This window comes from Pagrus major, chromosome 6 (assembly GCF_040436345.1).
Source record: "Pagrus major chromosome 6, Pma_NU_1.0".
NCBI classification, from domain to species: Eukaryota; Metazoa; Chordata; class Actinopteri; order Spariformes; family Sparidae; genus Pagrus; species Pagrus major.
In genome coordinates, this window is record NC_133220.1 from 27733859 (window position 1) to 27792406 (window position 58548).

The 58548-nt window shown below is 42.9% G+C and overlaps 1 protein-coding gene and 1 long non-coding RNA gene across 3 annotated transcripts; one reads left to right on the plus strand and one right to left on the minus strand.

The window, feature by feature from the left end:
• Window positions 1-14680: 14680 nt before the first annotated feature.
• Window positions 14681-40240, minus strand: tafa4b (TAFA chemokine like family member 4b). Its single transcript, XM_073468059.1, has 4 exons — window positions 40183-40240; window positions 38861-38976; window positions 30097-30252; window positions 14681-14835 (listed from the first exon to the last, which is right to left on the minus strand). Exons 2-4 carry the CDS (start codon window positions 38973-38975, stop codon window positions 14681-14683), a joined length of 426 nt encoding a protein of 141 aa, XP_073324160.1. The 5' UTR covers window position 38976; window positions 40183-40240.
• LOC140998485 (uncharacterized) lies at window positions 26819-27998 on the plus strand. 2 transcript variants are annotated; one of them, XR_012179435.1, is made up of 3 exons: window positions 26819-27007; window positions 27145-27186; window positions 27631-27998. It is a non-coding gene; the product is annotated as an uncharacterized lncRNA (long non-coding RNA). The 2 variants fall into 2 exon arrangements; XR_012179434.1 differs by lacking the exons at window positions 26819-27007; window positions 27145-27186 and adding an exon at window positions 27280-27350.
• Window positions 40241-58548: the final 18308 nt, after the last annotated feature.

Here is a 58548-nt window from a genome sequence, read left to right on the forward strand (position 1 = left end):
GGGATATTACACCCAAATTAGCGCTGTGAAGTGACAGTTTTTTTTCTCTCATTAGCTCTGTGTCAAGTGTGAAACAAAGCCTCTACAAACCCTTCTCTCAGTTTTATCCAGAAACACCTACCCACACACACACACAGGGATTGTGTGTCATTTGACCTTTGGCTGGAGGTGTGAGCCCTTTCATGCAGATTCCTACTACCAAGCTAACCTCTGTGTATACTGAGTCTGCAGCACGAGCAGCCCTAAACGGCCATGGCTCAGATATCCTTGTCATGTAACACCTAAAGACAGTCAAAGGTCAGGTAGTGAAGGAACAGAAGGGCCACAGATGGAGCTGCACCGACTGGCCCTGCCCTGCCCCAGCGCTGTCACATCACCACGCGCCTAGCCCCGACCATCCCACCATTCCACCCCCTGGGGGGCCAGGCCAACTTTTTCATGCACACACAAGGACACGCAGGACCATACATGCACTGATAGCTACACACTACCACATGTAAATGCGCACAGTGCCGCACACACTTGCTGAGTGGATTAATGAGGGTGAACGTGCACTTCAGTCAGATTCCAAGGAGTTTAAGTGGAGGTCTGGTGAGAGTCCACAGTGACCCCCAGGCAGGATGGCAAGCAAGGAGGGGAGAGCAGGTGGTCGGGGCTCTGGATAGCATGGTCTCTCTTGCTCTCTCTCTCTCTCTCTCTCTCTTATAATGTCACTCCTCTGGCTCTCTTCCAGTGTTAAATGCAAAGTCCATTACTACACCTGTCTTCAGGACATTTCTGTGTGACAAAGAGAAACATTTTGTTTATTACAATTTAAATGTTCTACAAGGAACTTAACTGGTTATGAAACAGTTTCAGTTAATAAAGATGCCTCTATATGACCTGCATCAGCAAACAAGACCATCAGTGTGAAGATGGGCTATTCTTATATAATAAAGAGAATTATCCCCAAAAATTTAACAGCCAGAATACTTTACTGTAAGCTAACGTTAGCGAGCAACGGAACACACCGAGGGTGTGTATGTCTGTGTTTAAACTCAGGTAAACTTTCAGTGAATGTACTCACCAGAGACTTCAGTTCTGTCTATTCTTCTCTCCACTCTTGTCTGTAACGTTACGCTGATGAAGTAAAGCACATTTCCCCTCCAGTCCCAGTCAGCAGTCAAGATCACAGAGGGTTGACACTCGACAGTGGAGATCAGCTCCACAGATCATTGCTGCAGTCAGGTTGATAAATAGGAGTGAGGACAAATCGACTTTCTAATTCAGAAAGTGAATAAGTAATCTCTGACCTCTCCTCCCATCAGAAAAATGGTTCTGAACTGGATCAGAGCAGAGGCAAATGCTCTGAACAGCTGAGCAGCTGAGCGACGGCTTTGTCGTCTGGTTGTACGTTAGGCAGTAAAACTTAAATTCAATTTAAACTTAAATTTACTTTGTTTAACTTTCATTATATTAGAGTTATTAATATCAAATAACTACACATAGATACATTAGCTCATCCCTATGCATCCTGTAAATAGCTGTATCTTTAGACAAGAGGCCCTGTTGTGTTTTTGTCCACAGGGACCACCAGGATCAACACAAAATGACAGTACTTTGTAGTACTTTGACAGTACTCATAAACTTTCTAACTTCTTTGTAATTTCTAAGGAACATAGCAAAAAAGTAACGACTGTGAAGCACATCTGTCATGGCATGAATATCATGCATCATTAAGAAAATGTTCCTCATTAAGGTTTGGGTTTTCTTTCGTTTGCATATTCCCAGAGTGATTAGTCAGCTGTCAAAATGGTGGTCAGCTCAGAAAATCTCCAAGGACATGGGTCTCTGTGCAGGAGGTCCAGGATGTAAATGGATGATACATTAGCGTTGGCTTACTAACTGACATGGAGCTCGTCCCACACTCTTATTTTGAAGTGTGCTCTGGACTACATATGTCAAGTGCATTTATCATTAGCAGAGGGCTTAGGCTGTAAACAGGCCACATCATTACCAAGTCTAATTACATTTGGGTCCTAGGTCTCTCTGCAGACAGACACAGGCACTCATACAAGGGCACACTTATAAACACATACACACAGTTGTCCAGGGCAAGAAACAGGGTGAGAAGAGGCAGAAAACAGCACAGCACTGAAACAATGTTTTAAAAAAGGGTAAACTTGGCTGCTGGGGAATTGAAAGCTGCTGCAAATATGAACCTTTCTTACATTTGGACTGCTGGTTCTAATCTTATAGTGAGAAAGCAGATACATTATTTTCTGACATCATTTGGAGGCCGATGTTGCAACTGGGAGCCAATATGCGTTTCGAGCTAGAGATCGGAGTGCAGCAGTATGAATTCAGTCGGTGTAACACCTCAGCATGATGCTCTCACATCCCACTTGCAGCGCTGACTCTCTTGGCAGCAACTATGATCTCCAGTTCAAGCGGGTGATGCCAACAGAACCGGGGGCAGGCTTTGACAGGACCGCCCTGTATTACACCTCAGACTTCATCAGAGTGAAAGGTCCAGATAATGATCTGATGCCCAGTGATTAGCAGCACCATGATTAGCACTGACAGCCTGATGACAAGATCGCTGTGACAGCTAAAGTGTTGGTGAGAGACAGAGAGTTAGGTAGACAGAGAGAGAGAGAGAGTGATAAGAAAGAGGGGGAGGAGTGGAAGAAGTCTGTAACAAGTAACAAGAATAGGTGCTTTAACAAAGTTGGACATGGAAGCATCTTAATTAATGAGAAAAAGTGAGAGGAAGAGTGATTGAGGGAGATGTTTGGGTGGTAAACACAAGCGTTCATTATAGCAGAGAGCATAATCAATATGTCCCATAGAGCAAGCTACCAAACAGCAGCTTGATAATGCCACCAAAATTATTTTCCCCCTCCGTTTCCCTTTTTTTTTCAGCCCCTCTCCTCCGTTCCCCATCTCATACACCCTCACCACGACAATATGTCATGCAATGGATATAATTGTAATAATGCAATTTGGTTTGGAGGCGGATTGAGAGAATAATTGGACTCAACCCCAACGAAGTGACAGGCTAATGATTTAGCATGGCCACTGGCTATTGTGAGAAGCGAGCGCTTTCAACGCTACTGAGCTAATTTCCTCTGATGATGGTCTTAGCGCGTTGTCTTTGTGTCGGCACAGAGGAGCGCATGGCCATGAGGCGGACAGCTAGATGATGTAACCCACCCACCCAATGCCAAACAAACACATGTCTCTTGTCTGGCAGAAGCCACCCACTGTTCTCAGTTACTTCATGCACAAAAATGGGCCTCATTTGAAGTAAAGATAAAGCAAATCCCGGAGCAAGAAAAAGTCCAAAAAAAGGGCCTCGTCTTTTTTCACTTTCCCCAGACAGATGAGCTCTGTAGGAAACCAAAGAGAGATGCCAAGAGGAGAGAAAGCATTAGCATAGCCATCATGGCTAATTGCAAAGTGTTACGGTAAGGCAAGACGAGGATTACTGCAGCAACTGCAGTCAGTTGGGTATAACGAAGAATGTGAATATGTATGACTTTGAAGTGGAAATGATTCTGGTGTCCTACTGTACAAAATGCAAGCGCAATGTTTGTGATGTATTCTGATATAAAAACAGGCAATATATCGTCAAAGCACCTGATGGTACAGCTGTACAGCTCCCTTCAAAGAGAACATTTGCATTTGAATAGAGCGAGTGCTCGTCACTTCCACAACAATAACAAGGCAGCAGCGCTTTTACCAGTGACCAGTATAGAGAAATGTCACATCTTGATACCTTTTCTGTTAGATAAGACGAGAATGAGACTTCAAGACATTTTCTCCCACTTCTGCAAAGTACGGCTCAAGTGAAACAACCACAGATAAGCTTGTTTCTCCGTCTGCGGACATGATGGGAATGTGAAGTGTGCAAAGTCAAAAGAGGCTGTGAAACAGTGCGTGCTTGTGTCTGTGTTTGTGTGCATGTGTGTGTGTGTCTGCGTGTCAGCACAGCGCGTGTGCGTGTTTGTTGGCAGACTGAGGCTTGAAACCAGGCTGGTGCATTTATTTATATCAGCACGTTTTTTTAGCCCTGCAGCTGGCAAGATGAAAGGGTTACCACAGTATAGATAATGCGTGTGTCTGTGTGTGTGCATGTATATATGATTGGTGCGTGTGAGAGCGGATTATTAATGACTTTCATCCAGGTAACGTGAGGAAATCTCACACACTTATATTTGCCGTTTTCTGACATTTTGTGCCAGAGGGAGACAGAATGAAATGTTTTGCTGTGACAGTGTTCCTCTCTCTACCCTTTTACTGACACACATTTCTCCTCTCTATCCCTCCATCCTCTTTCTGTTTATCTGTTTTGTTTCCTTCTTCTTTTCCTTGTGAAGTTTGTCCTGCATGTTTCTTATTTCATCTTTTCTTTCTTTTATGTCTCTCTCTTGCTCTCTCCAGCCATCTGCTCTTTTGTTCCTCTCTGGCTGTGTTGTTGCCGTACACTGGCATGATGGCTCACCCTCCATTTCACACAGAAAAGCATTACAACAGGAAAACATAGAGAGTGGCTGAAAAGGAATGGAGGCCAGCGGAAAAAAAACTATACCTGGCAAGGGTTGAAACGCCATGGCTGGCCGAGGTGAGGACTAAAGGAAAGAGAAAAGCATTAATAAAGGTTAGCACCGGGAAAGGCTTTCTCCCCCCCGCTCTCACTCCCTCTCAGCCAGAATCAATGCTCCAAAATCCCCCAAAGCCAGATCCTCTTACATCCTATCAATTATTCAACCTGCCTCTTTTGTACAACCACTCCTGTTTACAAGGACTGCCTGGCCAATTGTAAATGTTTGTGTGCCCGCTGAGCCCCCATCACCTCCCAGCCACACACGTTGATTACACAGTGATTTAGCTCTACTCTGCCATCCCCCGCCACCCCCTCGCCACTCACATCTGTGCTGACGGCGCATCTGTCAGGCTGGCACAGTGGCAGCCGTGGAGGCGGCTAGCCCTGAGCGCTGAGGGCAAGTAGGGTAGAGCGGCACGAGAGACGCCAGTCACCGCCTGTGGAGCTTGTCGTCTGGGCTGGGGTCTGGCTGAGGGCATGGCATCTGGCTGCCAGGCCCAGCAGATGTGCAGCCACGCTCAGGAGACTCTGAAAAAATGTGTCTGGTCTACAGCACCCGCAATATAGCTGGTGGACAGAAAATAGTGCCATTTCTAAAGAATGCCTTGAATGTGTAAAGAGACGAAGTTGTCCATAGAGCTCCTGAGTTGTATTGTTAGTCTTTTTGAAAAGTTGAAATGTTCCTCAGGCTTTCTGTTCATATTCTAAGCTAAATGGGTACCTACTACTATCCTTGAGAGTTAATTTTGAGCATCTATTATTTCCATCGCTCACGTATTGTTTTGTTTGCAACATATCCAAAATCCACAGTGGCACAGTGAGAAACCATCAAAGAGAGCTGAAGTCATGTTATCATTTCCCCTTGCCTCTGTAATGGCTGTGTACTGCTGTCTTTTTTATTGAGGGTTTCTTAAATATCCATTTTCTGATTAAATCATATCTTCTATGCAGGACTTGCTATTAGAATTAGAACCCTTTTGTAATTTAACAAAAACAATAATTAATTTTGAGAGCATATACAAACTACAGCTGCCATGAGAAATTTCCAGCGTGGTTGCAAGGATTTCTTTCCACCATATCTACAAACATCCTTGTGTCATTTTTCCAGCTTCTTCACGGTAATTTCTGCTGTCTTCAAAAACCGCCAGCGGTCCTGTCCATGGCTGAATTAAACCATGGATGGCAGCTTCATTATATTTTTGCGCAGAGACTCAGACACCAACCAGCACTCCTGTACTGATACGCTACTTAGCCTCAGGTTTTCTGTATGCCAGTTGTGGTTTTATAATGAAACCCTTCGTTATTTATGAAAATTCATCATGTGGGCACGATATAAACAGGATTCTCTACGGGGCAGAACATCTACTTACACAAGACCCCGGTGAATTTTTACTAAAGTGAAGCAAATTCTGAAACAAATTTGCAGTTAATCAAATTACTATAAAATGAGACCCGGTGAACCTGGAGCTTTTGACCCTCCAGCCTTGTCCATTCTCATATCTCATCACTTGACTGGCTTCACTCTTTTTATTAAAGGTCACTGAAAACTGAAATATTAAATACACATTTCATTGTTTTTCAAAAATTAACCAGCCCCGTCTAGACAAATTCAACATATTACAGTGTTGCAGTGTTGAGCAAGTCATTTTCCAGTGCCAGACTTCTTCTCATTTGCATTTTTACAAATGTTAGTGTTAATTTCAATGAGGTTTTCCACTTGTAGAAACAAACCCAGATGTTGCTGTCTTCTGTGAAAGTCAGGTTTTCCTTCGGATAGTGTTTCACTTCCATTAATATTTGGATGTTTGGTCTTAGGTTATAGTTATAGCGTCTCCAAGGGGGTAACAGAGATAAGCAATAGAGTGTTGCAGGGATGATGTTTGATTTTTGTAGTCTTACCCAGATGTTAGCACTGTCCTTGTTCCCTCAAAATAAAGCCTTTGCGATTTTTTGATTTGATTCTGGATTGCAAGAATAGAATAAGAATAAGGTCCGTGGCAAACACAAGATTATGATAGTTAGGCGTTTTGTTCGACAAGATGATCTTCACAAATGAACACCACTTTCATACGCCCCAGTAGCTCATTTGGTGGAGTGTGCCCCCCCATGTGAAGAGACTGTCCTCGCCGCAGCGGCCCAGGGTGGCCCTTTGCTGCATGTCACCCCCCCTTTCGCATTTCCTGTCACTGTTCAGCTGACTATGCAGTCTCATTTAGCCACTTGTTAGCAACCGCCTTTTTAAAGACACATAAACACTTAACTTCAACATGTGGATTACTTACTTATGTATTTTACGTCGTACAACAAAACTTGAAAATCTCTGCTTCGGGCATCTCACCAAAGACCCATTCAAAAAACCCAATGACATTGAGACCAGGAGCAGTGGAGCAAAAATGCTAACTAATTTCTGCGTTTTAAGACTCATTCCTGATGCACTCTTATAGGGTTAGGGCAACGTTGGGTTCAGGTTTAAGTAAAACAAGCTCTTGAAAGCTAGCAGTTGCAGGAAAAGCCTTAGGCAGCATTTTATGATTCGAAAATAACAATGCACTCAAGTTTCACTATCCAGTACACTAGCTGATGCCTGTTAAGCTTAGAATGTGAACAGAAAACCCCTGAAAGATGTTTCTGGTCTGCAGAAAGATGAATGAAAGAAAAACTGAGTTACAAGTGCGAGCGGCAACAGACGCTTGCTAGCAGAGGGGGGAGGGTTTTTATGCTACAAGTACCTCAACAGTGTAGAACTTGTGGGGTCCCTGCTTGTAAAGATTTTAAACTCGTAGTAGCGGGCCACGGACGCAGCGGAACTAATGGTTTCTGTGTGTTTGATCCTCCCTTGTTATGTCTCATCACTCTCTCCATACCTCACCTGCCAGGGAAATTTATGAGGACGCTGTTTCTCCACCCAACGTACCAGACAAGCGATATTTCTCAGGCAAACAAACCATTAATTTGGTAAATAAGGAAGGAGTAGCACATTTGGATAATTAATTATGAATAATGCATGCAAACTTAGCTGCTGTTGTCATTGGCATAAACACTGAAACACTTACTAGGCCATTTTACCAATTAGCATAAATGGGGCCTGTTTGACAGTGAAATTCATATGTGTCATCTAAATGTGTCTCTGTGCTCGTGTGTTCTCACGTGTCGGGGGGGGCTCACCACATTGTTGGCGGTAATACAGTGTGACAGTCAAGTAAATGCAATTTCTTCAGATTAGAAACAGGCTTTAAATAGCACTGTTCCCATACCATATTCGCTAGCTGAGAGCCACAGGCCACGCACCACACGTCTCTATATGGTCTCTATAGTTATATCTTCAGCAGTGACAGCGAGCAACGCTTTGTCCCTGTAAGCATGGCGACTCATCATATTGTCATGTGAGTGTGTGTGTAATCTTATAGCTTCAGTAGGCAAAATTAAATCTGTCACCTCTGTCACGCATGTGCATCACATACCGCCTAATGTAATGGAGATATTGTGTGTTGAGACGTATATTTCTGATGTCTGATAGCTGCATTACAACATCAGTGTTACGGTGAGTTCAGCTCTCGATTTTTTTGCATGTCGCAGCATAAAGGCAGACAAAATTAAATTTACATACAAATATGAATTGCTTACATTGACTGTTCAGTTATTCACACCCCCCTTGTGCAAACAGGAATACAGCACACACACACACACTCTTGCACACAAATACAAAAGTATAGAAATGCTCAATACAAATGGTTCAATGGTAGCTGTCAGTTAATATGCATGTATGTAGGTCCTGTACCCTCCCAAACAAACACGCACACACGTGCACGTAGACACCGCAGGGCTCCTCTTTATCAGCACCGCTCACATTGGCACCGACACGTGCATTGCCAAGACTGCCAGGCTACGGCCATGCTAATGTAGCCCGTTAGTCTAACAAAGGCTCAGGTCAATGGAGCCTCCAGTGGCTAATTGCTTCAGAGAGATAAGTGAGTTTGACGACGCAGCAAGGAACGGCTCAGCAAAAGGAAGCAGTGAGGGAGAAGATGTTAATGAATCCCCTGTTCACTCCACCATTAATATCGGCCCGTCGCAGGCCTGCCGCAAAATGAATATTAAAGACACTTTTGATTGTTTGCCCTTTTTTTTCGTCGGTTTCATTGAATTTTAATGGGCTGTGTTTTGGTGTTTTTGTCACATATTCTATGCTGGGTAAGAGAGTGGAGCTAATGCAATTAATCCCCACACCATCACCTGACGGCTAACCAGCTGTGGTAGCCAATAAATTCACGTGACCGTGTTTCACTAATCCATTGCGCTGCACCAGAATACTAAATGAAGGGGGCCAACTTCATTGTGTTCTTGAGTGATGATAAGACGCCTGAGTACAATTAGACGAAGTTTGGATGAGGTATTTTCGAGAGCATTTTTGCACATCTGATCCCATTTGTGTAATTACATGTCACAGTTGTCAGGCGAAAGATTTGATCTATTAAAGGAAACATTTTGGCTTGAGTTGATTCGTTTCCTGTGAAGTGACAGTGACAAGACCAGTGACTGCCATGTGGTGCCGATAACCTGATCAGATCTTCTTCATCAGCTAATCTCCCTCTGACGTATATTAAATCAATGTCAGTTCCAGACAGCAGGACTTGGAGCCCGTTTCCTCTACAATGGCAAAGCTCTCTTTTCCTAGAGCTGACTCAAGTTGTCACACATCTCTCTACCTCTGACAGACTCACTTCATCTGAAGATTACCGTTTTCACTGAACATGAATCCTGAACCCATATTTCCTGAATATGGCTGGAGGCTAATACAAATTGGACTTGACAAAAGATGATGCATAAGCCAAGACAACGGTGTTTCATCCCTTTATTTCTCCCTCTCCAGGTACCGACTGTGTAAATTGCCGACAAGCGTGATGATGGACTATTGGAGGCGTTTGGTTTGACGATGCAAGTGGCCTCTCGGGAGCCACCCGGGCCTGGCGCATAAACAAAGACATACTTAAAATACTCTTCACACACGCCCCCCTCTCAAATGCTATAGCCATACCTCCTTATCTCTGTTTTTTCTTAAAGGTAGTTCACTGTTCTTCTGTTTTCTGCTCTCACTCAAACTGCCTACCCGGTCTCATTAGCATGTTGTTCTGCAGTCATGTCCTGCATGCTGTTTGTTTGCTTCCTACCCTCCGGGTCCCACCAGTTGCTAACCCATGGAGATCAAAGCAGCCAGTCTCCATGGGACGTTTGGGAGGTTAGAGCCCTGTTGACACACTACAGACACATCCGCTTCCAGTTAGAGAGAAGATTATTTTTTACACTGAACAATGTTTCATACAGCGAATAGATATCCTTCATTATACTTGAAGGCAGCTGGTAGTGGTTTTGAGAGGTTTTTTTATGCCAAGAATTGAGAATGTAATAACCCATGGATAGGCATTTATGCCCACTAAATTTGCATGCTACGTAACATCTCATTAAAGGTGAAAATGGTAATTCAAAATCCCTCCAAGATACCTTGAGGCCTCTAGGCTAGTTCAGTCGTCTTCCCTCTCATAAATTGGCAAAGGCAGAGGAGTGTGTGTCTGCTCTGCTGCAGGGCTGGCCAGCCTGCACAGCAGTGGTAAATGTATGTGTGGTGCACTTTGCAGATTTTCTTCTTGAATAGTGGCAAACTGAGATGAGCTGTGAATCTGTCCCTGGCAGGTCTAACTGTGTTTGGAACTGAAGGTGGAGCTGCAGCATCAAACCCCAGCCACCAGGGAGCAGCGCAGTGCAAATTGTCCTCAAATATTGATTCTGCTGCAGAGAGTGATGTAGGACGGAGGGAGCAAGGCGCCAGGCTCATCTGCAGAACCCTAAACCTCTGGGGAGAGAGAGAGAGAGAGAGAGAGAGAGAGAGAGAGAGGAGGAGGAGGAGAAGGAGGAGTGGGAGGGAAGGAAGGAAGGAGGGGAGGAGAGAGGGCGAGGAAAGGAAACAGATCCCTCCTATGGTTTGATGGTGCACAGCTCTGGAGAGATTCAGCTTCATGTTGGCTGTAATTAAGATTTTCACTTTCTCTGCTGATACCAGTGTGTGCACATGAGTGTGAGTGGGCCGGTGGGAGGCTGCTCAAAGTTAAATGTGTGTTCATCTAGGTGTGTTTGCTTATGTGCGAATGCAGCTGCTGAATGTCATCGTATCCCCACTCTCAATGGACTATTGTTGCTGAGACGCTGCTCAAGGAAAGAGGGCATTGTGGTGTGACTGGCCTAACTGCAGCGCTGCACTGTAGGCCTAAAAATATTCCATGTCAGCGGTCCCGAGAGAAGCTCAGTGCTATCCAGGCCTCTCAGTAATGAGAGAGTGGAGCTGCCTGCCACTGGTAGCCCTGCTGTCCCCCAGCTCCCTCTGGCTCAGCGCTCAGCGCTGGAGAGGCAGCAGCTCAGCTCCCGCAGATTTATCATAGCTCACAAAGCAGCATGTCTGAAAGCGGAGGCTCTCGTTCACAGAGGAGCAGCCCCCCAGCGGGCTAACCCCTGGGCACACTGACCCAACACACTCACATATCAGAGGGGCAGACAGATACAGTTTGAGAAAGACTCACACTTGGATGTGGGAAAAAATGGAATTGGAAAGCATGAGAGCAAAAAGGCAGCACACTCGTACAAACAGCTGAGAAATAAAGATATAGTGTGGGACAATGTGTGAAAACTAGTTTAACTGTGCCTTCTTTTGTATGATAGGCGCAATGTGGAGAAGACAATGCGAGAGAGGGCCAGAGAGATTCAAAATAAAGGGGAGTGTGAGAGGGAGAATGGACAGAGATAATTGAGAGATGTAAGGTGGTTGTTTGGGGCACTACGCTGTTGTACTCTGTGCAGTAATGATCGAGCCCTGAAGGAGAAAAAAACATGTTTGCGAAGGGTTGAGCTCCCATTATCAGATGCAATTATTTCAGTATATCTCAGTGAAGAATTGAGGGGGATTGTGGAGGCAATCAATGCGCAATGTGTGCACAAAAGCATACTTTATCTCTTGCTTAGAGTAGTTAAAAAGACTCCTATTCATGAGGTTTTCTTGCATTTACAGTGTACTCATCGACTAGGAACCTGAAAGTTTAGATAGAATAAAGTGAAATAACAACATAAAGACAACTCAACCTCCTTGTTAGAACATTTTATGGGCCTCCTTTTAACAGTTAACATAAGAGATGTCACAGACTGAATATAATAGATCAAAGATATATAACTTTGAAGGCTGAGCTTGGAAATGTTTCTGGGCAAAAATGAGATGAATGAATCACGCTTTGCTAGTTGATATTGTACCAAGCTGTATGTAAGCGAGGCTCAACAGTCTGAGCCGTTTTTACCAATAACTACTCGGGAGTAATGGGGCATGATATATATATTTATCTACTTCAAGTGTCAGACATTTTACAAAATGCTCACCTTCAATTTCATGTGACATCCACAGCAAAAGATGGGAGATATCTAGAAAAACAAAACATTCCCAAACGGTTTCAGCTAGTGCAAATATCTTACATGAATTTTTAATATGTTGTTATGATCCTACACTGCAATTCCTAATTAGAACTGCAAAATGACTCCCGCAAAACAGTCGTCATGGTAGTGACTTGACCCACAAGAGCAATTTGATGCTAATTTGCTATTTGCTAGTTCTGAGCTTGCTACCCCTTTCATTTCTCCCAAATCATCTGTAACTGTCTCCAGTATAAGCTCTACATATTGACAGCAGGTCAGCAGCACTCTAATAACAGCTTTTAGTTCACATCTCACACTCATCCACAAATGCTTTGTTGAAATATATACTTTGAAATGCTTAATCGGTAAATGAAATTGACCGTTTTTTGATCAATCCACACTTTGTCCATTGTTGGAAAATAAGAGTCCATTTGTGTCCAGATGTACCCTGGGCGTCCATCATTGTAGGCCATTGGTCTCAACAACCAGCACACTGTATATGCTTTACGTGTGGCTCCATGTAGACAAGTGTACATAGTTTGTGATGAGTACATTTTATCCCATTGTTTTGTGATGGATAGCCTGACAGCGGTCCTTTTTGATAATTTCCCCATTGTACGGTAAATATGTGTGAGTCATCCATCCTTTCCACATGGAGAGCTTCAGGTTTCCTCGTGGCTCAGTGGCTCCCTCGCTATCGTGTGACCTAAAGAAGAAACAATATCACAGATAAGAGAAGACAATCAGCGTCATGGAGACATGTAATTACACGCTGCGACCTCTGTGTCCTGGGTCACACTCGCTGAGTGAATTGTTTCCATTTGAAGGAGCCAATCAGAGGTCAGAGACGAATATTCCAAACCAAATCAAATCATTTACTCTGTTTCTCGACTTTTTCATTGGATTCAAAATGTGTGTTTGCAGTCTAGCTGGCTGACTGACTGATTGCAGGGACCAGCAGTGTCTTCACATGTCTCAGAGCCGTAATGGTTTGTTTACACTTTGGCTGCGAGTTGAAAGCGTATATGTATAGAGCTTGTTTTCCATCAACAAACTCCATCCCATGTGCACTTATAATGAACAGATATGCTCATAAAAACCCCTGAATATGCTGTAAATGTTTATCCATAAAGCCAGACGTATGAAATGGGATATGTGAAAATATGTATCTTATGGTGCAGCGTCTTTGCTCTCCCTTGTTAAACAGTGTTCCGGTGCCTCTGTAAGGCGGTCTATGCATCTCTCTACAGCACACCTACGCTGTGTGGGAGTGAAACAGATGGACAGATACAGATCATCATGGTGAATGAGACGCTGAGGTGGAGAAAGGAGGTCATGGGTAGAAAAAGAGACGCAGGAGAAAGAAAGAGAGACATGGGGGGAGCGAGAGTGCAGGGCCGTTCGAGCAGTTGCCAGGGAATCGATGTCTCACTGCAGCTGTCTTCAGTGACATCTGCCACCAAGTCTCAAAGTAACTGCTCGCCGTTCCCAAGGCACCTCGCAAAGACACAATTAATGTCCACTGATGTAGTCAGCCAGCAGCTCCTCATTGCTCTCTCAGCTGATCGGCTAGTCAGACAAGGGCAGACGAGACACAACAAAGAGAAGAGGAGAGAAGAGGAAGCAGAGATGGAAACATGCAACAGAATGGGTATAATTGCACCTATCAGTCCCAGAGTTTGTGTTTGGCCCAGGGTCATTAATTCCACTGCCTGCAACTGAGCGCAGCAGTGCCTCAGTTCTTCAGTCTATCCCACTCACCAATTTAATTATGACTCTTAATTGTAAAGCCTCAGTGGAAGGCCCCAGCCATAATGCATTCTAATGAATGCGACAGATGTTGTGCTGTTATGCCATCTCTCAAGCAATTACTCTTATGGCGCCTGCACCGCTTCCCTCGCAACTGTTTCGTTTTTTACACCGCACCTGTAAATAAACTGCACCTGCTGCATCCTACAACATGCACTCTGGCGCATACATACACACACCCCGGTCGTCAGTCCCGCAAATTAACTTTCACACTTCAACAGCTTACAAAGGGCCATGAAGGACCCTCATTTAAATCAATTTATCTCATCTGAACAGCCTCAGTTTACACCCCATCACACAGTGGTTGTGTGGGTTGTGCCGTGTACAGAGGTCTTGTGTTTTCACCATCAGTTGTTTTTAAACTTGCCTGAGAAGATAGTCGTGGCAGATTAACAAACAAGGCTCACAGAGGTGTTGGTATGTTGATTAGCTCTGTATTTTCTTTGCAACTTTTGTTTGAAATTACTCCTTTGACTACTCTCATCTGTGGGTGTCTTGAAGATCCAGACAACCTTTGTTCATAAGATTATTTTTTAATTTGCTTGCAGTCAGTACTTCTAAGATCTTTCTTCTCACATGCAGTCATATATATTATAAAAAACACCAGACACTAATTGAGGTAAGATGTATCATAGAAAAGGAAATCTATTCAAGTGAAGATCATGGTCAATTGTAGCTACATCAAATGTTCATCAAGCTGGAAGCTGCTCGGTAATACATTTATTTATTATTTCTGGACATCATTTATCTCTCAGGAGACTCTTTAATGCGAACACTGATATGATTACATGCCTTCTTATTGCTTAGAAATTAGAAGACTATGATAATTCCAGTTGGCTAGATGTACATGTAGGCTATTCTTCTCACCTTGGTGGTCTTGACTTTGTTGCCAGTGCTGCAGGACCAGCCGGTCAGGTCAGGCAGGACCTTACACTCCTCTCCGTCCATACACGGCTGCATTTGGCACCACCACTTCTGGGCTACAATGGAGGCTGGAGCAGCAAACGGAGGTTTGGAGGAAAAGAAAGACAGCAGGTTACTAAAGGGGCACAAGGATGTGATGAAGAGCACTGAATTAATGACAAGTACAATACAAACAGACCACCATTACCCACACGATAACTCAGTCATACTCAGTGGCAGACTCAGGATGTTGGAGGGGCAGGAGCAAAAAGAAAAGGGGCACCAGCTGTACGCGGGGGGGCACCTTTGCACAGAAAGTCGGGATACATTTATAGTGAACTGAAAGGGCCCTCTAGAGGACACTTTACCACATTTTCTCCACTGGAAGGGCACCCTCGAGGGCCCTTCATCATGTTTTCTCCACTGGAAGGGCACCTTTGAGGGCACTTTATCATGTTTTCTCCACTGGAAGGGCACCCTCGAGGGCACTTTATCATGTTTTGGTTCCCTGGAAGGACACCAAATAACAGCAGCTCCTGCAGCTTATTTTTATTGTAAATGTGACGAGCGCTGACCATGGTGCTGATCCTAGAGCTGGGACGATCAGCACCATGAACAGCGCTTATGACTGTGGCTCTGTTCAAGCCTCCTGTGTCTCTCAGCAGTCATGTGTTTCTCCATCTGTAATGTGATTACTGTGAGATTCACAGGAGCTTAAATGTATAGCAGTTACCTTTGAAAAAAAAAAAATTAAAAATGTGATTAGATTAATGTAATCCCTCAACATGGGATCCTAAAGCCTGTACAGGATTGGGTAAATCTGGCATCCGCAGGATGAAAAAATAATAAAGTAGACATAACAGGGGAAATATAACACAAGATTTCAGCATCAAACAAAGTCTTTTACTGGATATAACCAATGACACGTGGCTACCATGTGAATTTGTATCTATTTTTGCTTTTGTGCAGATGTATGAGTCACCACTTTAATTTTAAATGAATCACCTAACTTCCCTATTGTTTCCGGTATGATCAGCAAAGCCAATGAGTATTGTTCCTGGATTATGATGAAGCAATGCCATCAATTAAAACAGTGTGCTCTCATTGTTGACACTTGTGTTTATGATCTATTGTATGATTTGTTTTGTGTGATGCAGGAATATAAGATCTCTGTTCATTCCTGTGCATTTCATGTTGTGAAAAACAAATATATGAAAAGGGCCTTCAGAGATTGACTGAAATCAAATTTCCCTAATTGTATCGAATTATTAAAAAATGAAGTAATGATTTGCTGTGTATGTGCTAGAAAATGGGTATTCACACACAGCTCGAGAACTCGACCTGATCTACAGTTAATCCCGTGTCAAAAGCCAAAGTTTTCTCAGGTTTTAGCAGCTGACACTCAAATCTTCCAGATCATCTGACCCACTGTCTAGACAGGAGACAGCCCGACAGCTGAGAATAACTCAATTCCCTCTCTCCTAACTCATCATCCATCCGTCCTTCTGTCTCAAGTGTGGAGGCAGGGAGGCATAAAAGAGTTCACGCATTTCTCCAACTTCATTAAAACTCGTGGATTGATGGTTTTCAGAGAGAAATTTTGATCTCTAGTGACTATTGTTTCCAACAAAGAGAGATGATGAGGAGCTATTGGGAAGAAAATGGGCTTTCAACTGCATAATGCAAAAGACCATGGACAAATAGTCTCGAGCATCATGTAGGAAGAAAACACTGAAAGAAAGGGAGGGAAAAGAAGGGGAAGGGGGAGGCTAAATAAAAGGTGTTCACAGAGAAAAACGTCTTTAGTGTGGAAATGAGCGGCGAGGGGGACTGGGAGAGGCAGAGAGAGAACTGGGGGTGGAAAGAGGCTGTTTGAGGATGGCTATCACTGAGTCTAGCAGAGAAAGGAGCCGATTAAACAAAGGGAACAGAGAGACCTTTGTTTAATCTGCTCCTTTCTGCGGTGCTGCTCGTAACGAACTGAAGCAGAGTGGAAAACAGACAGCACAAGTGCAGTTACAGACACAGACAGACGTGTAGGGAAACAAGGAAAGCCAAGTTGCCAAGTCACCACAAAAAAAAGTCACAGCTTTCACGGGGCGTAATGTTGAACACACTGTTATGATGCATGAGCTCAGTGGCAGTAAGCGGTTCTAAAAACCAATGGCTGTGTAATGCTCGTTAATGTGGCCATTATGGTGTCGACGACGGCGCTTTGCACTGCAAGACTGTTATTTAGAGCTAATGGGCATGGCCTCTGAGTGCTATTATGGAGTTAGCGTTCCCCGCAGCTTATCTCATGCTATACTGGGAGGGCGCGGCAGGAGTGACACATAAGCACCTGCCTGTCAAGTCACAGAATGAACGGGAGCCAGTACAAGGCCTGTGATGTCATGGGTGGTTCAGATGTTAGACAGCACTCACAGACAGGTCTCAACAGGTCAATGATAAAACAATTACAGAGGTACTTAGTGTGTGCGGTAGTTCATTCTGAGCTCATCACCTCTGGGACCATATGTTCTTCTGAGCCTTACTAAAAGTAAATGTGCAGAGGCTGGTGGTGGGAGCTGTTTGTATTCACCTTATAGCCGTGATGCCTTCAAGGTCTGTTTCTGTGCAGATGGCCAACCAAAGTCTCTTTTTACGAGACTTTATCTGAAGTGTAAATATTTGATTTCAAGTCTGAATGGACGTCTTTCAATTCTACTTTAAAGAAATAGTTATATAGTTAAACTTGTTCAAAGGGACTGTTCACCCTTACCTGTAGTGCTTTTTTATCTAGATTGTTTTGGTGTGTGTTGCCAGCTTTTGGAGATACTAGCCGCAGAGATGTCTGCTTTCTCTCCAATATAATGGAACTAGATGGCACTCGGCTTGTGGTGCTCAAAGTGACAAAAAGAATAAAAACATTTGAAAAACTAAACAATAAGTCTCTTTCAAAATAATTCACAGACGTTGTTGTGAGCAGTTTCATGGAGGGACTATTTTTTTGCTCCTAAACTATGGATGAGAGGCCAGCTAACTAAGCCTGCTAACATTACAGCACAGCCAAGGGGGATGCCATTAGTGTTTACATCCTGTGCAGTCACTAGAAGGAGCTATTTGATCAGTTTTTTAGTTGTCAGTCTCAAGTAGTTTCAAAGTGACTTCTCCAACACTGGTAGCAGGTGGCTGTCATTAACTCAGAGCCAGGCTAGTTGTTTCCAGTGTTTATGCTAAGATATATTATGCTAACCAGCCGCTGGCTGTAGCTTTCCATGAACCAGAAAGTCTTAACTGTGGTACCATAACTGTCAGAAAGAAAGAAAATAGGTATATAATGTTGAGCTATCTCATCAACACGTTGTCATGACTCATATACACAAATTGTTCATTATCCACAGTCACATTGGCCAACTGTCAACAAGCAGAAATACTTGAAAAGCAGTATTAGCTCAGTTGCTTTTAAAAGGATTGAGCTAATTTGATGATGATGGCTTATTTTCTCTGCACTAACCTCCCTATACATTATTTCAGTTGAACATTCAATAAGTGTGAAAATGAATCCCTGCCAACACTTGAAATAGAAAGAGGACGCATATTCTCCAGGAAAAAAATGTGTATAACACGAAGTATCTCTCAGGCTACCTACTCTAATTGGATCAGACTCATTAAGAGTCTACATTTATATTCACAAAAGGTGCATATGCTAATTAAAACAGGTTTGCAGCTCAGGCATACATTTCATCACAGTTACTATCAGCTCATTACGAGTTTTCACCCAAAATGGCTCCCTTTTAAGTTCTCTCTCAAACTTTCAGCGCGGTCTCGGCTGAGGGCAAACGTCTAGACATTGCTTTGCTTAAGGTGCAGGTGATTAGGCAACGCGGGGGACTGAGGCTATGTTATTCCCCAGGTTCCCGCCTAGTCTCTGGGGTGCTCTAAATAAGGTGTGCAGAGGTTTGATACTACGAGGCTGCCTACAGCTCTGTCTCTCCTCCTGCTGATCACAACATGTCAATCTAACACACACCTGATAAATGTCACTCATCCATATGCCTGTTGTGGGTACAGCTTTTCATTTCTCTGTGTGTGTGTGTGTGTGTGTGTGTGTGTGTGTGTGTGTGTGTGTGTGTGTGTGTGTGTGTGAGCACCTTCTGTTTGTTTCTTCCTGCAATGCCGCCTGCATTGTCATTGTAATGTTTGTGACATCAAGTGGACAAAGTTGAAACTGCAGGTCCCCTCATCCACATGTTAATTCTGTGACTTTACATGAACACATAATTGATGTATTGCTCAGACTCCTGAGACCAAATATAAGCCTGTACATTGTGTGTATAATGCCTTGTTATTGGCCAATTAACACTTTGAGAATGTTGCCACAGGTATATAACAAGTGTTAATGAAGAACACGAGACCCCCCAGGGAAAAAGTGCAAACTTGATACAGTACATAGCATTTTGTACAGTGGAAGAAAATTGCTTTAAAATTAAACACAATAAACAAGTTGACACACGTTGCTCACCTAGGAAGACAAAAAACAGGTGTAAATTAAACCCACACTAGATTAATCAGTGGTGGAAGAAGTATATAGATCCTTTACAGGAGTAAAAGTACTTATACCACACTGTGAAAAAATGTTGGTGATAAAGTATTAATCTCCAGCAATGCATCATATTCTATAAGATCATCACATGTTTCTTCAGCTTTTTTTTGACAATGGGGCAGCTGTGGCTCTGGAGGTGCTGTGGTCGTCCACTGATTGGGAGGCCTGTGGCCCAGCTGCACGTCAAGGCAAGATACTGAACCCCAACTTGCTCCCCATGGCTGTTCCATCAGTGTGTGTGTGTGTGTGTTTGTGTGTGTGTGAATGGCTAAGCGTGGAAATATTGTGGGATGCTTTGGATAGGAGTCGTTGTATGGCTACTTATGAGCAGGTCGGCACCTTTGCATGGCAGCCTCTGTCATCAGTTTATGAATGTGTATGTGTCAATAGGTGAATCTGAAAATCAACATTTTATCACCGCTGATGGTTTCAGAACTCACCACTGTGAGCTGCATCAGAGTGTGAGTGGGTCTTCTGTTATTAGTGATAGAGGGGAAATTGCCTCCTCTTTATTTATGAGCCGCTGCTGGATGAGTTACCCTACTACCTCACTTCTCTTTTAAAAGTTGAACCCACTTGTCATCAAACATGCTCACAAGATCTTTTATCCCTTGAAATTCCTCAGATAAATACTGAGCTCAGTCAATTAGCTTTAAGTTTTTCGCACTAAATAAATGGAACAAATTACAACAAATTACAAGGTATTAAAATTAGCCAGGTACGTGTTGGTTGATCATATTAATGGTTTATTAGATTAAATGGTTGCTGTGCAGTGTTACTGCTTTGGTTAATTCAGACACATGTCTATTATTTATTGTTTTTAGTTGATAGCCTACTTCATTGTTTTTTATTGCTGTTGTTTTCTCTATCCTTCCCACTCGCAGACTAGTTTCAGATTTCTTTGCTGTTGTTAACTTTTCTTTTCCCTCAGTGTACTATTTTTATTGTTGTACCATTAGACATGTTTGCTAATTCTTGCTTTTTTTGAACTATTTGCTCTTATTTGGGCTTGCTAATTTCTTTATTGTCATTACAATGGTTGTTACCATGTTTGTGTCCTTTCCAGCCAGTATGAATGTGATTTCTGGGCATTAACCTGTAAAAGAGGTTAATGATCAATTTTCCCTGATTAAACAGTGGTTGATGAAGAAGAGAGTAACATTTAAGCCTTCAGTTCATCAGAAAAATTCAAAATTACAAAATTTGGACACACGGAAATGTACAAAAAATTGAAATACAAAATACAACTAGTTACTAAAGCTGCTGTCAGACGAGTAGAAAGTACAACACTTGCCTCTGAGATGTTGTGAAGTAGAAGTATAGAGTTGCATAAAATGGAACGCACAAGTGCCATGAATTTGTCGTTAAGTACAGTACTTGAGTAAATGTAGTTAGTTACACTCCAACACTGATAGTAATGAGGATATTTCATCTGTGAATATACTTTCACTCTTTTTATAACACACTAAGGCAGGAAATGTAACATCAGAACAGTCAACTAATATCCGGCAAATACGTGAAAATGTATTTTATGTGGTGAAATTGAATACGTCACTAATTATATGTAAGTTCAATGGGACTTCCTTCACCTCTCACTCTTTCATCTCAAGTCATCCTATATCATGTGACTTGATAAAGAATAATACATTAGCCTTTGATATAAAAAGACCTCATTTGATGACTACATATGCAATTGTATCATTGGAATATAGCCTGTTTGATGTAAGGCAGGGCATACTAATACAATATGTGCACTGAGGCGTGTATCTGTTAGAGTGTTTGCCCATTAATACTTTACAAAGGCACCAGCTGAACTCACTCAACGGAGCAACACAAACTGCAACAGGGAGTTTACTTTTACTTTGCATCTGTGCCTATGTGCGTTAGCATGTGCACACGTGGCTGCTGTGCACATACAGACGCCTTTGTGTGTTTTGTGTGCGTACATACTGTATATGCAGCCCCAACTGTGCAGTAAGTGTCGGGCGTAAAAGCACAATCACAAGCAGTCCCATGCCCTTGCTCCCAGGTCATTAATATTTAGAGGAAATATGATGTACCTTCACACACACACACACACGAAGTTGGAGATGGACCCAGAGGTATGGATACCCTGAGGCATTGTAACTGTTCCACTCAGTGATCCTGGAGTGCAGAGGCAGTTGGAGAGAGGCATCCATCTCTTTCTACAGTGATTTACTAACACACTGTATCTCTGTTGCCAGGGCTCACACAGCAGTGCCAGCACACCCAGGTATGCATGACGAGAAAACACAAGTGCAAAAGTACAGTGGAAAAACGGTCAGAAAAATAGATTATACACAGCGAGCGGTGACACACATACACAGGAGCGGGATGACAAAATGACAAAAGCGTGACACTATCGAGCCGATATAACAGTAAACAACAGCAGGCTGATGTGCGGCGGAACGCTAAACTTGATTTCTTTGCTCAGTAATGAAACACAGTTTGTCTGTCGCTGAGTTTCTCCAAATCACACACCGAACTAAATCCACTCAGCCCCAGTTTTTATCAAGGTGCTGTCTGTCTTTCTTCACCACCAAACACACTTTAATGACAGAGCGTCTGTGAAAAGATTAAAAAGTCCTTCTTACTGCTGGCAACTCAGTGAGTGTGTGCCGGATTTGGTGGTATCAAGCAGTGAGGTTGCAGATTACAACCAACTGAACACCCCCGACACACAGCGGCCACTGAAAATGGCCAAAAAAGCTAAAGGCCCTCTTTGATTTGTCCCTTCTGTGCTACCGTAGAAACATGGCAGACCCTAAGGAAGAGGACCAACTCCCTCTGTAGATATAAAAGACTCATTCTAGGCTAACAAAAACACAACAATTCTTATTTCCAGGTGATTAAACACTAATGAAAACATAATTATATTATATTCAATTTCTGCCCCAAAATCACCCTAAATCCTACACACTGTACCCTTAAGTACAATTTGGAGGTACTTATGACCCGTAGTTGCACTATATACAGTGGTTCCAATCAGTTCTGCACATTACTTCATAGATAATGTGGTACTGAAAGCATTAATTCTTCCTTTACCTACACATTTGACTCTCCATACTCTAGTATATTCTGGTGCTAACACTTACAATTTTGAATGCCAGTGTTGTAATAGAGGATTTTATACAGTTGTATTGATAGTGACATTTACATAAGTAAAACATATGAGCATTTTAACAGTTGAGCAAGGAGTAATAACCACATAGTTTATGCGAGGATAGCATTCTTTTTTTACATTGCACAGTGTTACATTCATTCCCTTGAGGTGCACACAAGCTCGAGCCAAAACCAGCACATTCCTAACTAACCCCGTGAGCTTAACTAAACTTGGCAGAGCCCAAATTGAGACAAAAAAACATTTTATTTATCCTGAATGCTACTGCAGTAAAACCAAACAGTGGACACACATTTTGTGTTCACTTCGACAAGCTAGTTTGCTCTCTAAATTTAAAATCCACAACGACACACAAGTGGACCCAGTACAGTTCTCCATTAGAGTATTCTTTTTTAAAAATGACTTCTATTTATTAGATATTATTAATTACACCTCTGGAAAGTCTTCACAGTCTGATTTAGACTTTTCCAAATCACCCTATTACAAATACTTACTCTTCATTCACACACGGCACTCATTCTTGTATAAAAATCGATACAGAAAGAGCACGTTTCAAGATTAATGAAAAAAAAATCAAGAAAAAGAATATTTGACGAATGGAGTTCACTTGAAAAAGTTAGTCTGACAGTAATGGGCCCCACGGTGCAGCAGTAATGGGACCTGCTGCCATTTACTCCTCTTTCAGCCAGCATCAATAATGTAACTCCATTTACACTATGGCTTCTCTACAAAGGCTGGCTACTGAGAAGGGTTTTGTCTCCTTCCATCAGTGCTCCAGCCTAAAAAGGTGAAAGCAGCATGCGTGGATGTGTGTTTGTGTGCCTTGTGCGGTGTGTGATGAGGTGAGATCTTTTGTAACTGGGAACTCAGAGGTCAAGCGTGACTCATGAGATAAGTGCTGCTGAGCACAGGATTTAGAAGTGAGAGGTGATGAGACACAGAGGTGAGATCTGAATAGGAAATTAGAAAAACCTCATGACTGGTGTGATGGAGAAACGAAGCTGTTTGTCCGCATGTGTGCGTGTGATGTGAGGGAGAAAAAGAAGAAAGCAATAAAAAAGTGATTAAGACAATGAAAGAGTTTATCACTGATCGACTTTCAGTAACACAGCAATACCTGTGAGTCTATTAGCTTCTCATCAGTGTCATTCCTCACTCTTAGCAGACTATGCCGAGTATTTAAGGAGAAGAGAACAAACAAAAGTGTTGGGGCAGTGCCTATTCTGAGAGGTTAGCAAAGTTTCTCATGATTCCTTATTTATCCCAACTTTCATTACGAGGGCAATCATCTTTGCCATGGTTGCCTGATTTCATCATTATCAAGCAATTGTTCCCATCGAGGAACTCATCAAAGAGGTTAAACAACAAATCTACTTTTTCTTATTGGGTGAAAATAGTGCTGAAATGACCTGGCAGGTATGTTGGTGACTGAGTCATTTGAATGGGAAAAGCACCGTCTACTGGCCACACACAGGAATAACAACAAGCTGGATGGGTGCACTGTGGATAGTGAACACTTGAGCACAGCACAGGAAGTTAAACATGTGAGGTTGGCTTGTTTGATTTCAAAGGAATAAAGTCAGTCACTTAAAAACTCAGAAGTACGTGAAAATTTGACAGATTAGGGTGCAGATGGATAGTAAAAAACCCAAATGTGGGCCCACATTAACAGCAAAACAACACATAGTTACAATTGTTTTATCAGCTTTATTTTTCCTGAATTTATGAGAATTACTTACAAACTACTTTTTTACTAATGAAGTCCAAAACAGAAAAAATACACATCTTTTTCATGAGCTAGGTGTGTAGGTGAGGGATGAGTAGACCAAAAGTTGTAAGCAAACTCCCGCACATTGTCAAACTTGCAAAAATATGTTTATTTGCAACATTTCGGCGCTAGACCTTCATGGTGGCAAATAGTTTGTTGAAAAAAGAAGCCATCCTTAACTGAATCTAGTAGCAAAACACTCCAAATAAATGTATTTTTGCAAGCTAGACTGTGTGTGGGAGTTTGCTTGCAACTAATGAAGTCCACAAAATGCTACAGAAAATGATGCATTAATTCTGTCCGGGGTCTCAGAGAGCCCAGCGGTAGAACACGGTTAAATACAATAGATTTTAAATTCTCCACATCTGTGAGTGGTGTTGACAGTGCTGTTTATTCAGCACTTCTCAAATAGGTCTACTTGGATTTCTCTACTTAGAGTTTTTATAACAGTTTGTTCATAAAAGGCTCAACAGCTTGACGTCTCTGGAGGATAACATTAACGTCAGTATGTAGATAATAAAATGTAAATGACTTTTTGTCATTAATATATATATATATATATATATATATATATATATATATATATATATATATATATATATATATATATATATATATATGCATTGATTTTTCTTTACAAAAATGCATTATGTTGATTTCTGATCTTTGTTATGCAGTTTTTGGCAAAGAGAAGGATTATAAGTCAAATATTAATAATATAAGTATTTGATTATGATGAATTAAAAAGAAAAGAAAAAAATGCTGCAATTATAATCTTGCAATTTTTCTCATCCAACAGAAGGATCTTTGGGACCCAAAACAAAGAGAAGTAAAGCCCTTGTCAACAAAACACAACAGTTAAATTCTCAGAACAGGGCTGCCCAAAGCCCAGCAGATGAATTTAAAAAATGTAAAATGTAAATGAATATTTATGCTGTTTTTTTGGGAGGTATAAAGTCTCTTTAAATATGTATGATCTCAATTTTTTTATTTATTTCATTACTAAAACACAGTGGGCAGAGTGACACTTTGCACAGTAAGTCAGCCAATTAAGGGAACTTGTAATCCAACTTGCACCTCAACAATCCAACACCATAGGTCTTTGCTTTAGTTTCTCAGTTTTGGTCCTCCAAGGGAAAAAGTTGTTGTATGTTGTCATTTACCAAGCTAAATAAGTTTAAAGGGGCTCTGTGGAACTTCTGTTGTGATGGAAGCTGGTTGTTTATGTTAGTGGACTTCTAATCTAAGCTAAAGGACTTCTAAACATTACAGAGAGAGGCACTGAGATGAGGTACTCAGGCGTCCTTCTTGACCAAGAGAGACACAGAAGGTCTCATTTTTCACGTCATGTTACAATCTAATCACATGTGGTCAATAAAAAAAGTGATTTGTACATGTAAATTGTTACATAGAACCCCTTTAATTTTCTCTTTTTACACTTCTATATTCTGTCTGGCAGTAAAAATGAACCAATTAAAGCTAGGGCAGGTGAATCAAGTTTGTTTGTTTTATTTGCCTCCCCCTTGATAATTACCGTATCATTAATCTACATCATAAAGAAACCAAAAACTGTAAATCTGATCAAGTTCAGAGTCTGAAAAAATACATCAGTTCATCTTCTGCCCACACACCTCATCAAAGTCTGTATTTGCATTGTTTTATTGTGTTATTCAGGCCTGTGAGTGTTTGGATTCAGCTTCCACCCCCTGGCTGACCTTAACAGTTTGAATAACCCGTGTACTTCGGAGATTTACTGGCTCTACTCATATATGAGACAACTATGTATTTTCCTCTGGTAGGGGGCTAATACAGCATGATTGGATCGGGTTGGCTGGCACTGTGTGTGTGTTTGCGATCTCAGCGGAGCGTCTGTGGATGATAGGGGTCAGTGACACTGCTTGTTTCTTGCTGGGCGGGAGCTCGAACGGTTGGAACAAAGGTCGACGAAAATGACCCACAGCTTTCATCTGTCTATCATCACTGCGCTCCCTCATACACAGCTGGCATTAACAGGCACAAACACACTTATGTGTTTATGCTTGCTGAGTATGTGAGCAGAAATCCTTGGATAATTAATTTGCTCCATATTGAGAACAGCATCGTGGTTTGATGTTACGATTTTACCCATCGTTGTCCCCAAACTTCCCTCTTGCTTATGCTTGTTCTTTATTCTTTATAATTTTTTATGTGAAAACACTTTCTTTATCACCATCTGTCGTATGCTCGAGTAGCCCGACTAGTTATGAAATTGAATGCTGTCCCAAATAAAATTGTGCCTTTTAAACTGCCATTTGAATTTCCAGTCTTGAGGCTGAGGCACTGTTGGCCGACAGCTGTCGTATATTTGCTTCTCCTTTCATTTTCATACAGCACAGGGGGAATAAGGAGGCACTGGTGATTGGTCCACCAGTACCTGCATTAGTGGCTTTAAACTTTCATGTTACATGATCTAGTATACTGTATACACTGAAAAAATATGCATATTTAACCACTTTTCAAAAGTGCTCCAGTGTATGTGTATCAGAGGGACACTATGTAGTTTTGGAGAAGAAATTAAGCTCAGAATTTTAATATTTATGTGGGAGGGTAGAAGATGCATGTCACATGACATGACAAGTCATGTGACCAGGAAGAGATAAATCTCAGCAGGTAGTGGCAGAGGGCCCTTTTCTTTGTTCTGGTGAGGCGGTTGGGCAGCTCGCTCACGTAGCGAGAGATAGCCGGACTTCACAATTCCCGTGCCTCAGGGCTAAGAACGACCTCACGGTAATATATGAATTGTTTCGGGTGTTTTTTTTATGCAAGTACATGTAGTGTGCTGTGTTGGATGTTTTTAATTTGTGTGGAAGCAATATCATGACTCGAAAGTTTATACTTACTGTTTATATTTGTGTGTCTTCCAGTCGAGGGATGACATGACCATGACAGAGCGACTGTGGCTAAAGGTCCGGTAATTAATGTATTAAGTTATGTCTGTATTTTAATGTATGCCCAAGCCATGATATTTATAATGTCCTCTCCTTAGAGAGTCTCACGCACTGGGACCTGCCCTCTGCCCAAGCAGAAAATTGCCACGTGAACCAGGGTGTATGAACTCATACCTGGCAAAGTAGGCTTATATTTTATTACCAGTCTTTAGTGTTTTTAACTAAGTATGGTGCCTTGAATGTGTACTAATAGATGTTGTGTCTTCCTTTCAAGGACCAGCCCAGCCACTGTTTTCTATGATTACATTTTTTTTTTGTGTGTTCATTTATTGGTTTAGTTCCTGAATATGTGATCTCATAAGCATAGGTTTGAGGCTATTTATTTTTATGGTTTACGAAATGTGTATTCTCTTGGATGGTGATTTGAGAGTTTGATTTTCTGTCTCCCCTCTTTGTCTGCAGCTTGAGTGTCCAAGGCCGGGTCTGCACCGACACACTGCTCCTGTCTGTGGTGGGACTGCACAGGGTGACACATTGTAGTGGTGTGTATATATATTGCCTAGTGACACTGCATGATATCTTTAAAGTAATTAGATGTAGAGTTTGTAGTGCATGTTTGCGGTGCTAGACTTGCTGTCCCCTCTTTCTGTCTTCCACAGCTTCATCTTTCAGCTGGTGAGCACAGCAGACCCGACCTTCTGAGCATAAGGAGACGTTAGTTTGTCGCCATCCACATTTTGTTTGTTATTTTGCCTCACTCCTATACCATATTGCGCCCTCAACATAGATTGATCTGATTGTAATAAAAAGAGATTATTTTTCATACAGTACTGGCTTCTTGTAAGTTGTTCCTGTTCTGGGGAAGTATGGGCCACACAACACAAAGAGAAATCTATTGCTAATCAAGGGTTCCTCCTGTCCTTTAATAGGAGGTGGCGTTGTTGACATGTTTAAGTGACTCCCAGTGCCAGGCACTACATTTACAATATCAATGAGGTGATAATACAAAGTCAGACATATTTATCCTTATTTTACTGAATAAACTAGTTGTTCTCCGAGGAAAATGAGGTCCCCAGAACACTGTTTGAAGCTAGAAAGTTGGCAGGGTCCGCCAAATATAAACAAAGTAAAACAGTATGAAGTTGTCGTGTCCTTTAAGGTCAGTTTGTTTATTCAGTTTATGCAGTCGCAATAAAGAAGGGAGTTTGTTGATTTAGTTTGTTTAGACATAAAAATCAGTCAATGAAGAGCCGTCTCTTCTGATTAAAATGTCCTCCCCCAAACTACATAGTGCACCTCAAAAGTGCTCCAGTGTATTAAAATAAAAATAAAACTGACTTATTGGTATGATTATCATGAACAAAAGAGACAACACAGGACATATTTCATGGTGTGAATTTCACCTCCACACGTTTTGTTTCTTTCTTTTGATATTTGTTCCTCCTCTGCCTGTGTTTCTTTCTTGTGTGGCTTTGCTACGACAGATTGAAAGGCTGTGTGCCACTTTTACTTTAGCTTTTCATGTTTTAAGCCACCTTAAAAGGTTTAGCTCTGTTTGTGTTAGAGAAAGAGCAGATACCCCTTTTGTGCCATAAAAAAACAACTTTCACACAGAATCCAGCCCGGCAGCAGTTTAAAATAAAGTGCAACCGATTAATCTTTCCTGCAGTGGACTTTATTTATGTGACTAACGTCTCCAAAATGAATCTGCTGATGATTTGTTTTCATGTGAGGGGTTTCATGGAGCAACTTTAATGATGCAAAATGCTTAAAAACAAGACACTGTCGGATTCAGTCTTCTGTCAAACATTACAAAAACACGTTGTTCATCCGAGCACTGTCCAAACCTACACAACATAATTTTGCATTCTAGTCATGTTTCCAGGGTTTGACAGAGTTGCAGAGGCCTTGCTGCAGAGTTGTGGGAAAACGGTAAAGAATGTTGCACAAGACAGCTTGAATGTTTCTGTTTGATTTGTTGTGCAGCATTTTGGGTTTGAATATGTTCCTGACTGTATGTGTTATATAGCTTCAGTGTGCTGTGTGTGGAAACCCGCTGTGATGTCACCCATTTGTTTGTGGACTTTTGTTTAGAAGCCTCAAGTTTGGCATTTTGGCCACCGCCATCTTGTTTTTTTGGAGCCAGAAGTGATGAAAGGGTGAATCTAGGGAGGATATCCTGATTGGATCTGATTGTGAATCCAGTGACATGCAATGGTAGCGACTTGTCAGTCACAAGGTAGCCACACCCTTAATCATACCCAGCTTTAGATAGATAGATAGATAGATAGATAGATAGATCCTCTATTTTATTCAAAACAAAAACATAATTCGCAATACGAGCAGCATGTTGTATTAGAGAAGACTTGAAACTAACATTAAAAACCATAAAATCATGAGGAAAATGTTTCATTTTCTCATACGCTTACATACAATCGGACTTCTTTTTGAAACCAGTCACCATTCGAAAGAATGCATTCGCTTCACTTTTCAGAGCCGAAAGCTCTGTCCATATACAGTACATTTTCCTAAAAGTTAACAAAATATGAAGGTTACAAGAGGTTGACGCCGCTGCAGTTGAAGTAGGCGGTGCAACGGCTCCACAGACTCTTTGCTGAGTTTGACTGTTGGTCAGTGAGCAGCTCATCAAGAATCAGTGTCATGTGGGTGATATGCTGAAGGAAACAGTTCTCCTTTGAAATACAACTTAGTTTCAATATCTGCTGAAGCATTTTTTTCCTCACATGTATAAAAATTGATATTTCTACAAAAAATGAACAATGTTGGCACCTATTCTTACTGCGTGGATACATTTGTACCTACGACAAATGGTCTGTAATATGGGGCTGCAATGCAATCCTTCAGTAGGATATATGGATGTCTACATTCACACACACACAGAAAGACACAGGGTTGTGGTGTTTTTACCTTCCACACAGGAGGGTCTGGCTCTGGTGGTGCCTGCCACCTGCCCAGGGAAACAGGAACACTTGACGGTTTGAGAGCGCTCCTCAATCTTATTCTTATTACAGCAGCGATGGATGGCCACCACCTCACACGTCCCCTGCTTCACCTGGTATGAGACTGAGAAGGAAAAAAATTGAGAAGGGGGATTATTTCAAATAGACTTTTAAAATGACTTATAGTGACGGTTTCTTGCTCAAAAACATTAAAGTTCAAATTGGAATGAATGTGTGCTGCAAATAACAATCAGATATACACCACGATGGCTTCTCTGAGGATTAAACAAATCTGCTGAATTATTTACTTTTGTATAAACTCCTCAGTTTATTCTAGTCTCATACTCTTTGATTCATAAGTAAACACTCTTTAGTGATACTTTGCTTTTATTCTCAGCCCAGTGCCCTCATTAACTTAGACACAGAGGCGGCTCTGTTGCTGCCATCGTGTGCAGGAGAGAAAAACACAACGAGCGGGAAATGTTGAAAAATAATAATTTCTTTGGGCTCCTTTCAGTCACAATAAACCGTTTGATCTGAGGAAAGAACAGACATGCACATTTTATGAGGGAGTCGTGCGGTAGAGCAGCAAAGGATACACTTAAATCCTTCTGGCCTGAACTCATCGCTGTTAAGTGTATCTTTGTGTATGTGTGGGTGTGTATGGATGACTGCACCTGTATTCACACTGCATTTTTTTTTTTTTTTTTTAGCCCTGTGTGTATGCGTTGTCTTCCCCGCATTCGTGCGTCTGCCTGTGTGATCCTGAAAGTCGTAACTCATACGAGGATAATTGCTTTTCACCTGAAACCTCCAACACACAAACAGCGTCTAATCTCCCTTGATTATCTCCGCACTTCCCTGGGGACCTTGGTCTGGTTAATTATAACATTGTCTTGACAGTAATGGGACAGAAGGGCACGCTTAACTTAAAGTAAGTTTGAACACAAAGCTCTCTGCCAGGTGGGGAAATGTGTTTTTATGTGTGTGTGTGTGTGTGTGTGTGTGTGTGTGTGTGTGTGTTACTGTATGTTACAGGACGAAGATGCTTTTTAATAAATTATTTTCTGTTCTGTTAAAAAGTTCTTTATCTTCCAGGCGTCATGTAAATATGTTTTATCATACAGACTTGTCTCCACATGCATGAAGATAAATGTAGTTTTATAACCATATAAAGAACATGCAGGGGCAGTCTCAGACATGTGTTTGTGTACGGTCTGTTCACAACAGCAAGAGGATGCTGTGAAAAGGCTTATCAGAAATCCTTTATTTTATAAGTGTGTCCTGCATAATGTCACATTTCACTCAGCACATTAAACCTGTGAATCTCTTTGGAGCAGGTTTTTGTTGCCTCCTAAAGGAAAATGCGCCGACCACAAATGTTGGGTAAAATGTTTACTATATCTAATCTTTGCTTATGGCTTCTGAACAGATTCCAGACACCTTATCGTCGCTCTCAAAGCTTGTCGTGCACTCCTGAGAGTCTCTGGCACCGTTTCCTGAGCGCAGCAAACCCTCCTGGCGACATTACTACCTATAAGCCTCTTTACAGCCCTGGAAAAACCTTGGTTATACTGTACTATAAGCCCAGATTTCATTTATGTACGTGACTTTACCCAGACTCCAAAACTTTTCATGCTCAGCTCAATGAGCTTTGCAGGCAGACACAAAAGTGCACACACACACACACACAGAACTGCAAACACACAAACACAAGCACGGACGAGGAGCACACACACACTCTGTTGAGGCTTCCATTTCTGCAGGCCATGGCCCCTCTCATCCTTTCTGATTTAAAGTTTGTTTGTTCTCTTCTCCAGAGAGCCCCATCAATGATCCCCGGCTCTCTGAGGGCGCCCCTCCGCTATCATCCCTCCACTTTCATTTCCCTCACTCTTCTGTCTCGGGCTCTCCTGAGGCTGGAGCAGCTGCTGGATTACGCCTGCGCTTGCACACGTGTACTCGCAAACACATATCGCCTATATCTATTGATAAAAGGCCCAGAATATAATGAAATATGAGAAGAACTCAATGGAAAAAGAGCTGTCAGTGCAGCTGTAATTATAAGAGTAATAATCACAGTGAAATCAACGAGTAATGATGTTTAAAAAAAAATAAAATGAAAGCCTAATTCAAACACAATCAAATTGCCTTTGTTTTAATGGGAAGCGCCCCCTCATTATCATTACTCTGTACTCAGAATTAATTCCTCTGTTAGTGCAGAGCGGTGACTGGTCAATGGGCTGCCCTCATCTCAGAAACAGGCAGCTTGTTAGTGAGAAAGAAAGAAAGAAAGAAAGAAAGAAAGAAAGAAAGAAAGAAAGAAAGAAAGAAAGAAAGAAAGAAAGAAAGAAAGAAAGGGGGAGGCAGGGAGGGAGTCATACAGGAGGAGGAGAAGTGGTGTCACAGGCAGCAGAGAGAACAAAGAGCAGATCTCGTCCTGCCGACATAATGAGGTCAGAAGGTTCACAGGTCTCCTCTCTTAATTGCCGACATCAGACCTGCACTGGGGCTGTTTGTATCTTAAAGCTTTGAGGACGTTGGTGCGAGCAGTGGAGGATAAACCCACCTGAACTTCAGTTATGCTCCTTTTATGTGTCTGTCCAGCTCTGTAGGCTAATTTGAAATCTGAAAGGAAGTGTATATTAGTTTGAGGTGAAGTAAAGTATACATGAAAAAGGCTACATGGTTGTCTAAAGGTTGTTTAAAGAATAGAGGCTGGAGGGCCTCCACTGGGTTTTCATGTGGTTTACAGTTGCAGCTTAATGAAATAAGAGAGTCCAAGGTGCTCTTCAACAAATATTTTAAAAGCCTGTCTTTCATGGCCCGTTCAAGGGGACACTCAAAACAACTTCAGTGTGTTTCAGATGTTGCGGGTGCAGCCTTCATTGGGGAGCAGCACAACAAACTGCATGCAGAAAACACACTTTTCACACTGATGACAATGTGTTGCCAAAAAACCCATAAAATGGCTCCATACAGTCTCTAATCCAAGTCTCTGGGAGTCCTGATATCCCAAAACTGATTGTAAAGCCAAAATCTTCATTGTAGCCACTAAGCTAAAAGTGTTAGCGTGCACCTTGTCTGAAGTGGGTGTAAATAACGTCTTTTCCAATCAATATGGGCTCCTGGAGACTTGAATTACATCAGACAAGCTAAATGGAACCATTCTGTGTTTTCTTTCAGTTGTTTCATTTACGTTGAGTCCCCATCATCTTCAGGTGTTTAGGAGAATACCGCAACTCTGTTTTGCTGTAAATCTCCAGAAATGTTTTGTGGATTATGAAACTTCACCTGCATTCCATCAACATGTCGGCTGTAAAGATAATGACAGAATTTTTATTTTTGGGTAAACTTATCCTTTAAAGTCAATCATATGCAGCTTTAAGGCTTTAAAGACAGTGTTTTATTTTCCACCTTCCTGTGCATGAGGCCAGTTGCGTTCTAATGTGTGAGCACACTACCTGAATGTGCAAGAACTGTACAAATAAGCTACATTCAACTGATATATCACATCATACTGTATCTCATACTACTGATTTCTTTAACCTCCATGTTACTACTGGAGAATACATAAAAGTCTCATTAGTTTTGGGTTTTGCTCGTCTGAATAAAGAGGAAAAGTCAAACTACTGGACTGTGAAAAACTGAGTAAAAAAAGAAACCATTAGTGTTTTTTTATATAAAATCCTGACCGCTGGCATTTTCTCCCATGCAGAGAAAAGTTTTATCATATGCACCAATAATAATGTGCTTGAGATCAAAACACTAAACTCGTGTCTGAAATATGCAGTAAAAGTAGGTGGATACGTCAATATGTGCATGAATTTAGGCCGTCAGTAAGTTTAAATGATATGTTCGAGTTTGTAACTGGGGCCTGTTTGTAAGTAGAGCTGCACATCTTTGAAGGAGCAGCGTAGCTATGAATTGTGCCCTTGAGCATCCAAGGTATATAATCAATCAATAGAGGTTAGAGACATACAGAGTTTACAGCTAAAATCTATTTAATGTGGGAGAAATGAACTCAAAACCTCCCACTCTTGTTGCTCAGAAACAAGAGGTATCGCAGCAAGTTCTTGGCTTTATAGCAAACAATCTGGCAAGACTCTCAAAATGTAATGCTGATCGTTTTTAGTGCATAATAAACATATTCCTGTGTTGTGTTTGTGGTAAAGTAGAGATCACAGATGTGGCTGGAACATTTTTATATTCAGCACACTTACTCCATGACACAGGAGCTGATGTAGGCGATAAGGCCAGCAAGCCAGTGACCACCGTTCAAGACTGTGTTTCAACATTTGCAAGCGTGAAACCGCTGGGCATTTTTGATATTTTTAAGGAGACCTCGGAATATATCCAGCCGCGTTTGTGGTGACAAAAACTTGATATTTCTTATAGAAAGTCAAGACATCTCCAGCCGCATTTGTGCCCAACTAAAATAGATATTTTAAGCTAAAACATGATGATTTCCTGACCCTTAACAAGCTGAAACGTAAAGTTGCAACATAAAGAAATGTTAACTTTCAACATACAGTATATGGAGCGACACCTGCGAGCTAGTTCAGGCAGACAACTAGAGCTGCACTGATATACACATGACATTCCCCACTCTCCGCACTCGTCTACCAAACGCACCCTGTCAATTTGGCAGTCTGGTTAAACTGCATAAATCTCCCATCTCTCCCTCTGCCTGTCAATGCCACCACTGCCCTGCGTCAATATTGCTGCATGTTCTTTGAGCCCCACCAGACCAGCATCCACCTGGGGGGTTCAAGATGTTTTGCTCATCACTCTCCAATATGTCTATGTAAACATATCTGCGGGGAGTGACGAGGTCGGAGCCTAGACTAAACTCTAAATATATTTTGCTGCTCTAATAAACATTTCAAACGTGAGTTGTCTGAATGAACTGTCATTTGCAGACACGTTCATTGCCAACACTTATTCTGGCCACTGGGTTGTTTCAAGTAACATGCGTTCATCGACAGCGCTACAATCATCTCTTTTTTAGATTGTCCTTAACTTCAGTGTGTGTCATGACATTTGTATTATGTTTCTATCACTGCCAATCAGAGTTGGAGCCGATCAATAGAGTCATTTCACCTGGGAATGAATGCCCTTTCCCATTAAAGACAACAGCCAGGTTTTATTGGGTTTTTGTCCAGTGTGAAAGTGGTAATAGACTAAATATTTCATAGAAAATGTCAGCATGCTAACACTGGCAATGCTAATATGCTGGTGTTTAGCCTGCCCTGGTCAAAAGAGTCTCCATTTTCAGGGATAACAAATTTGTTTTATTTCATTCAGAACATTTTTCACAAATGCAAAAGTGCAGCTGTATACTGTGTGCAAATGCTGTCAGATACATTGTATGATATTCTGCAGTGAAACATCACTGGGAAGTGAGTTTTCAGAACATGTTTAGAGTTCCAGGAGTAAAGTTGGGTCAATATCTAGCAGAGGTCTGAATCGAAATACAACTAGTACAAGTTCCTGACATGAGAAACGTGGTCCAGATTGCCAACTGAAGTACTACAACTTGACTGTTTAGTTTTGTCTTTCCTCCACCTAAGAGTGCTGCTGCCTCTCACCCCTCATCTGCTTAAGATTCATGTGTTGAGCAGTCAGCCTCCAGCTTTATACACATAATAACAGTGTATCTAATGTCTCAATGTTGCCTTTAAACCATTCTGTTATGGCCATCTCAATGTAATAGAGCCTAGCGCACACTGAGATGAAAAGACTTCTCAAGCATGGCTAAATGCTTCTATTCCCACGGCAGGCAAAGGGAGGTGGGGTGGGAGATGGGGGGTGGCAACAGTAGCTGGGCAGCCAACAAACCAAGCTATCTTGAACTGATGGGTTAGTCAGGCGATTGATGTAGTCTGACAGACACAGGCAAGCAGGAGCATTGTGCAATTTATCAAAAAGCTGTGTCTTCTCCCTGTCAATACCTGACAAGCATGTCCACCGCTATGAAAGGCTAGATATCTGGCAGATCTGTCTGAGACGGCAAAGTCAATGTGGAGGGGACATACTGTATGTATCAGGAACATAGTTTCAAGACAGCACGAAGTGGAACAAGGTGAGATAGCATGTCAAACATGTTATCCTCTCTAATACAAATCAACATATTTACATATTACACATTGATTTTTATTTATTTCATACCCTTTCTCCTTCCTCTCTTCATTTGCCCTCTTAGATCACTCGCTGACCTTCATACCCCTCCTCCACTTTGCTCCATCTCCTCCTCACCCTGATCCTACAGCGCCCATCAATCCTCCTGACATTATCAGTGTTTAACAGGCCCACAGGCTTTATGCTAATTATCGTTAACAGGTCGCCGGTACGGCTGAGCGTTCCTGCGCAACAAATCTATCCCCCAATAAAACCTGCTCTCTGAGACCTCGACAGTGCTGTTTATGAAGGGGCTGTCTTTTATAAGCGGCCTCAGATGAGGACACGCAGACTGGTGTGCAGAATGCTCAAATATGAGCATGAACGCACATGCATGCAGGTGTTTCCACAATAAGCTTGCTTATATTTAAAGTGCATGAGTGTGATGGTGGCCTTCGTCATGCAGAGCTGAGGAGGACACACAAGGTCCTCAACAAGTAGCACTCCAAAGATCTATGTGGAAATTTTTACATAAATCAGTACATTCAGGGATTTATCGGTTGGTCCTAGAAACAAATTTCAAGCCTTCAAACAAGACGAGGAAAGGGCTTTATGAGAATCTCAGTGCCTAAAATATAATTGTCAAAATACAGGAGAGTGTTGCTCAACTCTCGAATGCAATTTATTGTGTGACTGTTTATGAATTGCTCCGTGTGATTGTTATGAAATGCAGTATTTGTTTCTGCCTGTTTGGCAACAGATTTCATAATTTTCTCCGCAGCACTGATTTATTTGTGAAAGGGCCAACTGTGAAAAAGGCAGCAAGAGTAATGAATATACTGGCTGATCATTTTTATTTGCTGAATGTTTCAGCGTTGAGATGCGGACCTGGAGAGGATAAAGCTCTTTTCTGTCTGTGAGATTTCTCACAATGTGTTTTTAAGGATGTATCCGGTGATTGCCATCTGCAGGTCAGAAGAAATGAAACAATAATTGTTTGTTTCCCAGCAACTTATGCGGCACCTGCCAGGTGGTCATGCGTTGAAAATATAGAGACACAAGCAGAAACACATTTAGTGGCTCATTCTATATCTTGTATTCCCACAGGAGTGCTGCCAGGAAATAAACAGAAAGGTTTTTCTTCCCACACTTATTTGAAGTGACAACTGCCAGTCATCTAAGTTCTGCCTGGTTAGTTGACATTCATTTCATCCTTTCCCATTATAGATTTTGAGTTGTTTTTGAGGTGAGTTTCTGTAAAAATTATAGAATAACACTGAGCAAAGGAGACTAAGATTAAACAAAAAAGAACCACATACTTCTAGAGGAGCATTTTTTGACCTCTAGAGCCACCATGTGGCAGCAACCGGTACATCAGCAGCAGCATGGATCAAACAAATGCCTCACTGACCTGCCAGCAAAACAGCATTTTAGTAGGAAACATGGAAAACACATCTAACAGTCATAGCATACAGCCAATTATTTTTCAGCCTTAATCTGCTGTGTGTGTGTGTGTGTGTGTGTGTGTGTGTGTGTGTGTGTGTGTGTGTGTGTGTGTGTGTGTGTGTGTGTGTGTGTGTGTGTGTCATGTTGGTATTCAGAGCCAACAAGTCCTAAACTTCCACCAATTAAGAGTAAGCCCTCTAATAAAAAGCACCAGTCAGTTTGGGAGCGTCTCATCTTGTTCCAGCAGAATAAAAAAGGGGCGGGCACCCACGCTGACCTTCACAATGCACAAGGCCGGCAATTAGCAGTGTCCCCGCCGTAAGCAGGCTGCCTCCTCTCCATCAAAAGGAAACTAATACAATCACTCAGCACACAGGCTGGATGCTGGTAGCATTTCTGTGGCACATAAAGGTCACCTTGCAAAACACAACGTAGAAACCGAGAGATAATTAAGGAAATTGTCATAATTAAGTGAGAGGATGAGGTGACTTGGGAGGTCGTCTCTGGGAAAGTTGAGGCGCAAGATGCTGTGACTCAGCACCACGTTCCCAGTGAAATATTAATGACACTGTGTTGGTCATTTTTTGTTTGGAAGGGGGGGTGTGTCTTCATGACTTATGGAAATTAAACGCAGAGAATAGATTTAGCTTGTGGGCCTCAATTAAGTCAGAGTTGACAATGGTTTCTATCTTCTTTCATGGATTGCTCAGGGAACAAGTGAAGTGGTTGAAGGGGGCACTGCAGAGCTATGCATATTAATGTAAGCATTATGAGCCTAAGGATTAATTCTTCTCCACCCTACTCTATAGCAACCCTAAACCTGCTTGAGAACAAAAGCATCAGGCCTGAACTGTTGGATAGATCGGATCACACCCACACTGATCTATTTGTGTTGACAGCTCCTGACAGTTTAAGTGCCATTTGTATCTGTACAGACTTGATCACTCAAACAGGGGTGTGTGTTTGCATCCAAGCCCAAAACGAGGTCTCGTCTACATTACATTATGTCACACTGAGGGACAGAGACCCTGCACAGCCCGCTCCTCCTGTGCCGGGATGACTCAGGCAGCGACAGGCTCAGGGAGCATGTGTTGTACCTCTGCAGTGACAGTGTAATTAACCTCTCATGGTGTTGGAAGGGGGGTTCAGAGCAAGACCTGGTGTACCTGTCGGTCCCCGATGGTTACGGCTGCCGGCTGACACCGAGTCGACGCACAGCATCACCAAGGCAACAAGGAAGGCCGCCTGCAAAGGCCAAGATGACCTCCCCCACAGTTTCATCCTGAAAGGGGGAAGGAGGAGAGAGAAGGCCAAAGAGAGAGGGGACAGGATAGTTAGGACAGGTTAGAACCGCACAGCAAACAGAAAATATTGCAATGTGAGAGGTGAGTCGGCAAAGGTCAAAGGAAAAAATGACAAGCTCGAGAGCAGAATAGACCGGAGGAAAATATTCTTCCAGCACAGAGACACAGCAAACGCAACAGCGGTGCAACTATGCTACCAGCTTCCTTTAATGGGTATTAGTATCTCATTAGGATTAACTCTTCCAATTTTCTTCTGGCAGCAGTCAATTACAAAAGAGACTTCACGAGCAATGACAGGTTACATAGAAACACGAGCCCAGGAATAATAACATGTAGATTGGGACTGCAATTTACCATTAATTTAATAAGTGATCATTCTGTAGATTATAGTCTTGATTAGTTGATTAATCATCATTCAGAAATTACTTTCCCATAGTTTTGTCTTTCAATTGCTCCTTTTGTCTGACCAACAGTTCAAAACTAACAGATATCCAGGACCAGCAGTGAATTATCATATTTAGCCTTTTTGCCAGAAAAATAACAAAACGATAAATTATCATAATAGTTGCTGACTAATTCTCTACTGATCGGCTCATTGGTCCAGCTCCACTGCAGTTAGGAGGTTGATGTTGTTGGGACCACTAGCTGCTTATTGGATTTAATCAATCAACCAGAAAACTAATAGACAATAGTTGTTATAATGAATTCATTGTTTAAGTTACATTTTCAAGCACAATTTAGTGGGTGTGATTTACTTGGGGCTCAGGCATAGCCTTATATTCTTCATGACCAGACCAGGAAGTGTCAGAACTGGCTTGACATTACACTGTGTTACCACATGGACTGTTGAGCCTGTTGCCCTCGATCGAGCTTCATGAAATACGAGTTCACATGAATATAAATTTTATCAACAGGTTTCAGGTCTTTTAATGTGAAAATGTGCTGCTTTTCTCTGTTTTATATCCATACAAATCCTATATCTGTGGGTTTGAAACTGTTTTTTGGACAGAACAAGCTATTTAAAGATGTCAGCTTGACTTCTGGGAACCTGCGATGAGCATTTATAGACTAAACAATGAATCATTTAATTAAATAAAAGATGGATGATGATAATAATCGATAGTTGCAGCACAAGGGTTTTTTTTCTTGGCTTTATCTTTCCTGCCATCAGGATGTCGTCTCACCTGACGCTCGTCTTTGATCTCTCTTCCACTCGGTAGCTCCTCTATGGACAGGGTGTACAGGCCATGGCTGCATTCACGCACACCTCAGCCCTTCTCCTCTTCTTCTTCTTCCTCTTCCTCCTGCTTCTCCTCTTCCTCACCTCAAACAGAAGAAGCCCCTGAAGAGAGGAGGTACAAAGAGACTCGGTCAGAGAGGTCAGCCTGCCCTGGGGTTCCTCAGTGGCCTCCTATGGCCTTGTATGAAGGTCTACACACACATATACACGCCCACGCACACAGACAGAGACACACACACACACACACACACACACGGGGTGGAGATGTGAAGGCCTAGATTCTGTCAGATCCATTGTTTACAATAGGTTCACCTACCCCCGGGCTTAATGTGATCCCCACTCTAGACATCACACATAGCTCTCCCTCTTTCTCTCGCTCACAAACACACACACATACACACACTCCCTCACGCATCATGAGCATACACACACAGATGGACACACTAAAACAATGTACATAACAGTCAAACTTCAGGATTGATTCCAAAATGGGTGTACAAAAGAAAAAACCTGCAGAATAGCCTCATAGCTAAAACATTCACCAGCAGATGGTCAAACAAGCCAAACACAAACACACACACACATAGTACATCTATACAGTGTTTGCAAGGTAAATTCAAACACTGTCAGAGTACAGCAGCAGACTCTCCCTAATTACAACTGAGTGACAGCTTCTGATGCGTTTGCACCTCTACACACACTCTCCTTCTCTCTCTGCACGCACACACACACACACACACACACACACACACACACACACACACACACAGAGTAAATTAACATCTCGCTGTAATAGTGTGTCAACACACCTCTCTTGACAAAGGGACTAACTCCACAAACTAAATGAAAGACAACAGATTCACATTAATAACAAAATGTTCTCCCCTCCTCAAACCTTCATTATTCATCAGGACTCATTGATATGCAGCTCAGTTCACTGTTATGATCAGGAACTTCCTGGGAATGTGTCAGCTCCAACCAGTCCTGATACCTCCCCGCTTAGCCATCAGTGTAGTGCCACTGCCCCCTGGTGGGGAACAAACCAACAGCAGCGGCCACGAATGAGCCAAAGATCGAGAGGAGATACTTCAGGAACAAAAGCCTGTTTCTACAGGTCAGGAACCTGCAGGGCAATGACAGTGAGCCAAAGTTCATGGGAGCTGTTTGTGATTATTAACAAAGAGGGATAACTTTTCAAAACAACATCAAGAACTGTGACACAGGTCAGAGAGTAAAAGATCAGAAAGAGGGCAAAGGACAGAGTGAAATCATGAGAAGGCAAGGAAAGACAACAGAAAAAAAAAACAATTTTAGAAGCAGTGGGGAAAATTATAGATAGTATAGTTTGCAGAATGTCACACACACATACTACACATACCACGTACTGATGTGTTGTGTATACTGAGTGCCTCTTGCTCTCCTGCGGAGAAAGTGGAATGCAAATGCAGATGTCAAAGCCATCCTGTACAGCAGTGTTGAACCCACATTGACATGCACAGGATTTATATAACTGTGCATTTTTAAATTTGCATTTGTGTGTTTATTTGTTTGTGTGCAGCATCTATAATGTGTTCATGAATTTGTGTGTGTGTGTGTGTGTGTGTGTGTGTGTGTGTGTGTGTGTGTGTGTGTGTGTGTGTGTGTGTGTGTGTGTGTGTGTGTGTGTGTGTGTGTGTGTGTGTGTGTATTCAGTACAGTATGTGGAAGTATGTGAGGTTCATGTGCTGTGTGTGCAGTGTGATTAGGCATGCTGCATGGCAGCACTGTAGCCCATTTCTTATTCTCTTTTTAAAGGCTGGGCTATGGCACGCATTTTTATCAGCTTTGTTCTCTGATACACTCATTAAAAGAGCACAATAGTGCATACCGGTGTGTGAATACGTGTGTGTGTGTGTGTGTGTGTGTGTGTGTGTGTGTGTGTGTGTGTGTGTGTGTGTGTGTGTGTGTGTGTGTGTGGTCTCCAGCTGCAGCTGAGTCTCATTGGGACTTCAGGGACAAAACGTCCCATCAGTCACAGCGATGTTGTCACCTCTACTGGGTCGTACACACAGATTGCGGCCTTATAACAGAGCAATAAATAGATGAAAATAAATCCGTGCTGATGTGCATGAAGACACAATTTCACGCACACACATTTTTACACAAAAAATTCATTTGACAAAAAAGTCTCAAGGGTCCCTGAAGACATTAGGTTGAAGGAAGCAGAGGTGTGTGTGTGTATGTGTGTGTGTGTGTCGTGGGGGGGGGGGCTCAGCTGGTCATCAGCTGTGAGGAGACGTTGGATCCGGCAGCAGTGAGGACACACACACTCACACACGTGAACAAACATGCTCAAGATTATCTGAGAACATCACGACTCTAAAGCGATCCCTCCTCCTATATCACCCTCTCCACCTCCTCCTCTCCTTCTCCGTTGGTCTCAGCGGGCTGAAGGGCTGATTCGTGTCATTTCTTGAAGTAATCACACAGGAGTGACACGGCGGCTCATTGACATGCAATGAGACAATCCCACCTCAGCCACAAATATATCAGTGTGCCCTGCATCCAAACAACATCATCAGCCAGAGCACACACACACAAACACACGCAGATGAATCCGCCAAATGATTCATGTATAAAATCTAAGTGACCTTATCTGACACGTCAGGAAACATGTATGACATGGAATAGAAATAGAAAGGTGAGACATGTTGTGCATGATGGGGATGTAACTGACACTTTGACACTGTCAGTGACGGAGATTGTATCATTTGTCAGGACAGGACAGGAAGTTCAACAGAACGTAGCTGCTGCAAAGAATAAAAACTGCAGCATTACCTGATAATGTCTGTGCCCCCTGTTTGGTATGTAAACTGCTGCATGTCAGACAATGATGACAAAAACAGCCACCTGAGGACGATGATGTCGGTCATCAGCTTACGTTGATCCATTTAACACTTTGGTCCAGAGCAAGATTTATTAACAACTGCTGACCAATGTGCCATATTTCCAATGGTCATTCATGATCTTTCATGATCTCAGTTTTGGTGACCTTTGACCTTTTGTCCAGCACATGATTAGGCCAGAATTTGGACAAAAAAAGAACTATGGCTCGAAAACAAAGGGTTCTTTGTATGATACATGACAAAAAAACATTTTGTAAAATATTACAGCTAAGTGGCCAATATGTTTCAAAATCTGCCTAGGATTTACATTAATGTGCATTTTCAGACACATTTAAGTTTTTGAAGAAATAAAACGTTTTTAAAATTATTATTAAACTAGAATGGCATTCAGTAGAGTGCATACCCCCATCAAGGCCCAACAGTCCCCCTCTGGTATCTCTGTAAGACACCCAGGGTTTAAGGTATCTCGTTCCATTACAGGTACAGAAAGGAGAAAAGCATTGTAAAGTAAAACTGACACCCCAGTCCTCTAGTTCCAGTTTTTTAACTTGTCTCTCTCAGACACACTCATTCTGTTACTGTGACATGTGGGCTGGCTGATTTAATGGACCAATATTGGCCTTTAATTACACATCAGATATGTTAAACGGTCATATGCTGTCAGCTGTGGCATGTGCTGAGGCTTCTACCTGGCCACAGTTACATAAAAAGAGCCAAACTGCAATTTAATTGTGTCTGTACCTTGAATGTATCAAATGTTCTTCTACTACCACAACACAGTTACAGTGGACCATCTACTATAACAGCAGCTTACTGCTAAAACAATTCTAAATTCTGTTTTTGACTTTACACTTACAAGAAAAGTTTTCCTGAATACTAATGGATGTATTTTGAATTTAAATCTATTCACATTAAATGAAATCAATGAAACAAGTCACAAAAATGAAATAAATGTATGGATCCAAGATACAGGAACAAAAATGTCAGTATGAGTTTTGCTCAGCTGCAGTGTGCCTGTGTGAAAAAGCAGAAAGGCGGCGAGATTGAAGGCCACACAAGCATCTCACCAGTCTCTCAGTATGCTGATTTTCTGTGCCCAGACACAGCCCAAGCAGACAAAAAGCATATCAGTGTAAAACAAAGCGCATCCCCCTAAGGCGGAGAGATATTGAAAATGAAACGGGCGAGAGCACAAAGCCCGATGGAATCTTATGTGAAGCGTTTCAGATTTCTGCCGATATGCAGAGTATTAACATTCAGTTAGGGTGTGTAATGTTCTGCTTCTATATATTTGTCTGCCTCCAACTGAAAACCATTACAGCATTCTGCTCCTCACTATTTCCTCTGGGTCGCTGGGTAGATAGAGCGGGTGTGTGCCCACACACACACACACACACATACACACACACAGACACTCACAAACTTAAATTAACACACGGTATGTATTCAGAAGCCAGACGCCCTTTGCACATTTTTCTATCCCCCCCCCTACTTGTTCCTACTTGAGTCCCTCACTATCACTCTCTACAGTACCGTACTGTACATGTATCATTCCTCCCTTTATCAGTGTGCAGATGAGTTTCTCCTCTCCCACGCACAAAGTCAATACGCCTCATTGTGTGGTCTAATCATATCCCACCATCTTATAAATAAACACATCACCGCACATGTTTGTTTGTGACACTGTGCATGTGTGTGAGAGATGTTCATAACAGTTCCTTTGACTGTGGCATCAGGCAGAGGAGGTGAAGTAGAAATCTTGCATGTGAGTTGTAACACACACACACACACACAAACTCAACTTATTACAGTTCCACGTCCATGTGAATTTAGACTATTTTAAAAAAAGTTGTAAAATATAAACTCTGATACAGACTTCATATGTTTAAATTGTATAAAAATTATCTGTTTTAGTGTGATTTGACACACTAAATGATATAAAACTAATAGTTCTAACGAAAGCCACAACAATTAGTTCATTAATTTAATCATAAATTTTTAATTGATCAAAAGGAAATTAACGGCCAACCGTTTTGATAATCAATTGATTGTTTCTGTCAATTTTTCAAGCAAAAATGCCAAACATTTGCTGCCTCCACTTCTGCTGTTTTTATTTGTCATTTATGATTGTAAATGAAGAATTATGGGGGTTTGGATTGTTGGTTAGACAAACGACACAATTTGAAAACAGTTTTTTGGGCTCTTGGGCTTTTTTTTTTTTACATTTTATAGACTAAAAGAATAATGGGGCACTGTGAAGGTTTGGAGAAAAGATTCAAAACATTTATAATATTAATGAGGTAAAAATACAAACTCAGAAATATAATTTTTTTCCATAACTGAATTAACAAGCTGCTCTCAGAGGAAAAAAAGGTCCCCAGAACACTGTTTGAAGCTAGAGAGGTGGCAGGGTCCGCCACATACAAACAAATCAAAACAATATGATATTGTGTTGTCCTTTAAGGTCTGTTTGTTTATTCAGTCATGAAAACGAAGAGAGTTTTTTTTATTTCAATGAAGATCTTTCAATTGATTAATCATTAAAATAATCGGCCGATTAATTGATAATGCAAATAATGATATTTTGCATTTGCTAGTTCAGTTGAACTACAGTAATGTTTGTGATATACATGCCACAAATATATATTCTTCCATGAGCATGAACAAATATGTAGGTATAATCTTAATGGAATCAGTATGAAGGTATGTGACTGTGATAAAATTACATTGTGTTCCTCTATAAAGTCGACTGCAATCGTACATTTATATCATCGTATAACGTGATACTTTTAGGGTTTTTCATTGAAGAAAAGGTCAGAAGTCATCTGAGGGATACACAATAACACTGCACCTGTTTACTGCCATCCATCTGCACCCCCACATCTCCTCCACTGTATTGTTTCCTCCAATAAACCAACAAGCAATAAAGTGGAGGATCCTCTGTTTGGTGAAATGGCCAGGTGGGGAGAAAGAGAGGAGAGAGAGTTTGTGAGTGAAAGTCTGAATTCAGGACCATTACCTGGCTCTGGTATTGACTGCAGAGTTCAGAGAATGGCCTTGACACTAAGGTACCATTACAGCTCAATTGATCGGCCTGCACTTAAGTCCAAATCCCACCTTGTTGCACAAGCCGGCGTCTCAGGATCCGGTGACCACGGTGTGTGTGTGTGTGTTTATTTGTGTGAGGCTTGGTGTGTGTGTGGACGTGGAAGTGCTCAGAAAATGTTTGTCTCTAGTTTTGTGGCATTTTCCAAGGTTGCATCCCCCATCTCCTCATCCTCTCTCTACCAACACATTTTCTTTCTCACTTCCTCTCTCTGTCCCTCTCTCTTTCACTTTCTCTTTCCCCTCCCCCACCTTCATGGATAAAAGTAAGAAATGAGTCCCAGTGTGTGTGTCGTGTCAAAGCAGGGTGTCTGGATCACCTCTCCAGTTGGTGCATACATAAACACAATCGCAGGCTCATGCTGCATTTGCACAAAAATCACACATCTCATGCACCTACGCACTGACTAATACAAACATTGTCACCTTAACTCACACGCCTATACAGATCACTCGTCTTTTCACAGAATGAACAAGAGCGTTTGTTTAACAGGCGACCTTTGCTGGATGTACCTGTCACATTCGCACATTGCGAGCAAGTCTCATTAAAGTCTCTGAACAGCCTCTCCCACTAAAGCAGAGGAGGTGGAGAGGTAGATGTAGGCTGTTACTTGTTTTATGGAGAAGGAAAAAAGCAGACGCTAAAAGGCTAATAAACGTTAGCTCGCTAACACGACAAGTCTGCGGCCACAGCCCAGTCCCTGTTCCCTCTTTACAAGTCTGCCAGCATGTGAAGATCAGAGTGAGCCTCCTCAGAGCCGCTGACAGACAGAGGCAGGGCCCAGGCCGTAAATCCGGCACACTCTAATAAAGCAATAAAAGGCCGTTAAAAGTCAGTGTCCCTCAGCGCTGCAAGATGGATGGAAAGGTGGAAAGCAAAGGAGACACTTTTAGATGGCTGCACACATCCACACACGTTTTGGCAGGTTTGTTTCCCTTCTCCGCTCCAGACAAACTACAGTAGGTATCTGCAATATTGATGCCTTTTCCTGCCGTTACTCCGCTTTTATCTTCTGCTGGCTGCAGCTCGCTTTTGGTGACGGGGGAAAAAAGTAAACACTGTGATTTAGCATGGCGAAGTACGATCTTTATGTACTGCTCTGTTCACAGAGTAAGCTTTCTGTCTCCGCCACTGATCTTCCCTCCTCCCCTGCGAGGTCTACTGCAAAGTTTCCCCACTATGATGATTTCACGTACCAGCCTGTGTTCATACAAGCGCATGAACACAGACTTACAGATTTTACTCACACTGTCATGCACAAATGCAAATGTTAAGATGCTTCTCACACTCTGTCTTCACCATTTGTTACAGGTTCTGAAGTAGCCACTCCAGACTTTCTTATCGGGGCTGGGATTATTTAAAGGAGACATGTTATGCTAATTTTCAGGTTAATCAGTTTATTTTGGGTACTACTGGAATAGGTTGACATGCTTTAATGCTCAAAAAGATAAGTCTTCTCATACTGTCCAGTGCTGCAGCACTGTTATCTCTCTCAGTCTGAAACACTCTCTTTTAGCTCCTGTCTCTTTAAGGCCCCAGTCTGCTCCGATTGGTCAGCTCAAACACGACTGAGCCAGCTACACTAACAACAACACCAAAGCAGCCGTGCTAAATCAATTCTTACATGCCAAACTGGACGCTAGGCATAAATTATGCAAATGTGTGACATGCTGGCGTAGTGTGATGTCACTAAGTCACAGAAATATAGGTGGGACTACTGACAAGGTGTTTCAGGCACTTCAGGAGCAGTGTCATCTGTAGGAGAGGAGAGCTTCTGTTGGTGCGGACTTTGGCCTTTTTAACCTTCAAGATCTTTTACATGCACAAGAACTTGAAGAAAAAAGGGAGACAAAAAAACATAATAGGTCTCTTTCATTTAAGTTTTAGGAGGGAAAATCTTCCAATAATGGGAAACCGCCTCTTTTTCCCACTGTATGTTTATTTTCTTTCCTTCTTTATCTACCCACTCTTCATTGTTTCAAGGCAAGCATCTGTCCTCACCAGTTTTCATTCTGTCCCTAAGCTTTCTTCCCTTCCCAACCTGTAGATGGATCCAAAGGAGCAGTCGTTCAGATGAGAGAAGCGGTGAACCACAGCAAGACGAGCGAGAGGGAGACAGCGCAACCGAGCCAAGTAAAAAAAAAAAAAAACATGGTTTCCACACACCCAGTCACTGATCCTTGCTCCTTTTTGGAGGCCTACAAAGGATAAGAAAGAGGTGTGTGTGTGCGTGTGTGTGGCTGGGCCCTTCCTCTGTGGCTGCTGGTATCGAATGGCGGCCCGCAGCCAAACAAAAGCAGGCCGAAGCCCTGACAGCGAGTCTCCGGAGAGCAGCGGCCGTTCATTGTGCTTTGTGCCCAAATTATGATTAATGGAAAATAAACAACCTTGATGTGGAGCCCGCTTTGATTTTTCTGTGAGCCTCGGCCTCGGCTCTAGTCGTAGATACTCCGACCAAGAGAAAAGCGCCGGACGAACGCTCAGTGGAGCTCAACTCTGGGCCTCATGGCACTCTCACACAACAGCTTTAAATCAATGGACTCACAGATGAAGAAGCTGCTTTCACAACCTCCCCTTCTGTCTCTCTCTCTTACACACACACACACACACACACACACACACACACACACACACACTCTCTCTCTCTTGCTATCTCTGCACATCCATATACGCACGGAAACTCATATATGCAGACAAACCGACATCTTGATTTTATCAGTCCCCTCAGCTGCTAATGACCAGCTTGCGCGTAATTATATTAATTACCGTACGTGCAACGCCTGTCAATTGGCGAGCCAAAGCAAAGGGAGAGCTTGATACTAATAGAACGAAGAGAAAAAGAGCGAAAGGGAAAAACCTACAAATGAAGGAGTTGGAGAGTGGTCAGAGTGGGAAATGGCAGAGAAGGAGGGAGAAAAGGAGAGAGGGAGAGGTCAAGAAAATAGAGTGAGAGAGAGAAAGAGAGAGAGAGAGAGAGAGAGACAAAGACACAGAGCGGGGAGAGAGAGGAAGCCTGATCAATTGTTCATTTTACAAAGTCACTGAGACGTGTCAGCAGTGTCAATAAGTGAATTAATTTGTCTGTGGGTCTCTGGAGCATGACACCATATCACTCTGCTCCCCCGAGACAAGCAGGGCCTCTAACCCGCTCTCTAACACATACACACACACACACACACACACACACACACACACACACACAAACACACACACACACTCGCACAGTCTTATAAAGCAATTCCATACAAGGATCATCCACGGATATCAGAGAACAGATATGCTGACACGAAAACCTTTTTCATATAAATGTTCTCATGCTTGTAGATGCATATTCTCATTCGAAGTCTTTGTTTTTTTTATCATTTGAGTGGACGTTGCAGTGACTTACGCAAACCTTCAGCTTAACCTCCACATGCATAATCCTAAACCAGGCATTCTAAGTTTTGATGAGTGCCAATTTAGGGAGCCAGCGTATGATTGAGGGCTGCACAGGAGAAGCCATGAACTTGATTGGTCTCATAATGGCTCTTATCATCAAATTCCTTGAGCAGTTCACTTGCTTGCAGATTTGGCAGATTGCCTAAACTGTCCCCCAAAGTCCGACAAAGTAAGAGCTGATCCATTTTTCCTGCAGCCTCCTTTTCTCCTCGACTATTCTTCTCACTTCCGCATTAAACTGCAAAGTTCTTCACCGAAATTGCTTGCTTTAACTAACAGGACTAGCATGGATGACAGATTTAGAAGTAATTCCCGTAACACTGATGAGGTAGTTAGTTGCCATGCAACCAGAAGCTTTCGACAACTTGTCATTCCTAACCTGATAGATGCTCGATCGAGGGGCACAGATCAACGCAGTAACTGTCCAGTGTATTGAAAATAGGTAATTGGAAATGTATTGAAATGGATGTGGATGATTCATATATAATGCATGCATTTCATGTCATGTTAAGGTTAGGTTAAGAAGAAGATTATTCCTGGGCGTCGTACATTTCTGTCTTAAATACAGAAAACCAGTTTCACTACATTATACATTGTATGATCGTATGTGATGAATAAAGATTCTTCTTCTTTCTCTTCTTCCAGACTCTTCTAGATCCCTACGGTGTTATTAATACAGGAACCAGTTCACCTGAATTCAAGTCTAAGTAAAAGATGTTGCTTCGTTGGCAAACCATCAAATTTCATTGTGGATAGAATATGCATTAAAATGTTAAATTCTATTCCTGGATGATTTACAGCAAAGTTGAATTTACTCTAGATATGTACACACACACACACACACACACACACACACACACACACACACACACACAGTCCAACAGAAATAATGATTCACCCTCGTCTGAACAATCATCCCTAAGGGAGGCTATTGTCCGCTGGTGACTGACATCAGTCAGCCACAGAGAGGGGCCCTCGACCGCTGGCTGCCTGCTGTTTTCATTACAAAGCCATCACCTCAAGCTCACACACACACACACACACACACACACACACACACACAAGCTGTGCACAGGCATACACATTTACACACACTCTCTCCCTCCGCTGACAGATCTCCCCTCAGTCCTGACTACCCGTACTCCTCTCTGTTGAAGCCTTTCTCTTACACATCCATTCAATCCAACTCTTCCGTCCAGTGAACCCCCACATTGGGCCCTGGCGTCCTCTCTTCCCTCTCTGCTGTTTTCTATCTCTTCCTCCACCACCACCCCTCCACCCCTCCACCCCTCCACCCCTCCACCCACTCCGCTTTCATCCTCTGCATCCCACGGGGTTGAGCCCTCTTCCCCCCTCGTGAGGTGCAGTGTTGTTTGAGGGCTGCTGTGATGACCGCCCCGGGATACGCCACCACCACACTGCCTCCTCGCCGCGGCTTCACAGTGGACGCACGCTGCAGAGCATGCTGGGAGCTTTTCATAATCCCACAAACACACTAACACTCCCACACACTCACACTGTCGCTCACAGATACCAGCACATCTGCCAGCTGCCAGAGGGGAGCGAACAGGGACGCACTGTCTCGCGCAGGGACGCACACATGAATACATACAAGCACACACACAAGGGTGGAAGCAGCAGATTGTATCCAAGGTGATAGATAGAGCACTGTGGGAAGGGACTGAGCCTGTTCAATTACAATCATTACAATCACTTTGGGAGATTTGTCATGGTCAAAGTGAGTCGGAGCTGTGGCGAAATCACCTTGAGGTCTGTGAAGTGACGTTATTTTGAGTTCTCACAAAATGGTCACGACGCCCTCAAAACTCTTCCCCGATTGGAAATGACTGAAATTAAACATAAATTAATTACTCCAAAATTTCTAACAGATGTTTAAAAAATAATCCCTCAATGGGACACGACTGACTCCGTAAAGCACTTGGCACATGAACACCAATAATCCACTAACCTGCAATCTGTCAACTACTTTCAAGCCATGATGAGAGCAGTAAATTTGGACGTGTCTGCTGTGCCTTTGACTGTCTTCTCTGGGTTGGACGAGGGGGAGGACACGTGGCAGGGCGAGCTGTCAGTCAAAGCGGGGCCTGTTAGATGGAATTAGAGGGAGTCTGGAGGGTGTGATGGTGCCACACAAGAGAGCGAGGCCTTGCTGTCACTGAGTGACTGACAGAGGGGAGAATGGAAGACACACACAGCTGTGGAGCTCCAACACGAGACCTCCACTGCTGTTGGAGCAGGTGGAGGCTGCTCTTACAAAATGACTGCTGTGTGAGAGCAGAGACACTTCAAAGAGCAGATCAGCTGTGTTTTTAGTTCATTTTTTGTGGATAGGTACATTGATGTGGGCAAACTATGATTGGATAAAGATTTTAAATGAAATGTCTTTGTTTTAGCTAACTTCCCTGTTCCTGTTCCGCCATTGCCGGTGTAGGTAGGAGAACAGGAGGATCCTGCTCTCTGCCAGAAGACAGGACCATCTTTGTATGAAGTTTTTTGTCCTGATTGGATAAAGTGAGGGGATTACCAGAAAGTGAAGGGATACCAGAAAATGTATTTTCTTTTTTACTGCAGGAGCAGGGGGAGGAGAAACATGGGTTACTGACCAAACACTCTATAACAGTGATCACAGATGGAATACAGAGCTGTGTAACACTTTCAGTTTTTCTCAAATTAAGGAAAAGGAGTACAAACTACTAAAAGAAAAGAAAAAATATCAATGACAAGGGAATTTTAAATAATAGCACAACTGATACTGGATTTTTGATGCCATTTTCAATATTTAAGGGTTTAAAAAATCTGATCATGACATGTCAGCAAATTGTATTTTTAAATGTAAACAATCCATCTCAATCAATTTTGTTTTTTCAAGACACATATTAAGTGGAACATTTCACACTTTAAAAATAATCTTTGGTGGAAACACTATGTAATGAAGACACTCTAGCTAAATTACCTCAAACCTAAATTGGCGTCTCTGTACAACTAGGTTGTTAATTAGCAGCCAGCGTGTACATTGATACTTCTATGGCTGCAATAAGCTGATAAGGAGGGACATTAGTGTCCTCTGATTTATCTCCTTTTGAACCAGTGTTTAATTAGGGTTGAAAATTAGATATATTAAATTTTTTTATTATTATTTCTTTTGGGCTTTTTTGTGCCTTTATTTGATAGGCTAGCTGGAGAGTTGACAGGAGAGGGGGGAGAGAGAGGGGATGACACGCAGCAAAGGGCCACATGTTAGATTTGAACCCTAGGCCACTGCAGCGAGGACACAGCCTCTGTACACAGGGCACAACAACTGTGCTACTGGGGCGCCTATGAAAATTATTCAAAAAAATACTGTGATATGAGACTATATATCATCTTAGATTTTGGATATCATTATATTTTGACAAAGTATAACTGTCGTCTTTTCCTGGTTTAAAAGGCTGCATGTTTTTTTAACTTACCTGACAGTTCTACTTGTTCTAATAATTGCCTCTATGCACGTGGTCATTATATCCACATTACTGATGAGTATTCATCAAAAATCTCATTGTGCTAATATTGAACTACCGATAGACACCCCTACAATATTGTTGCAATACCAAAATCTAGTCAAAAATATTGTGGTCCCCTGGTCCGAGCGTTTATGAAGTGCTTTTGAGGAGATTTCGACATATATTGTGTATCATGTTACAGTCGGATATTATTCTAAAGCCATTACTAGTTATTCTTTAATCCAATCGCATTTTTACCTTGTGGTAAGTGAGAACTACTAATGAAGGCCTAAATGCATTGGATGTAGCCTGAGCCACCACACTGTTAATGAGGTATCACATGTTTCCACTCCGGTCTGTCAGCAACATCTGAACTTTACCCTTTTTATTTAACCAGGGGTCGTGACCTCTGTCCAGCTGTGGTCTTGTGGTTGAAGACAAGAAACAGATACACGCCACGATCACACTCACTGATCTAATATCTCTCTGTCCTCCATTAGAGTCATGGATCTCCTGTTTGAGGAGACACGTCAGTCCCCAAGTGTATTTCCTCTGAACTTCATTTCATGAGGATGAGTGAAGGCGTTATTGTCCACTGCTTCCGCATCAGGCCTATTCATGTTCTCCGACTCAATACACCCAGAAACTGCCCCGAGATGAAAAGCTGTCCAGGATGCTGTCGTTTACAAATGAGAGGCCTCCCTCCATCTTTCTGCCCGTGACATGAAAGAATGCCTCTCCTCCTCTCTTCTCCTTTCTCCTCTCCTCCTCCTCCTCTCAGTCGGGAGGTATCCATTCATCACAGTCAATCTGTTAATGCCAGTGTGTGTGTGTGTGTGTGTGTGTGTGTGTGTGTGTGTGTGTGTGTGTGTGTGTGTGTGTGTGTGTGTGTGTGTGTGTGTGCGTGCGTGGAGGTGATCTCCAATCTGTCGTGCTGCTGTCACCTCACCAGTCCTACATGCCTGATCCCTGCTTCTTCATCTTGTGCACACACACTCACACGCACACATCATCACCATCATCATCTCACAGTGTCTCCTCGCCGTCACACATGAACAAGCACACACAGATGCACAAGATCCTATTGTGCAGAGTTCCTCTGATTACTTACACACAGACACTGCACACACAGGTCATTTCACATATAGGCTGCCTCTTCCTCTCTCTCTCCCACACACACACACACACACACACACACACACACATACACTACTATCTCCTTCCCTCGCCTCATCTCTCGCAAATATTTTTTCTGTCTCTCCAGCTCATTTCTCTCGCCTCCTTCGCTCTCCCCGCTCCTCGCCGCCGTCCGCCGCTTCACCGCTTTGCTGTGTCCTCATGCACAATCACAAATGCACACAATCCATTCCCCCTCATTCCCAGCCAGTCATCCTGAACAGCCCTCTGTGGGGTAAGTAGATAGGAGGCTGTTGAGACATGCAGAGCCAGAACGGCCCTCTGAGGATGCCGGCTGTCCCACCGCTGGGAGCTGCTATAGGAGGGGGTTGAAGAGGAAGGGTCCAGATGAGAGAGAGCCTGGAGAGAGGAGTAATTGCTAAGTGTGGGAATGTGTGTGTGAGTATGTGTGTGTGTGTGTGTGTGTGTGTGTATCTGTGAAAAGTGCAGTGGGAGCGAGGGAGGGTGGGTGTGAGGAGATGGAAAGGGGTGACAAAGACAGAGGAGAAGTCATCCACTGCGGACAGGAAAAGCAGCACAGCCAGACGTTAGCCGAGTGCCACCCTCACACAGGTGTGTGTGTGTGTGTGTGTGTGTGTGTGTGTGTGTGTGTGTGTGTGTGGAGGACGGCTGGGTGACAGGGGGTCAGGTAGGAGAGAGTAATCTCCCCAGGATTAAGAGTGCCGCTCCTGTGTTAATGTGACTGTCAATGAGAATTAAGTCCCTGGACCGATCCTCTCCAGCAGGCCCTCCTCTGCCTCTCTCCCTCCTCTCCTGTCCGCCCCTGTCACACTAATGACACCACTCTTCTTGTGGAGTGCCGGTGCCGGCGCGCTAAAAACAATGGGGAAATAATTACACTCTCTCAATACAGTACAAATTGCAGACCTGAGCAGCGGGACAGCGAGAGATATCAGCAAAAGGGGAGAGGGATGGGGAGGAGGGGAGGAGGTGGGAGAGAGAGGGAGGGGTGGAGACAAGGATGACTAACAATTACAACACGATAGGGGCTGGGTCTCATTACTGCGCCCATTAACATGCAGCAAGTAATTTTCCCCTCTCAGTTTGTGTGTGTGCGCAAGAGAGAGAAAGAGAGGGAGCGTGTGTGTGTGTGTGTGTGTGTGTGTGTGTGTGTGTGTGTGTGTGTGTGTGTGTGTGTGTGTGTGTGTGTGTGTGTGTGCGTGCGTTCAGAGTGCGCGCACCCAATAGAGTGTGCCCATTAGGTTCTGCAACACACCTCCCTGCCTCCTGTGCGCAATCTGCCTAGAGAACCCGGCGGCACCTCATTTCTCCCCCATATGTCTGAGCTCCGTGCGCTCTCCTCTCCTCTCCTCTCCTCTATTCCCAGCCGAGCACGAGCCATGCAAAGCGATTAGAAAGGCGCGTGAAAAGAGCCCGGTCAGCGGATCAGCCTCGCAGATCACTCAATAGGTACTAAGCAGCGGCGAGCTCCCGACCGATGGCTTATTTAACCCCACAGCGGCGAAACGCTGCATCAATCTCACCTCAATCTCTCCCGGACAGCCCGCGCTACACACGGTCAGCGGAATTGGTAGCCAATGAATCGGCTCATCATCATGTGTTTCATTTTTACGCATCACTCGCCGAGAGGGAGCGGAGTCACCTGGAGACCAGGGAGGTTTTCAGAGGAAATCCTGCGTTCGCTGCGCTCCGAGCCAAGAACATCAAAGTTGCTTTCAGCTCGACAGTCATTCAGTGAGTCAGTCAGCCAGTCGCCACCCCTTCTCTCCCTGCTGCCCGTGGAGAAAATGTTCCACAGCCAAAGTCCCCCTCTGACCCCATCCTCGTTTCATTAGCCTATTGACCGTGCGCCACGGAAACACACAGGGAATTGACATGTGAATGTATGTTAATTAAATAAAAGGAAACACCACCTTACCCAAATCTACAAACTCGATGGCATGATCGCAGGGAACTGTAAAGGATCCAGGCGAAGTAGTAGAGCGCTTTGCCACTTTCCGCTTCAACTCCACTGATGTTGCTTCCCACTAAACTGGGCAATCCCTTTTTGAGCCTCCCGTCCAGCTCCCGGAGCCCCGCGCACAAGCGCACCGAGGCAGGCAGGGGTGAGGAGGTGCTACAGCCACGCCGGAGCACCAGCCCTCCGGAGCCGGGTGAGACAGCAGCTCTCGCGCAGTGGCGACGTGGCCCAACGTGCCATGATCTCCCCGCGTCCCATCTCAAAACCACACTAAGGAGAAAGTCATAAAAAGTGCGTAATTCCCCCAAAGAGACGCCGGGCTGATGTTTCTGGCGAACACTCCACACAAGTTCATCCCCCCTGCGCCGCGGCTGTCACACAAAAGGCGTTATAGTCGCCGGAGAGATGCTGATGAGAGTGATGGTATAGTGATGCAGGAGTGATAGTTGCGCTCCCGTCGCTCCTCCCGAGCAGGGATCGATTGGACATGAGAAATGCGATGCGAGCCCGTCTTCCCCATTCAGAACACGTGCAACAGCGCCCGCCCAGTTCACCAGCTCCCAAGTACACCCCCTCTTTTTCCTCACTGATGTCATGTAGTTTACAAGTGTGCCTGGACTGTTGGGGTGATGAAGGAGGAGGGTGTGGGGTGAGATTATGTGTTCGTCCAAGGAGAGATGGGGAACATGACGACCACTGGTACGACTGCAAGGAGTTCATGTTAACAAGTCGCTCAGTGTCGTTTTTTCTTCATTTGGGGACACATGACATTTTCACTTTTTACGTTTTGTCACGACAAATAAGAGAAACAGACCTCAGGGATGGACACATTCTTCCTAAGTTCCTAAGATTTCTTGTTCAAACTGGCAGTAGTTCATAGTGATCACAAACTGGAGGCCACCTCAGGAGAGGCTCTGGTGACTCTCATGGCCCCCGAGTGACTGACAGGTGCGCGAGTCGATGAACTCCTCCTCATCACATCACAGTCCACCTATCCTCTACACTTCGATCACGTTACAGATGGTGTATCAATACTTATAGTCGGCTGTATACCCCCCCACACCCTCAGCGAGATGTTAAACAGAATTTAATCACCGCCGCCTCTCCGTTACGCACCAGGAGACAGCCTATCAATTATTCCATCCCTAGAATATTCTAGTGTGTTGATGGCGATTGATTGCCTTGCGCTGTATTTGCAGTCGTTAAGACTTAGAGGAGGTCGATGTCTGCTAACGACCCAAGTTGAGGAGTATCCGATACATTCAGATGTCTTCCTTGCGGCGAGCTCTCTGTCGGTGGAGGCATTAAGATCCGCGCTGTCTTTTTTTTCTTTTCTTTTTTTTTTTTTTTTTAACTTATCTAAGCAAAAAACAAAAGAGCCCCGCGCAATGAAATGTGGTGGATCTCAGGCCTTTTAGACGTTTATCTTTGCAGCAATCTCAAGCGTCCTTGTCTGGCACACTCCTCCGCCCCTCGTGACCGTTTTGTTACCTGTGCAGGAGGGAGAGAGTGCTGCATGTTATTTTCAACCGATTAATTAATTAAGCCTCGAATCTATTGCAAATCGATCTGTCTGACTTTGGACTGAGAGCAGATTAGTCACTGATGAGGGTTCGCCAAGAGAAAGAAATGAAGGAAGAAAGAAAGAAAGAAAGAAAGAAAGAAAGAAAGAAAGAAAGAAAGAAAGAAAGAAAGAAAGAAAGAAAGAAATCCTAATTTCAGCACCATGGACAGAGTCATTGCGTCACACATGAATCCAGGACGCTGCACAGCTCCAAACTCATGTCACTGAGCTTTTCTTTGCTGCCACGTCGCAGACAAATCAGACAAAGTAGCTTAACTGCGTAAAGTGTAAGTGAACACCAGAAAGTTGTTCAAACCCAATATATCCTGTCTGCAGTACGTCTACAGTACGAAAACCTGCGTGTCGCAGTGGGGATAGGAGGCCTTTTATCTTAAAGTGAGGCAGCTAATGGATGCAACAGCCCATAGCACTTATTTCATCTATCCCTCCTCAGAGGGGCAGATAGTATCAGAGGAAACACATCATGTGACGTAAACACCAACTTCAGAGTGTGAGGCTGAGCGCTGTGAAATGTAATTTTCTTCATTCATGCCTCCCATTAGTTGTTGTTACAGAGTCACCAGTTTTTTCTCAACATGTTTCATTCACTGTGTGTATCCATGCAGAATCATCCTGATGTATTGTAAGAGTATATAGGCTGAGGTCGTCTCTGCGTGTCGTGTGTCACAGGAGCGGGGT

Bases quoted from the DNA above. Each gene is read 5' to 3' on its own strand.
- tafa4b (XM_073468059.1), bottom strand. From the start codon at position 38,975: ATGAAACTGTGGGGGAGGTCATCTTGGCCTTTGCAGGCGGCCTTCCTT. The intron at 30,253-38,860 runs GTACACCAGGTC...TTTCCTTCTCAG, and splicing joins TAACCATCGGGGACCGACAG to TCTCATACCAGGTGAAGCAG. The intron at 14,836-30,096 runs GTAAAAACACCA...TTGCTGCTCCAG, and splicing joins CAGACCCTCCTGTGTGGAAG to CCTCCATTGTAGCCCAGAAG.